Here is a 72,089-nt window from a genome sequence, read left to right as displayed (position 1 = left end):
TGTAGAAAAATTACAAAGGATGAGAATGTCATTGTGTGAGTTTGGAGAAGGATTGTTAAAAATCCCCATCATATAGCATGGCAGAAAATTTATGTTAAAAACTGGAATAAGAAAGTCTATTTCTTTTTAATGAATGACTATAGAAATTGATTCAAGATGTCTAATAAGCTGCAAGGAACTGTACGTTGCTAGAACTTGTTATATTCTAAATGAAAAGATAGACATTTATATCTCTGGGTGATAGAGGAACATTTATCTCTCTAGAAAAACCCAACACATCCAGCAAAGGATCAAATATCCCCAAACCATGTGGAAGAGAGTGTGATGGCCGGATGAGACCTCATGGGCTCCGAAGTTTAGTTTTTGGAACTGAGGTTGCTTTATTACAATTTGGCTCAAAGTTTGATTTTTTTAGCTGGAAAGCTGGAGAGAAAAGCAACCATAATATTATCCAAGTGGGGTTAGTGGAGAAGAGGAGGTGTCCTCCTTTCAATCTGGGGACCTTTTGCCCAGACAGACTAAACACGCACGATTCTGATAGACTCACATCAGAAAATGTTTGTTAAATTGAAATAGAAATGTCTTTTTTTATAGTAGCTTAAGATTCATTGTATGTGGACTGTATCAAACAATGTTTTTAATGCTGGTAAAGATTCTCAGTCATCCATATCATAGTCATTCCAGTCACCCAGGCCAACAATTTCCCCTAACGACCCCCTTCAGAGGCATAGGCCAGTATTGGGTATTGCAGGCTACCAAAAAACCCAAACGACTCCCCATTCCAAAGAGATGGACTCATTCTTCTGGTTCAATTTGCATGTTTTCTAAGCAAAAACATGACTTTGTTTTGGGCTACTCTATAAAGCTTTGAACTCAACGCTAACTCTGACATTTTGAGTTGAAAAAGCTTCCTGAATGGGAAGCGAAACATCTTCAAACTTGGAAACAAAGTCCAGTAGATTGTTTTTAGGAAATATTTTTAATGTTTTGTCAAGATTTGTTTTACTTTCTACAGACCGTATTTATTACTTTACTGTATTAATGTGTAAATAGATTTAAGGTTGGACGTGTTTCTGCTCCTTAGGAGCCTTCTTTCTTCTCCTCTTTAAAAGCACCTTTGATCTTCTCAGGCATTTAAAAAGACTAAGAGGAAAGTTTTTGTATTTGTTTGTTAAACCACCTGACCTCTCAATCATTGAAGCACCGAAAGGTTTCTAAGCTCAAGCGTTTGACCAGTGTTGTGTCAACAAACAGGTTATTTAGCAAGAAACAAATTAGAAATGGTATCTTTGTGCCCTTTAAGAGAAACCTAACCCGAAGAACTCCCACTTATTTCAACGGGTTCATAAAAAACAAGAATAATCCTTTATGCAACTGCTATATTTAAAATCTATCGGCCTTCTAGCTTAAACCCGTTCTTTATCAAACTCTTTATAAGAGAGAAAGCATAAAAGTCTTGGAAAGAGGTTTTTATTTTTTTGATTGCAAGAAGTTTTTATCCCAATCCCTCCATTTCTCTGCTTCACAGATGTCCTGAAGAAGAAAAAAGCTGAAATTAAAATCTGTTTCTGGACGTCCATCTTTCCATTGGTTAACTTGCTGTCAGCCATGGACTCCCAGGGGGGTCCGTACCTCAATAAGGGGGCTCTCTTGTCCCCCCTTGGGGCTGCCCGTCTCTGCCAGTTAGCTATGGGCTGTGCTGTGATCGCCATGGTGACCCACAGTGCAGGGTACAGTGGGTCACAGGGCATGTTCTGCATGGGGGCCTGGTGTTGCTGCTTCGCCATGACGGCGGCCGTGTTCTTCCTGGACGCCACTCGTCTCTACAGCTGCCTGCGGGTGTCCTGGGACAACCTGACGGTCACCTGGGCGGCCTGCGCCACGCTCATGTAGGTCACAGAAAACACTCCTCAACCAAACATCTCTGAGGTTTTACCTTGATACTGATTGAACTTTATCAATACTAAAATACACAGTAAAAATAATCCAGGTTCAATTTGATTTCATCTTTTTATTTCTGTATGATGATACAGACCCTATCATCATCATCATCCTCAAATTTTAGTTCTTAGATATATAACAAATGGAGAAGGATTCATTTTGAAATAAAAAAATGCAATTTCTCTCTTTATTTAGTCTCTAGATCAATTTAATTTTTTTTTTACAGTTTTGTTTGATGGTTTTCTTTGTTTTTTTGTAAAGGAAGCTGATTTCAAATTGTGATTAATAGCATGTGTCATGGATTTCTACATGTTTTATGATGTGTGAGGGGGGGGAAATGAGAATAAATCCCAGCAAGGTAAATGTTTTTTTACTGATGTGTCGGTAATATTTTAAAATGCTGCTGTAAAAATATAGAACACAGAGTCTGGAACCTTATGTTTTTTTTTTTTAATAAGGCCTGATAGTTTGGTTATCTGAATTTGGCTTTGAAGTGGAAAGCCTGGATCCTTTAGAATCTTTGTTTAGGGTAAATAATACAAAACAGAGAAAAAATATGACAAAGGTATTCTGCATGCCTTGGCCTCCACCCTTGCATGCCACCAAATCTCCACATTCCCCGCCACAGGTGGTTGGGCCCTGTGGAGGAAGCTTTGTAACGCTTTTTTTTAGGATCAGGCCAGCCAGGACACTGCCTGCCCCAGCATTGCTCCCGCAGGGTGCTGGATAAGTACAGCCTCTTCATTCATGGGTACCTTTCTGTTCTTATTGCGATCTAATGAGTACTTAAACATCATTAAACGAGGGGTGGGGGTGGGGGGGTAGGTCCTACGCTAGCTCTCAGAATATGGTTCTTAACCAAAAAATGATGATTGCTCCCCCTCGGGTCAGCGGTCAGTTACTTTTTCTGCCTCAAGAGAAGCGTTTATCAGTCCTAGCATCTCCCTCACAGATAAAGGTCTATCTCTTGATATATAATAGAGATGGAATGAAGCAGAATGATGTGTAGTGGTCCCTATGTCTTCCAGCAGCCCAAGCCTATAGCAGCATAAATAGCTCAGCATAACCTGTGTGTCTCTAACTATGAACTATATCAAGAAGGAAAGTTTAGGAAAAGGCGGTAAGGTGCTACCACTTGATATCCTACTTCATGAAGAGCTACCTTTACATATAAACGTTGCGAAAACAGTTTGGAAGCATTTCCCTTTCTTTTTCTTGCAAATTAAAATAATTTACCAGTAGGTACCAATAATCTCTTTTCTTTCATCATACTCACATAAATGCTGTTTTCTTCTTTGTTATCAAGAAATGTTGAACCTTTAGTGGTATATTGAATAAAATTATTTGACTGATTTATCCATTCAAAAGCCTAAAAACAGAACTAAAACCATTTTGTTCATATTTAATGGGTTTTATAAAGCTTGACTGGGTACATTTAAAAGACATCAATAAGTACAATAATTAAAACTGTGAAGAAGAAACAATATGGAAACTTACAAGAATATTATGCCTTTAAAAGTTCAGGCATTTTATGTACTATATATTGTTCTTCTATATAATATATTCATTATATCTTTATATATAATATATATAAAGTGTTATATTATATATAACACTTCTTTTTTTTAATGACACATAAAAATGATAATTGTCTGAAAAGACTCTATACAACATGGTGCATAGGTCTCCACTGTTTTACAGCTGAGTAAGACCTTTTTTCTTTTTTTAATAAAGTGAAATTGTAAGTGAAAGTGTAATGTTGGATCAAATAGATAAAGTTGTCTTTCTGTCTCCTTCTGCAGGTACGTCACAGCCTCTGTGGTTTACCCATTGTTCTTTGTCCGATCTGAGTGCCCATATGAAGGCTGTGAAGTCAGAGATTTCCGCATTGCCGTCACCGTCTGCTCCATCCTGGGAACTCTGGCCTACGGTGCCGAAGTGGCTCTGTGTCGGGCCAGACCAGGCCAGATTGTGGCGGGCTACATGGCCACCGTCCCTGGCCTTCTTAAAGTCGTCCAGGCCTTTGTTGCCTGCATCATATTTGGAGCTCTTGCCAACGGGAGCCAGTTTTCAAGCTATGCTGCCACAATCTACTGCGTGGTTGTCTACGCTTCTTGCTTTGCTCTCACTGCCTTGGTGGTGATAATGACAGTATGTAAACGCACTAAAACTGTGAGGTGCATGCCCTTTGAGCGCTTTGTGGTGGTGTGCACTTTCCTGGAGGTTTTGCTCTACCTAAGTGCTTCAGTGGTGTGGCCGGTTTTCTGCTTTGACACAAAGTACGGGTCTCCATGGAGACCATCATCATGTCCACAGGGCAAGTGTCCTTGGGACAGCAAAGTGGTGGTTGCTGTCTTCTCCTGTGTGAACTTTGGTCTATATCTGGCAGACCTGCTTTACTCACAGAGGATCCGATTTGGCTCATCACGTGTTCCTGCTCACTCACGGGTGTAGAACCACTTGTTTTAGAACTGTTTGTTTTAGAAAGTTGAGATATCTACACATATTATAAGGATAACGTACTTAAAGGTGGTACCAACTAAATGAGTTGGATTTAAACATCAATTATATGTCATATATTTAGAGAAAATTAATTAGCATTGTTTTTTTATTGTTAATTTTCTAAAATAATTTGAAACATAAAAAGGAGAACATATTAAAGTTCAATGAAAGGTAATTATTTGAATAACATTAAGGGTTTTATTGTAAGAGATTACAGATTTGTGAAACTTAATTTCTTTATATTTTTACCTTAATATATCCAGGCGTCCTGGTTACAGTATGTTTTAAAGTGACCTTCATCACAGTTTTTTTTTTTTAAGTTTTCTAATTGCCTTGCCAAGTTTTTATTTCTTTAGCATGTTCAGCTTGGTCCTTATCAAAGGCAGCATGATGTATTGTGTGTGCTTCAAAAAGTAGGAAAGTGGATAGTTATTTGGGTAAAATAAAGAAAAAGCCTGAACCTTAGAGATGTGTCATCCTTTAGCTGATAATACAAATTGAAAGGTGTTTAGAAATTAAATTGTTGCTACTAAAATACAGTTTTAAGAGTTAACTTTTAAATTTTGATTCAGCTAAAGAAATGGGAACACAAGGAATCTTTGTGGCAGGATGCTAAAAACTAACTAAAGGTTATTCTATTGTTACAACCAATTATTTTGTCTGTCTTTTTGGCCTAACTCAGAAAATCATGAGCAGAGAAAACCTGGAACTGCTCATGATATATATACATATATATATATAGCAGCTAAATGTAGATATATCCTTAGAGGAAAACTCGCCAAAAGCCTGGATTTACTATCACTATACCATCTGACCTAACTAAGTTGGAGAAGACATGCAGAGTGAAGTGGAAAAATAAACCCTAAAACAGCAATAGGAATGCTTATGGAATTCCTTTTGGAAAAATAAGGGGGGAAAAAACTCATTTAGTCATTGTTGAGTATTATGAGTGGAATTTTGAGGGAAAATACAAATTTTATTCATAATGGAATAAATCTTTAACATAATACAAAACAGAAAATATTTGTTCAGATAAACACTCTGTTAAACTTCCAACCACCAGGTAGGGTGACCAGATCTAAAAAAAAAAACAAATATGTGACAACAAGGATACTCATGAGGGACGATGTGAGACAAATGCTGTTTTTTCTTCACAAAAAGCTCACTAAGAATCACCTTTCACTGGCTTCACCCAGTTATAAACCATTCAGCCAAGTTTGTTTCTTGTATCTTGTAGGTATGGGAAAAAAAAAACAAATTCATTGGTAAAATGGACCAAAGCCGCTTTTTTTGTACCTGAATTGGTCAGAATTAACTAGTTTAAGTACAATATATATATATATATATATATATATATATATATATATATATATATATATATATATATATATATATATATATATATATTTTTTTTTTTTTTTTTTTTTTTTTTTTAAATGTAAATTATTTGACTAAAAATTGATAAAATTATGAAAAAAAAACATTGTGAAACACTGAGGAATTTTGGCATTTCTACTATTTGATTATAACTAAATGAATATAAAGTAGTTTTTATGCTGATAATAAGATCATATCTATTTCATATATAGTGTTTGCTGAAACACAAGGTAAACTCAAATTCAGAGAACTGATAAGGAATTTTTCCCATCTTAGACACACCCCACATAAGTGACATCCTATCTCTTTAAATAATCCCCTGACCCATTCCTAACCAAAGTTTTCACAGACCTTAAGGTACATAGAGCTAAATGCTCAATGTGCTGCACTATTTCTCAATGGAGTAACACTGAGTACTCTGACTTGTGATTTGAATGTTGAATAAAATAATTGATAGTAATATACGACATAAATTGTACATCTGGTCATGGCATCTGTGCTATTCCTGCCATCTGCAAACCCCACACCCAGCAATTTACAGGCTTCACCACAGCTGCCAAAAATAAACACAACCCATCTGCACTCATTCTGAAGCAGTGACACAGCATTTATAGGACGCCGCTGATGTTAAAGCTTCTCTGAGAGCTGTCCTTTCCTATTTATACCAAATAAATTTATACCAGTTTTAGAGAGAAAAGCCAATCCCACCATCTTTTTACCTACAGTTTAAACTATCATGTTTAAAGGCAAGATACGATTGTAATTTTACAGTGAGAACAAGGTCAGAGTGACTTAGTAATGTTTGCGTATTTACTCTCCAAACAAAAATCCCACATGCACTTTGGCCATTCAAATTTCCTTTATTTAAAATATAAAAAATGCAATTCCTTTGAAAATGCTGGGTCAATACAGAATAGGTGTGCTGCTCTGCTGAAGAAGCTAAACTAAAACAGACACTAGTAGTGGAAAAATATAATAGCAGAAGATCTTTAGAAAAACTCTTGAGGAAATACATTAAAAGAATAAATAAAACAAAACAGAAATATATCCATGTAACTTTAAGTGATGATGGACCAGCATAATAGCGTAAGAGAACATCACTAGCACATATAGCAAAACAGCACACAATGCTATATTAAAGTTATAGTGGAGGATTTTCACAAAGTTTTGAAAAGACCCACCCTCTCCATAAAAAAAAATGCACATGCACAACCCTGTACCCGCTCCCGAGAGGGGACGCTTATTAAACGCGTGAGAGAGCATGCACCAGCCCATTTCTCCACCTGCATGCTCTGTTAACAAGTTGCTGTTTGCATTGCTCATAAGCTTACTTTCCAAAAGAAGATTCACAATTTTCCACTATGTCAGACTCACCACCGTTAAGTGAAATTTGGGATGAGCCCGTAGGACAGCCTTATTTAAACATATCACCAAAATGATTGACAGTTACAGTAGGACAACCACTTATTTTGATGATCCACCCAGAAAAAGAACATCCTCCACTATATCTTTAAAGCATTAAACAAAATATGAACAAGAAAAAATGCACAAGTGGAAATCTTTGAACATCTGTTTAAAATTTGCTTATTCGTATTGCTTTAGCATAAAATAGCTAAGTCTGCCACTTTTTCCATTATCATATGTTTAGCATAAGCTAAAGTTCTTAAAAGGACCATGTTAACATTAAAGAGCAATTAATGTCTGTGCTAAATTAAGTAGTATGTTGGAACTGTTTAATATCAGGTGCTGTCCTAATAGCAGCTCATTTGTTTGCAAAAAATACCAAACTTTTTTTTTTTTTTGCTACAGTAGAATTAGGATCATAAGATAATATTACAGGCTTGGCTAAAACGCAGCTAAAGATCCATCCATCCATATTCCATCACGCTTATCCCAAAGAGGGGTCGCAAGTGGTGCTGGTGCCTATCTCCAGCTGTCTACAGGCTTGAGGCAGGGTACACCTATGACAGGACGCCAGACTACCGCACGGCAACACAGAGACTAGCAGGACAAGCAACCATTCACGCAAACACTCACACTTAAGGAGAATTTAGCAGCCATGTCAACAGTCATGTTTTTGGGCTGTGGGAAGAAGCCGGAGCACCTGGAGAGAACCGACGCATGCTCAGGGAGAACATGCAAACTCCATGAAGAAAGACCTGGAGCCGGGAATTGAACCCGAAACCTTCTTGCGCAGGGAGTAGGGCTCAAACGCAGAACCTCAGAATCAAAAGCTCTATGCCCTAACCACTAGGTCATTGCTCTCCTCTCCTTGTTCAACAGCTCATGCTCAGAATCAAAAAACAAACTAATCTTTTCTCCTTTTTCAGCCCTTCTTTTTGACTTTTGTAATCTCAGTTAATCTCGTGAATCTAATCTAGGATCAGCATTGCTATATCAAATCTGTTGATAATAATGAGAAGCACGTTCAGCCACTTAGTCAGCAATGAATCCAACACCAGCTGGCCGCTTTGTTTAAATCTGATTAAGACTGTAAAGGACGTCACTGTGTGATTCGGAGGTTTGCAACTTCACTCATTCTGCCAATTTTTGAAACAAATCAGTGTGAAAACGAGTGGCTAATATTTACCTAAAGCAATTAGAGAAAAAAATGATTCACAGAGAGTATCATCAGCACAGAGTCTGTCACTCTTAATTACTCCTTGATCCTCAGCAGACATCCTGCTTAGCAGCTGCTTCATGTTCACTCATTTTCCTCCCTTCTGGCCCCTGTCTTAAGCATAGCAGCAGAGTGACTCGTCAGACAAGGATGAGCTGTGACAGATGTCCATCATAACTGTCCCTTCTCGGTTTACCTACTGAGGGCCCATGGAACTACCATTGACGGCTGGTTTACGACTAATCCCTGATGTCGTATGTCTCTGAAGCTGTTTCCTCCCTGGAGTTCTTAGCTTTTGTTGGACAAATGTGTGGATTGTTGCTGGCATCTGAATCTTTTATCCAGTGGATGTAGGTTCATAGCAACATCACACACTTGAGTTTCTCTAGCAAGCGACTGTAAAACAGTCAAAATTTCTATTTATCAATAGACTCAAGGTCCATGTGGACATGAAAACAACACAGCTAAGAACCACAAAATATAAATTACATCTTTAATGTAATGATGTGTTAAAGGTCTGAGTTAAACAGATCATTCTAGATAGAAAGATAACACATTTTAGAAGGACAGTTTTCATGAGACAATACTTGTATTATAGCCATAACATTTGTGAGTGCACTAAGAGTTAATTCTTTGTTTATGTCACGAGAGAATCCAGTATTCAGGCAAGACAGACAGTCAGTGGGATTGCTCAAAAAGCGTTTATTTAAAACAGGCGAATTGAAGTAGCTGCAGCTAGGGCATCAGAGGTAGGAAACTTTTGGGAGAAGAAACACAGGTTATTGAAAACGTAAATCTAATCGAGGAAGATTATGAACGTGAGTCACTAACCTGGTTTGCAAGTTCAGTCCGTGCACAGAAAACAAGGTAGGATCCAGCCGATAGGCTGCATGCTCCGCCCAGGGTTTCCCAAATGCTGCAGCCCCGGAGAACATGCAGAAGTCCTAAGACAGGTCAAGGCAAACAGATCAGAACAGGCAGGCTCAGTGGTTGAGAGTCAGCACAGGTCAGGATCAGGATATCTGAAACACTAAAGGAACTCTAAAAACACTCTTACCACTGGCTACAGAGAACAAGAATAATCTTGCTCTGATGACTGGATATAAGCTGTTAAATAGAGGCAGGAGCAGGTGGATCAGATGAGGAGTGTTGAGAAACCAGGCAGAGTTACACAGGTGAAATAAACAAATAATTAAGCCAGTCATTAGCACCAAGATCGTGACAGCTTATTTTCAAAATTATTAAATCCATACTTATGAAATATGTTACGAAGGTTTTTTTTTTTAATAAAACATGTAGTCATAGCATTATATTGTGTTGGTATTAGGAGTCAGTGGTTGTAACTTCATCAGTTTTAAACAATTCACTGTATTCTCTTGCCCAACTGAAACCTGATGATTACAGTGCACATGCTTGATGATTACAGCTTCAATTATTGGTGATAGATGGGCCTGTTTTTCAGTGTTTAGTCCTGTTTTTTTTTTTTTTAGATAGGTCCAACATCGTTTTGAGCTGGAAACAAGTTCAGAACTCATCCACTAAACTGTTTTATTTTCCAAATAGAGCTGCCTATGAGCTGCTTTACCGTTAAATACAACAGGCTTAAATCAGAAGGCAACCATCTTTAGTTTTTTTTCAAGACGTTTCGACACCTTTCCAGCAGTCATTGTCAATTAATTTGGCTTGCACCAGAGTAATCTGCAGTTGGAGAGCTGATGTAATTAAGCAGTATGGAGGTCCATCCTCCTGAGGTACAACGTCTGTGCTCCTTAAATACATCAGCGCTCCAACTACAGATTCTGGTGCGAGCCAACAGAATTGACAAAGACAACTGGAAGTTTCTGACTGTATGATCTGTTGAACTGTAAAGTGCCTTGAGATGACATATGTTGTGAATTGGTGCTATATAAATAAACTGAATTTAATTGATAGCTCTCGAAACATCTTTAAAAAAAAACTGAGTGAAAGTCCAGTTGCCTTCGTCGTTTTTTAACTATGACCTGGATGACTGAGAATTTACAAAGGCTACTTTACTTTTACTTTCTATAATATAGAAAGTGTTTATGGATCACTGAATCTTTTCCTTTCTGTATGTCTGCCTCCATCTTGTTAAACTTCCAGTTGTTTGGGCACTCACATTGTGCCTGTTTTACTGGAGGCTTCTTGTAACTGTACAACACAACTCCTGCTTGGGGGAAAAATGTCATTATAAAAACGTTGATTTATGTTTTTTTTTTCTTTGATCATCTTGGAAACCAAAAAAAAACTTTTTAAAATTGAAGTATCCTCTACCATAGAAAAGCCAGTGAATATCTTATATAGCTTTTTCTCTGCAGGTCATTTTATCTTCAGACTAATTTTGTTCTTGAAACTGTATACAGCTGTGAGAAGTTTTCCAGGTTTGATAAAGGCTGTTGCTTTGCTTAATTGTTTTAATTTATGTCTGTTATTTTCTGTATTATAATTTTAACAAAAAACAAATAAACAACTTGAAAGCATCTCCAGATAATATTTTTTCTCTGTCATCCTCTTGTTGACATAATTTACTGACTAAATCACACCAATTCGAGCCTTAAATCACCTTCAGCAACAGTCTGTCGTGACAATTTCTCTGGATCCCCTGGTTTAATGCCTCCCAGGTCTTGTTTCATTTTTATGAATCTCTCAGGGTTTTATAAAACAAGAGCAAAATCATGTCACGGCTCAGCGCTTCTACAGAGTCTGAGTCAACACAAAAAGGGACAGACGCAGGCAGTGACAAACTTTGTGCGTCAGTAAGAATAAGAGAGAAAGCTAAGGGGGTAATTCAAAAAGAGCTTCATCCTGTATAAGCTGACTTCAAGAGAAAAGATTTGGTATGGATTTGCACTTTTGATTAATCCAATATCAAAGTGTAAAATTACGTTATTTTTGTATAAAAATTAGTCACCGTAATGGCATTTAGTTGATATTTGGTTTACTTGATTTGTTTAAATGTATAAAATTCTAGAGATATAAAAAAAGAATATTTCTGCAGAATTTCTGAATCTTAAATTCCTAAAACAATCAATCCATCCATCCATCCATCCATCCATCCATCCATCCATCCATCCATCCATCCATCCATCCATCCATCCATCTGGGAAACTGCAGAAAACCCAGGAATTTAGATGCAAAATTTCCACATCGAGTGGCCATGTCAGAGTTTGAACCCAGGAACCTGTTTATTAAACAATGTATATACATTAAAATTACAACAGAATCAAGTGAGGAGATGTCAACTATCAGACATGAAGACTAAAGTGATTCCAGAATTTCCTCTGTCATTGTTCTGGAAGAAGAAAGTATGCTACTGTCCAACTGCTTGAATGAGGATTTGAACAGCTGATAGTATCAGACGTTAACCCCAGGCCCTGCATTTGGCTTTAAATATAGACCCCCAGTCTGCATTCCTGTTAAAAAATACATCTGGTGACTCGAGGGGGACATACCACTTCCTAATGTATAGGGTAATTTAAGCCTTGTATGGCATGAAAGGCATTAAAGGAAGCAGTGGGATAAGAGGGTAATACCAGAGAACTAAATAGTCAACTAAAGGCAAAGTCCATTGATCATGACATCTAAATGAATCTATTAACTATTGGGAGACACCTTTGTTTGCACAATGTCTGTTTTACCTGCAGAGATGTCAAATGCTAGGGGACATAAAAAAAAACACTGCCAGTTTCAAGGTTCAGTGTTTATTGAACATTTACTTCTGAGCAGTCACTGCCTCACTTGCAACAAACAGAAATCAAATCCACTAATCAGCGAGGAAAGGGAAAAGCAACTTGAAACTTCAAAAAAAATTAATAAAATAAGCATTTCTCAGCAGTTTGTTTGATTTCTATTCCAAATATATCTAGGCAGGTTTATTTGTATAGTACATTTCAGTTGCAAAACAATTCAAAGTACACTGCAGTGGCATAGAGACAGCACAAATAATTGAAGATAATAAAACTCACATGTTAAATTATATTTAAAAATGTAACATTATTGAGAAAAATATTAGAAATTGATTAAGAAACTGGAACCAAAGTTAAACTGGTATCTCAAATATTTTTTTTTAGATAGAACACTCAAAGGCCACTCTAAACAAATGCATTTTTAAAATAGATTTAAAGGAACTGAGCTTTTCAGCACTTTTACACTTTTCTGGGAGCTTATTTAAGATTTGTGGAGCATAAGAACTAAATGCTGCTAGTCCATGTTTTGTTCTGGTTCTAGGTATGCAAAGCGTACTTGAACCAGAAGACCAGAGAGGGAGTGGCCTGCAAAGACTTTAAGGGCAGAGGGGGATAGGAACAAAAAGAGGACATATAGCTCTCAAAGTTGGGTGGAGGTTGGTTGAGGACCAAAATGCAGAGACAGAAGGAGGCAGAGATGAGTTTTTGCTGATTCAATGAAGGTAAAGTCCAAGAACAAAATAAAGCAAAACCAAAAAACAAGAGACGTCAGGGAAAACACACATGAGGAGCCAAGTAAGCTACAATAAACCAGCAATGAGGAAGTGTAGAGGTGGTGTATATGGGGAACAGAACAAAGAATGGGCAAATGAGCTGATATGGTGTGGATAGAATTAACTAGAAGGGAGCTAGGGGAAAGGAGACAGGCACAAGGGGGCAGCAGAGAGTAACTCAAAAAATGCAATACAGTTTAAATATAACACAGAATGGAAAATAAACCAACGACCAACAAAACAGAATGACATAGATAACTGAAAACTCAAAGTCTAAAATGGAAGAACCATAACAATAGCACATCCTCACCACCATAGAGGGCACATTAGCTCAGTAGAGGGCACTATATTGTAGCTCATGTCACATTGGTGAGGGTGTGGCCTTCCCAACTCTGTCTTTTAAAAATAGCCCTACAAACACTTCTAAAACAAAAATTAAAGTTACTAAAGTTTCATATTTGAAATGTTTTAAAAATATGTACTTTCATTATTGCTGATAGGCTGCCTTCAATGATCTTTTCCAAGTCTGTGTTGTAATAGTAGGACTATCTATGCAGTGTTTGCCAACCTGCTGTAGCCATGCTGCTACTGTATGTCCTCTGTTGCACTGTCCTGGCTCACACTGTTCAAGCTGACATTGGTTCCTCAAAATAAAGGTTTATTTCTCTACTGTCTTGCTCCTTTATTTCTTGCATCTTTGTTAACTTAACTCACTTTATTTTTTGTAGACCATCAGCCATTCGTAATGCCGCCTTATTTCCCTATGGACAAACAACCCCTTTTAGCAGCCACTGTAAAATAAGTGATACATTTCTTTTGAAGTTTTAGTTCATCAACATTTTTATACATAATATAATATCTTGTTTACAAACACTTTTAGAAGAATGCTGTATTTTTATGATAATCTATTGAATATTACTAAGGTTTTCACTCGTGATCAATTAAGTCCTGCTGTTCATTGCTGTAAAATCAAAACAAAATTAGGAAAAAACAAAAAAAAAAGTTGTGCAATATGCTTTTACAATCCCTTCATCTTATTTATATGAAATATTTTATGGGTCTCATGATTAAAACAAACATATATGCATCAATCTTGTCTTGCTTGTTAAACTTGGTAACTATCTTCTGCTACTACCTTCCAGTCCAATAACTAGACTACTGAGCAGTCTATAGATACTTTTTACACAGATTATTTATTAAAAAAAACATATTTTATGTATATCTGACAATGATGCTGAAAAAAAGAGATGTTGCGTAATGACAACTATTTTCATTACAATAAGTTTGTTTTTCTTTTTGTTTAATTTCAGTTTTAGCAAGTATTTTTGTTGTCTCTCCTTGTCTTTTTATTCAGTTTTCAAGCTACTGTTAATTGTACGAAAATGTTTATGCATTTATTTTATATCATTTACTTAGAATTTAGTTTTCTTTTTTTCCATTATTCTCCTCAGCGCTAAAACCAATGAATGATGCAACTGGACGCGGCGAGCGTTAAGTCCCGCCCAAGACGTTACGTATTCCTCGTTTTCATTGGTCGAATCCCTGGAAAGCCTGTCCGTGATTGGTCAGAATCCTTTTCTGTTATGAGAATATAGCACATGGGGGTTGAGTAAAAAAGGAAGCCACGTTGACACAAGAAGTGTTTTTTTTGTGTGTGTCCTGGGAAATAAAGGTCACGTCGACAACCGTGTGTCACTCCGGACAGTACAGCTGATGCGTCAACGGTAAGGAATCTGCTGGCTTTAAATGTTTAGCAATTTTACCTTTTGAGAACCGGGCTAGCAAGAGACACAGCTAGCATCGTTATAGGAAGCAACTCTAGCTCGTTGGTGCGGAGTGCAGGGTTTAAGTGGACCGTTATACAATTTTTTAATTATTTATTTCTTATTTTTCCCTGTCAAAGTTTTTATTTTGGATTAAATGAAAGTTATTTTGTAATCTCAATGGAAAAAAAAAAACAAAAAAAAAAGCATGCTTTTGTTGAAGTATAACTAGCTAAATGTTTGCAAGCCAAATCCCTCACTTAAGTTATAATCCGTCTGTAAATTGCCTCACTCATTTTTGTCGTATTTAATCACGATGTCTGTTTTTTTTTTTCTTTTAAATAAATGTGTATTTAAAACATGTCTTCTGTCCTTCTAGATGTTAATTTGCAGCATGTTTCTGTTTTTATGTGGACAGGTCATACATCATCAGCTAGGATGAGTGTTGGATTCATTGGAGCAGGCCAGCTGGCTCACGCACTTGTGAAAGGTTTCACTGCTGCAGGTGAGGATTTCTGCAACTAGTCACTCATTTAAGGATTTTCTTAATCTTTCAGCTATAATGACACCTGCATCAATTCATAATAATTTTTTCCAGCTCTACCTCTATGAAAAGTGTTTTTATTCATATTGTTGCTTTAGTCATTACCCCAATAGGAGTATGCGGAAGAGGGTGCTATCCTTGTAGAACAGTTTTAGGGTTTATAAAACAAAGAAAAATTAGTTCCATAGTTTATTGTTCTCTTTTAGATTTATTCCGTAAACGTAAATCTATAGTTTTGAATCTGAAATGTTCTAAAACATAACTCAATGGAAGCTATACGCTCAAATCGTGTTTTTAAAGGAGCAAATATGCTGTAGAATGTTAAGCCTTCATGGTATCTGATTTAAAGGGGAACGCCGTTTTTTTTTTTTTTTTTTACATTGGGCCCTTGATTTTACATTATTACATCATGTTCTACTCATTCATATTAGTTTTGTGTCATTTGGAGCTGTTCTGAAGATATTCCGTTATTATATCCAAGTAACGTCTTCCTATGGGCAAACGACTTGAAGGCACAAACTAAACTGTTCATAATTTATCATTTATGCTACGCCAGCATTCATAACATGTAGGCGGATCACTGTACCCCAGACATCCTCGGTTATATTTTTTATATTTATATCTTTTAAAAACAAAGCAGCGCATGTTTGACATCATCTGTGCGCGCCGGTTACCGTTCATTCATCCTGTCCGCTGAACTGCTGCTAGTTTTACTCACATGCATGGAAGATGTCTAGTGCTACTACCACAGATGTTCTCGCTCTCCAAATGGAATTGAATGATTCAGATTAGCTAGCCGAACGAATAGATGGGGTAGAGCGTAGCCGCCTGTGGCCCAGGCTGCCTGTTACGACTCCAGTCCGGCGTGCGGATGACGTCATACACTCTCCGAATAAATTATGAATAGTTTAGTTTGTGCCTATAGACAAATCCCTTGTTGACCACTTCATGCCTACCCAGGGTTCCCGCAGATCCTTAAAGTCTTAAAATGCATTGAATTCTTAAATAAAAAAATCAAGGCCTTAATTGGTATTAAAATTTTCTAAATCAGTCTTTCATAGGTCTTAAAATTGTTACGTCATAAATAGGATTTTATTTTTGTAATGCATATCAATCAATAAAATAATTGACAATATTTTTCTAACATTTACCAAACTGCTCACTGTAAGCATTATTGGTTCCGTCCCGATAGCGGAACAGATAATAAAGATGTTGCAGCCGGACTTTGGGATGATGTGCCAGTAACTTTTTATCTGGACAACATGGAGAAGTTTTAAATTCAACGAAAAATTTACTATCCATCCAAAAGTTTTCTGCGTGGCTAAAACCACAGCCAGGGCATGTAGATGAAGCACCGTGGGAATCAAGGCAGTGGAGACACATGTGCGAAGCATGAAACTCAAAGGGCCGGATTTATCAAGATCCAATTTTGCGTGCAGTAATTTGCGCTCGCAAACTGGAATTTTGCGCTAGGGGCTGAACCATGGCTTGAGGGTGATTTAACAAGAGTGATTGCGTAACTGGTGGCAGGTGCAAAACTGTTGGAGACGCCCTATTTAAATGATGGTTTTGCGCGTTTTGTGGTTTGCGGCAAAGTAGTTTGTAGTTTGTACAAACTAGTGCATTAAGAAATTTAAATCTTACAGTGACACTCCCACCCCCTCCAAAAAAAAAAAAAAAAAAAATATATATATATATATATATATATATATATAACTTTGGCAACCTTTATTCCCTAAGGTGGTATGTGGCTGAATTTCTACTTCACTGCAGTAAAAAAAAAAAAAAAAAAAAACAGGTGTTTTGTATTGGCCTGTAGAAAAATGCACAACCCAAATGGCTCACAAGAAGTGACTGTGGATGAGATGACTGCGCGTACGCATCCCCGCAATTGGCATGTTGCTCCACAGTTGCAGGGGGAGGTCGGGGTTCTCCGGTAGGGCGTCAGGGCGACATGGCATTTAGAACGTCAGACAGCACTTCTGAAAAACGAGATAGGGAGATCCCAGCTCTCGCTGCAACCGTACGCTGGAATGACCCAGATGCAAAAAAGTGCAATGTTGCAAGGAGTTTTGTGATATCTGGTATTGCGTGGGTCCTCCTTGTGGCTGGCTCCAAATCCATTGGGAGTTCCCCCAACAGCTCCAAAATGGCAATGCTGGATAAACGACATGTTTTGATGATCGTTTCCTCGTTCATTCCAAAAATATTCACACGGAGTGAAAAAATGCGTTCTCTGCGTCTCCTTGCTTCATTTCGATGTCTCCTTCTTGCGACAATAACCGCTGCCATGTGTGCGCAATTACGCATACAGACTATTTGCACCTTCTTTTGAAACGTGTTAAATATAGAGTCAGATACCGTTAGAAAAATTGCTTTCAGGTTTGATAAATCACTTTGCGAGTGCTAAATTAATATATTTACATGTTCTCCTCCCACAAGTCGCACTTTTGCGTGTAAACGCCCCATATTGCATATTCATTGCAGAAAAAGTACTAAATGGATAAGAGGCGCTATTTAGCACGTTTTAAAGACCAAATCCTTTTAGCATGCTGTTGATGGATCAGTTTGTAAATTTTTTTAGCGTGTGCAGTGAAATAGCTCACGTTTTTATACACGCAAACCTTTGATAGAACTGGCCCAAAGTGTCAAAATCAAGTTATTGAGAAACAGCAGGTATTTCATCGTTGTGTTCCACTCTTGTCTCTGCAACGCCTCCACAGCATCTCTCACATCACCAACAGCGACAGTAGAACCAAATCTCAGGAACTAATGAAAGTAGGGGTATTGAGAAAGGAAAAAAACAAAGTTAGTGAATTCAGTGTTTATTGTTAAAAATATATCTGTTGTTTGTTTTTAGCTTTCTTCCTATATGGAAAGTTTTTTAAATTATGAAACATATCTACTGGGCCAGAAAGTAATGGTTCATGTTAAAATAAACATTTGGGGTAAATTTGTCGCTACCAGGTTTTTCTTGTGTTTATTGTCAAGTTGGTCTTAAAATTTTAATTTAAGTGGCATTAAAAAGTCTTGAATTTAACTCACCTTATGCTGTAGGAACCCTGCTACCTCTTTCTGCTTGTACCTACCAACAATGCAAACAGTCCACCATTATAATGAAGTTCTCTATCCTTTTGAGTCTCAAGAAAAATGTTGGAAACGGCAATAACATTTCTGAATATTATAGTTGGATTGTATAATTTCAATAGAACTTTTCAGATTCTGGTCCCTGTTTGGACGGGAGGATAAATTATGGATTATGACCTCAGATCCAACCAGTATTGTTTCTGTTTTTGTGATGTGGGGTTTTTCCTCCACAGTATAGGCCATTATAAAGAGTTTTTTTTTTTTTTTTTTGATTCAGATTTTTTTATTGTCTTTCAACTTGTTTACTTAATTTGCCTTTTTCCTTTGCCACTAGAAAACCTTAATTTACCCATTTTAGGGAAATAAAGAGTTGTTGTTGAGTCTTTAGATTAATCTATGCTCTTAACACGACTAGAACAAACGTCCAAACCCCATCATCTGCATTTCATCAGATTCTGGTGTTTAGCATTTTATTTGATTTTGGTGCATCAAAGGATTGGGGGAAATGCTTGACAGACTGCTTGGATGATGCAAATAATGTTGCCCTCCATCTCCCTAACTTTTTTTTTTCTTAACCATGTCTCCATTATCAGGTGTGATAGCAGCCCACAGGATTACAGCCAGCTCCCCAGACACAGACCTGCCCACAGTGACGGGGCTGAGGGTGAGAAGTTTATACTTAGCAATTCCATGTTTTGAAAAGCAGAACGCAGGTAAAAGTAATGAAAGTTGTGGACTGTGAAGACCTTCTGCTATATCATCAGAAAATGGGGGTGAATCTGACTACCAGCAACAAAGAAGCGGTTAACAGGAGCGACGTGCTGTTCCTGGCTGTGAAGCCCCACATTATCCCCTTCGTCCTGGATGAGATCGGACCAGACATCGAGGACCGTCATCTCATCGTTTCCTGTGCAGCAGGTGTTACCATCAGCTCCATAGAAAAGGTAAAGCTAGCATTATCCTTATTATCTTAGGTTATTATGTTCAAAATCATTTTTTATTTTACAAATAATTATCTTTAAAATTAAACCTCTGCCTTCTTTCTGTTGAAAACATCTCTGCTTTCCTTCTTCAATTTTGCAGAAGCTGCTTCAGCACCGTTCAGCTCCTCGAGTCATGAGATGTATGACTAATACTCCGGTGGTGGTGCGGGAGGGTGCGACTGTGTACGCCACTGGAACCCATGCTGAGGTATGTGAGAGCATTTAGGAAACAAGATGAATTTCTCTAATTATTGAAGACAAGTGAAGTTGAACTTTAAAATCCACTGATATTATACATCTGGGGGTATCTCAGGTGGAGGATGGTAAGCTGCTGGAGCAGCTGATGGCCAGCGTTGGGTTCTGCACTGAGGTGGAGGAGGACCTTATCGATGCTGTAACTGGACTGAGTGGCAGTGGACCCGCCTATGTGAGTGAAGTCCCCATTTTTGTATTACTGTGGAAGAATCCACTGTGAGGCCTGGATTGGGGGGGAGAATCTTCTTGATTTAAAGATCTGACTTGGATTTACTTCATATCTGAAAGATGCTGTTCTTGAAATTCTCTGGATTATAAAGGGCAGAAAGCTGCTGCCTCTGTTTCCCCTAGATCTAGAATTTGATTTATTGTCATGGAAAGATTACAGTCCTTGGTAAAACTCTTCCATCCTCTCAATGATAAATTAATCATTATCATTGTCATAAAAGGAGTACACATTCAGTGTAAAAGTCTATTAAGTTTCTTTCAGGTGCCGTCAAGTCTCTAACAGGTTTAAATGTTACTTTGGGTTATGATTATATAACCAACATCTTTTTAATTAAGTGTTGGGTGCTTAAGTTTGAATTTATTATGGATTCATTGTGTTTCACATGGGGCTACAGGCTCAACTACTATATATGTTGGGGAATTGATCTTAGATATGGGCTTAGAGAAATTTTATTGTAATTTTTGTTTACACAGAGTGTGTGCAAAACAAATTTTGATGTAACATTTCGATGTATATAGCTTTTCAACAGTGAATGAGCAGTTTACAATAAAGAAATGAAAATTACCATTTTTAAAGTGCAGCAGTGATCACAAATGTAAACAGTGAATGAGGAAAGGAAACCACTTAAAAAAATAATGGTGCAAAAGGCATTGCTATGGAAAGGTTCAGTGCAGTGCAAAATTAATATGGTGCAAAATGCAGTAGAAAATTGAGTTTTGTTCTATTGAAAGGCATTGTAAAAAATCAGCCACCTTGGTAGTGCAAATATGACGTTTACAAGTGTGATGCAGAGTTGAGATCAGAGATTCAACAGTCTGATGGCAGCGGGGAAAAGCTTTAGCAGAACCTGCTGGTCCTGCAGTGACTGCCGCGAATTCTCTACTTAGGCCTGTCGCGATAATCAATAAATCAATTAATCGCACGATAAATAAAAACTATCCATGTCATGTATTGATGACGCTGGATAGAAAGGCTTAACTCCGGTGTGTTCCACTGACCCCTCCCCTTCCTCATTTCTTAGGAAGGGGAAAAAATGAGGAGTGAGGAGAAGTAGACTATCTCATCAGGTAGTCAGCGCGCATCATTTTGTACTTCTGCAGCTTTAGAGCCCCGTGAGGAGTTAGCGAGGTAAAAAAAAAACACATCTTATGTTGGTGGGAAAAGCTAGAAATGGAACTGGTTTCAAAGCCGAACGCAACTGCCGCAGTGTGGGAGTATTTAGGTTTCAAACCAAATGACCAAGGCGAACCGCTGAACCTATGCGAGCAAGTATGTTGCGTTTGTCATAAAACAGTTGCAACTAAGAGCGGCAATACAACCAAACCTTCACATGCACCTAAAGCACAACCGCCCAGCAAAGTTTCTCCAGCTGGGGACAAAAAGTACAAGCGGTGGCCTGTCTGCGTCTTCAAGTTTGCGACAGTCCACCGTCACTGAAGCAATTAATCGACAGGCAGCATACAAAAAGGACGGCGCAAAGTGGCGCGCGCTCACAGACAGCGTAATTAATTTAATTGCTAAAGAGATCCTCCCATGTAATATTGTTGAAAAGCCGGCATTTTGAAAAATGTTGCAGACATTTGATAGACAGGATGAACTCCTGAGGAAAACATACATATCACAAACGTTATATGCTGTACATCCAAGGTTTTTATTTCCACTGGTTTTATTTTGTGTAGTTTTTATTCAAGTGTATTTTTTGTTAACAGAGACTGAGAGTCCATTTGTTTTTTATTTCTCCTTTTATTTTGTTAACCAGTTCCAGTGTTAAGTGTTGTTGTTAATAAAGTGTGTTTATCTTTGGCTGGAAATCTCATGCATTATTACATCATTTCAATTATATCAGTGTTAAATGGTCTTCAAACAATATTATCGTTTATCGCAATAACTTTTGAGACAATTAATCGTTCAGCAAAATTTGTTATCGTGACAGGCCTACCTCTACTTCAATTTTATTTTATTCTTTTAATACACATATTTCAGTAGAACGGGCAGGAAACAGGTTTATTTAATCTGATGGGGACAGTTTGGCTGAGATGGTTCAAACCTCATTACTTTTTGAGGGGTGGGATCTCAAACATGTACCAGAACTGGTTTAGGACCTGATGAAGAAGGCTAACCTTCAGCTTGTGGAACAATCCTGGCCTCAGGCCTGTTGAATGTTTGTGGACTGTGTTGAAAAGCCAGGTCTGTGCCAGGAAACTAACCAGTTTAAGTTCTACAGACACAGCCAAGAACGGAGGTCACATATCCTGTGAGAACGACACCAGATGGTGCCTAAAGATCAACATATTCTGAGACGATCACAGATACCCAAAATAAAACAAAATTATTTCTACGACTTTACCCTCAGCAAGTTCACTGCTCCAAAAATGTTCATTTCTCCCTTTAGAGCAAAAAAAATCTTTGTGTTTCCCGTAATCAGTGCTAATCCTAGTTTGTTGGGAAGGAAGACACTAAGGTGATTAGTTTGGTTAGTCTTGATCTGTCTGTGTTTGGTGCGTCAGCATTAGCTGATGGAGTTTTGGTCACAGCAGCTGGTAGCAAAACAAATGAACAAATAGGAGGCAAGTTTCTACATGGGAAGTCAAAAATAAGTAAATCTCTTTTTATTCCCTTAAAAAAAAAAAAAAGATATAAGCTGCAGAATCCTGTGTGATGAATAACAAAGTTTCTGCTGCCTGTGACATTTCCTCCCATAAGATGATTCAGAAATGCGTAGTGAGAAGAAAAACAGATGAATAGATTTACTTTTTTTATACTTCAAGTGTTTGTTAAAAAGCAGGAGGGAGCTCAGCTTTTGGTAATAATTTATTATTACCAAAAGCTGAGTTTTTGCTGCTTCACCTAAAGGAGAACAAATTATGTTTTGTCTGGTTGTTTGTCTTTAGTGAAAGAAACTGCATTTTAGAGGGTAGTGTAAAGAGTAAACCATCTGCACAGATGAGCGTCAGATCTTTGAATGCAGTGTTTGAAGGTGTCCAGTGTTCTCAGTGGTTCTGTGCTTTCTAACCAGGCCTTCACAGCTCTGGACGCTCTGGCGGATGGAGGAGTGAAGATGGGTCTGCCCAGGAGGCTCGCTGTCAGACTTGGAGCTCAGGCTCTCTTGGTGAGTTCTGATGTTTGAGCCTGATGGGTTTCAATGCAGGTTGGTGGAGAATAGCCACATACAACCGGAGTGATGACAGGAAACTTCCCCAGAGATATAATACTAAAGAGAAACTATTGTATAATAGGTTCTGGCTTGGAATTAAAATATTTTTTTTTTCTAGTTTTTGTTTTGAGGGGATTTTGGATATTTTATATTTTTTCACCATGATAAAATGTAGAAACCCTCTTCAGCATGTATTATTCCTTTCCCTGTTTCTCATCAGGGTGCAGCCAAGATGCTGCTGGACTCTGAGCAACACCCTGGCCAGCTGAAGGACAATGTATGCTCACCAGGGGGCGCCACCATCCACGCCCTACACTTCTTGGAAAGCGGAGGCTTCAGAAGCCTCCTGATCAATGCTGTGGAGGCTTCATGTATCAGGACCAGGTAAAGCTTTCTTACTTGAATGCTAATTTAAACTGTCCTGTTACAATGTTCATATCCCTGCTTCATTTGAAAATGACGCATAAACTGCTTCATTTTTTTGCCCCACAAACTCTGATGTGTTTTAATGGGAGTCTATGTGACAGACTAGTGCATCAGCATACATGTTTTTCAGTAGAACCACCCCAGCCTGTGTGTTGTCTCCTCCATCTTTATGCCTCCTAGACTAACCTGCTTGGTCTAAAAATAAGTCAAACTGGTTTTTATTATAGATTTTTACACATGGATATGCTTTAATCCACTGCCCTGCAACTTTTAGGTATTTCCCTGCTCCGACACAACTGAATGAATCCATTATCTCCCTGGGTACTGATTTGTTTCAGGTTTACTGTAGCAGGGATGCAGTAGATCTCAAGGACTGGGAGTTGGAGACCCTTGCTTTAGACATAGACAGATTTATTTGGTCATTTTTTGTACATACAAGTGCCTTTAGGATGACATGTGTTGTGAATTGGCGCTATACAAATAAACTGAATTGAATTGAAAGTGTAAACAAAAAGAAATTTAGTTTAGAACAGTTCTCTAGACAATTTCATTTTTTAAAGTGCTACTTTGATAAGGTAAGCAACAGTGATTTAAAAAAAAAACAACATTGTGATATTAAGTCACTATATCTAGTAATGGAATGCGCCTCATTGATGTTTGCTTGGCAGCAGTGATGTCAGATGGATCTGGATAGGATCTTAGCATCCTAACCTTAGCATTTAATCTGCTCCCGCTGTATGTAGGGATGCATTATATATCAGCATCAACTTCGTTATCTGGCGACGATAGCTAGTTTTTAAGATATCGATGTTGGTGCATTCCCATATCACTGAAACATTAGCCCAGGCCCTTGTGTCAAGTGTATTTGCAGCCTCCTTTTGGTTTTCTGTCAGATCCACCCTGCTATCTTTTTAAGAAACTGTAAAATGAACCTAATGGTCTGATTATTATTATTTTTTTTCTGTTCTTTGCAGGGAGCTGCAGTTCCTCGCGGATCAGGAGCGCATCTCTCCAGCGGCCATTAAGAAAACCACCCTGGACAAAGTGTTGCAGCAGCCCGGAGTCACAGTCAGTGGAGACAGCAGTGGGAACGGCAAGTCGGGCCTCAAGCTGTTCAACAATCGCACGTCTGGCATCAAAAAAAAGAACTGAGATGAAAGAGGGTCCCACAGACAGAGACGGGTTCATGTCTAAACGTGGATTCTCATCTGTCTCAAAAAGCTGTTCAACCATAGAAATGACAAATGGACTCAGGACTTATGCGAATTTACCAACAAATCAATTTCAAGCGTTATTTATTCCTGTGTGATGTTTGAAAAGATTCATGTCACTTAAGTGTATTCAGTTAGCTTCTAATTAGAAGCATCAATGCTTACATGGACAGCAGGTTTGTTGGAAGCAAACAGATGTTACCAGCCATGGTCTAGTCAGCTGTCTGTTTATGCTTCATCATGTATTGAATTTTCTTATCATCACTCCAGGCTTGAAGACTGAACAATTTTGATCCTCTTGGAATATCTGCCAAGGATTTTGTCCCCTGCAACCAAAAACAAACCCTTTCTTTCTGTTATGTATTAATAGTTTTGTCTTTCCATCTCTCTAAAATCTTTCGTTTTTTTACATTTTATCAACATTTGTAATGTAATAACTTGGAAGTACTACAAAGTAATGCTTAAATAAGTTATAAAAAGGCTGAGCACATGTTGAAGTATTTTCAGCCCAATAGCTTGTTTAATAATGTTTATTACACTTCTTTACACATAAACCTGTTATGTTGCATTTATTTTCAGCATATCGGTAATTAAAATTCCATGTGTTTTTGGGGGGTTTCTCGGTAATTTAGTCTTTTTTTTTTTTTTAACTGATTTGATTCTACAATTTAGAATTGTTGTATCCCATATTTTTCCAGCAAAACCGACCTATGGCCTGATGCTGCCGAGACCGTTTTTGATATCTTACAAATTTACTTAGGACTTAATAAATTCCCCTTTAAACCCTTCATTTTTAATTTCTTTGCAATTTTCCTTCATCTGAGGACCTCGGTTTGGATCAGATAGTTGGACACAACTAAATACCAAAGGGATGATCTCACTAATTATGGGAAGGATGCATCACCTTTAGGCATTGCCTCCCCAGCATCCTCACCCTGAAGCATATTCAGAAATGGATTAAAAACTGTCGACCTTCTAACCAGCTTAAATGACTTCTTATTTTGACTAGTAAAGTTAAATATTCAGCCAGAAATGCCTTAGAAGTTTCAACAGTATCCTTTTACTCAAACATAATTATGTGACAGCTTTTTCTGCTAGTTTTTATACATTTCAATCAATTTGAATCAGTGATCCACTGATCTGAAATTAGCATCTTTATCTGTCCAAATATGGAAGAATAATCTAGATCAGGGCAGATGTAATCAGTCTATATAATAAATGAAGGCTGGGTTAAGAATCTCTTGAACTTCAGCAGAAAAGTTTATACCCAGAGGCAACTTGGGTTTCCTTTGGGTATATAAATATGTTTATTAATTTTAGGGCTGCAGCTAATAACTATTTTGCAAATGTCAAATTTTTTATTTATTTTTTTATTAGTCAGGTCGAAGATTTATTAAATTTTTTTTACAGAATTAAATGAAGTGAATCTTAAACTTTTATACTTGAGTTCTGGATATAGCATAGTGATGGAAGAAAAAGTTTTATCTTAAATGCAAAATGTTTTTTTTTTTGTTTTTTTTAAATACAATCTTTGTATAATTATTGCTCTAAGTATGTTGCTCTCTCAGCTAAAGACATGTTTTACAGTCTCTACACTCCAGTTAACGTTTCATCGATTACTAAACTATTACAGATCCTCTAAAACCACCCACTCTTGACCCTCCAAATGATCACTTCCTGTGACTTTTACAGACAGGAAGTCTCTGTTACTTTCAGCGGTATCAAGTAACAAAGTACAAATACTTTGTTACCTTAAGTAGAAATTTTGGCTACCTATACTTTACTGGAGTAATTATTTTTATGAAAACTTTTTACTTTTTTTATATTATCTCTTTCTACTCCTTACTTTAAAACTCATTAGTTTTGTTTCATTGAAGCTAATTTTTATTATGGCCTGTTGGTATTAAAAATAAAAACCAAAAATAATTTATTTCATCCAGACAATTTCTTTGTGGTTAGACTGGTGCTGCACCAACTTGTTCACCACATACCAAAATAAATAGTTTTTCAAGATGATATAAAGTTAAATTTTACACAGTTACCATTGGTTATAAACTTGAAAAATTTGACTATAAAGAATGTATCATCCAGAGTTGTAGAAAAATGTTCCTTTAATCGGGTAGTGCAGTAACCGATATAAAGTTAAAAGCAGCTGTCCTTAAAATTTTTTCTGCATTACCTTTACTTCTATACCTTAATTTTAGAAATAACACTTGATTAAATAGTTGAAGATAATACTATTAACTTTTACAAAAGTGTTTTTAAACAGGTTTTATACTTCTACTTGAGAAATATATATAAATACTTTTGACACCTCTGGTTACTCTTCACATAAGACTTATATTATGTGAAATATATTTAGAAGTTTAACAATGTAAGAACAATTTGTGGATTAGAGAAAATCAATGTTAAATTCAACAGGTTGCACCCATTTTTTTATTTTTTTTTTTGTACTTTTATCTCACCTTGGAGAAAAAAAAACTTGAATGCATCATTTTATGTACAAAAAGTAAAACACATGGTCATTTTCACCATTAATCTGTAGGTTTCCAGTCTGACCACCGGATGGCGCTGTTTAATCTACTTTCATCGTATATAAAGGTCTTTGGAGATCAAATCACCGTCATACCACTGCAACTGCCAGTTGAGGGTAACTTTAACTTGACCCTAACCTTGAAATAAATATAGCCTTGCCTCCATAATTATTAGTAAACAGCTCTAACTGCATTGCTGCGACAATATGTCCCCACTCCCACTGGCCACCCCGCTCTCTGTCATGTTTTTATTTTTGCCTCCTGTGGGTCAGCACCCCATGAATTCTTTCCAGTCAAATCCCTCTCCTGCTAAAGTTAGCCTTTGTTAGTGCCTGACATAGAAAAAAGTGAAGGCGTTTTTATTTTTTAAGTCTCTTTAATAGCCCAGAGGTGAGCAGTGATTGGCTGAAAACATAGTCCAGTTTTAGAAGGCCTCAGTCAGCAGACCTCCATGACCACTGAGGGAGTTCTCCTCGGTTACAACAAACACTGGAGGATTTATCTCTGTTTTTTTGTAACTTGCATAAACAAAATCGAACAGGTTGAGTTTATATGTGTGTAGTTTAAAATAAAAATGCCTTTTTTTTTTTTGTATTGGTATAGCCACTTGGGTGAGTGAGTTCAATGAGGTCACCACAACCACAGGGTGTAACCTTTCCATGCTCACACCAAGACTCCAGGAGTAAACCCAAAGCACACGTTTCCCTAACTGAACGCTAAGCTTTGCTTTTATTATGTGTAAAATTTAAAAAGTTTTCAGGATGACTTCTTTCTTAATTTAAAGAGAATTACATTTGAGAGAATAAAAAAGACTTTTACCAAAGAATATGAAAGCCCAGTAAGGAAAGCATAAATCTGTCTCTCTGCAGTGTGTGGAAGCCTAAAACCTAAATATCATTTTGTTTTTTTTAAGAGTTTGATAATAGAGGACAAAGAGCAGCAATATTCGGGTTTAATAGTAAAGCAGCTACTGCAGACTCTGTAAAGTACTTTTTTTATTTATATATTTGGACCAGTTCCCATGCTCCAGGGATGGATTAACAGCAGTCACTTTGTGCTGGTTTGAGATAGGCTCACGAATGTATTCAGGCAATACAGGTGCATAATGGCGAATGATGAAGAGGAGCGATGGTTTGTGAAGTGCCATGTCCTCATTATAATTGGACAATTTATAGCTGTTGTAGGATTAGTTTATTTCCCCTCTTAGGCTCGCACACACACACCAGCGTGCCTTGATTAAATTGGGCCCCGCATGCTCTTGGTGCAATTCGGCTGTTTATTTGTGCATGCAATAGTTTTTCTCTTTCTCTCTCTGCTGCTGAAGCGTCTTGATAATCCCCCCTCTTATTCAACACTCATCCCTGCTACTGTCCGTTAAGATTAGCCTCCGCGGAGAGACTACTATTTGCCTCTTATGATTAGACTTCTGCCACCTTTCGTTGGATGAAGTCGTTGTTCTTTCTCCAGAAAGGTGAGGCAGATGCTCTCTGTCACTCATCCAGACACACAGAGAGACGGAGGTGCAGCTGCAGATAATCCTGAGCTGTGGGTTTCTACATTTGTAAGTGTGTGATTGAGCTTGGCATGAGGTTTCTATCCACAGGTAGGCCAGATGCTGCCTGTCATCTCCATTCAATCATTGCAATCAGTGACCTTTTTGCAGCAGCATTGGTTGTTTGCAGGACGCACCAGAAACAAGGGAATGGAAGGATAGGCTTGTTGTTTGTATTACAAACACAGAATCTTCCCCTACATAAAACTAAGAGTAAATAGGTGCTGGTTATTCACTGTGCTGTAAGCAGTGTGTGTGTGTGTGTGTGTGTGTGTGTGTGTGTGTGTGTGTGTGTGTGTGTGTGTGTGTGTGTGTGTTAGAGACCTGTGCACTGCATTGATCTTGGAGCTGATACGGTATCAGCTTTGTGCAGCTGTCGGTTGAAACGGTCGCAGGAACAGGAACTTCTGATGGTTACCACACAGTCAGTGAATCTGCATTTTGGGCTTCCCTCTGCTGCCAGCTTGCACAGCACAGACCTTTACCTCCATGCTCAAACTGTATGTGCGTGTTTTTGTGCTTTTATTGCCTCTCTTAACTGTTTCATACAGTGCCTTGCAAAAGTATTCACACCCCTAGGGTTGTTTAGATTTACAGTTGCAAACTTGTTTTTTTGTTATTTGTTTTTATGATATTTTTATGTTATGGATTAATGCAAAGGGGTATTCAAATTGTGAAGTGGAGGGAAAATTATATAAAAATCTAAAAGGTGTGGCTTTTATTTGAAGTAAGCTCGTTGAAGCTCCCTTCAGAACTTCAACATCAGATGTCTGCTAGAGCAGAGGTACCCAACCTCTTACATATGAGGATCCATCCATTATCTGACACGCTTTATCCCAAGTGGGGTCACGAGGGGTGCTGGTGCCTATCTCCAGCTTGTCTACGGGTGAGAGGCGGGGTCCACCCTGGAAAGGTCGCCAGACCAACACAGAGACACACAGGACAAACAACCATTAACACCTAAGGAGAATTTAGGGAAGCCAATTAACCTAACAGTCATGTTTTTGGACAGTGGGAGGAAGCCGGAGTACCCAGAGAAAATCAACACATGCTCAGGGAAGTCCACTATAGGCATATACTGTATGTGATGAAATTATAGCCTTTGGCATTGCAGAGTATTCATTTGTAATGAGATATTAGTTGTTTTCTGGTATTTTTCCAAACCTAAGGAAAGAGACTTGTTTTCACTACACCCTCTCACCACATAGTGAAGCCTGTGTGATGGAAGAGGCAGTATCATGCTGTGGATTTGATTTATCTCCAACAGAGAACAGGAAGATTTCCAGGGTTTAAAAATAAAAAATAAAATCTGCAACATATGTTGAGCAAGGTTGGAAGCTTACATTTCAGTGTGGAGAGCTGAATAAATTTTATCAAAGCATATTCAAGTGGATAAATGGCTTAGTTGATTCCTAGACCTAAATTTGATTCAGAATCTGTGGCACGAATCATAATGATAAAAAAAAAAAAATCAAGCAAAATGTGGTTTAAAAACAAAACAGACTATAAGGGACTGATGGCAAATGCACAATTTCTTTTTATCTCTGCAAGTTATTTAACATTTTTCTTCCACATCAAAACCATGCCATGTGTTGGTCTATAGTGTGAAATCCTAATAAAATGCATTAAAGTTTGAGGTTATAATGTGACAAACTGCAAAAAGGAGGTGTTTACACTTTGGCAAGGTACTAAGAATAACACAACTCTCTATTCATTCATTACAGCATGCAGCTAAATACAGAAGAATAATCACTTTTTATGAAAAACTGCTTCTGAGTAAAGCGCAAAATCATCACTTTTGAAAACTGATTAGATTCTTCTGCATCAAGAAGCAGGCACCTGTTATGAAGACAAGAGTTATTTTATATGAATAATTCAACCAATACTGATGCAGCAGGTTACACCTCCCGTTTCAACAGCCTGCCAGAGATTTACTCCTCAAAGCTTTAACTTGTGTCTAAGTTGTTCATCAGTAAATAAAAAAACAAGCTATTTCTATGTCATTGTCAGGAAATAGGCTCCTAATAATGGCTGAGTGCTTCCTGGGCTTGTACACAGAGTCATTAATTCCTCTGAAATGGAAATGGATAGTGATAGTGCACTTCAGGCCTAATAGGCTGGTTTGGTTGGGATAAATGAGGACTGATGGCGTTTGTTGTAGGATGTGTTTACAGAGCTAACTTCTGACTGTTTGCCGGTTTATGAAATGATAGTAGAGTTGTAATACTTGTAAAACCTTATAGAAACTAATAAGGATAACTAGTGTTTTGTAAAAAAAAAAAAAAAAAGTCTATCAGCAAATAACACTTTTGGATCTAAAGATTTAGGACAAATGAATGGATTTATATTCTTTGGAAATTCAAGAGGGAACTTGTCTGCTTATCATGTCAGATATTAGGGAGCCATCTGGGGAGGTGGAGGTCTGGGAGTCGCTGCTGAAACTGCTGTACCCTCAACCTGGTCCAGAAGAAGATGAGTGTGGGTACAAGTTCAAGAAAATGTCAGCCAACTAAAAAGTATGCCGGTCCTTTTGCCTGAATTAGTGCATCTACAAAGCGTGACATGTAGGTGAGTGTAATGGAGACCTTTGCTTTGACAGTGGCTTCAGGTCACCTATATCTTTGGGTCCACTAGAGGTCAGCTCATTTGCTGGTTGATCATCTAGCACCATGGTCTCTGAATTAATTAGCTTTTGTTTCCATGGAGAGAAAAGTAGCACAATTCCATAAAGCATTGCTGTCAAGCTTGTCAGGAGAAACAGAGACTCCAGACTAGATCAAACTCGTGAACCAGCACCAGCAAATACCAGAATCATCGCTGGATGTGGACTTCCTCCTAACTGGGATCTGAAAAGGTTATTGTGGACCACTAAATAACAGCACAATCCCTTTTCAGCTTAGCAAAGGTAAGATGATCTTACATCGTCTCTGGATGATGAGTGCTCTAACACACTGAAATAACAGTGTTGTGTAGAGGTCCTTCAATCCCTGATCGAGCTGCATGCCTCATCTAAAGAATCTCCCCAAACTCCTTATTGGGCTCAGAGGTCGGTAGTACATACTTACATTTATTCAGTTATATTTTATCCATCCATCCATCCATCCATCCATTTTCTGACACACTTTATCCCAAGCGGGGTTGCGAGGGCTTCTGGTGCCTATATCCTGCTGTATACAGGTGAGAGGCAGGGCAGTTATATTTTTAAGTAAAAAAAAAATATCTTTAGGAGTAATGTCACTGCTGTTTTTACTTTTAAACATGTAAAATTATCATGCAGCATCAATACTCTTATTTGAGTAAAATAATTGACTATTTCCCAGTGTGGGTAACTTCAATGGGAAAAAAAATAAAAAAGAAGCACATTTTAACCTAAAATGAACCGGTTAAGTTTTCACTATAATGGCTATTCCCTTTTGTACACACTTTCTGTTGTTTATCTGCTGAGACATCTATGAAAGGGAGGTCAAGGTAATATACAGTAAAAAAAAAAAAACAAAAAAACATATATATATATACATCAGATATTTTACCCTGATCCATCATGCATACTTTATATACTTTAAGATTTTTTTATGTTATTTGTTTAAAAACAAAATTGTATTTTACTCTTTAAAACATAAGGAATGTGCACATAAATTATGATCTGTCCGATTTACGCTATTTTAAATAGTAAAGTTAACCAGTGCTTGCATAACCTTTCTACCAAGTAATTTTTTCTTTATTTAATTGACAGATTTACTGGATGGCTTCTTTTTACTTAATTAGAAATATGTTGAAGTAGTCCTACTTTTAATTGAGTATATTTTGTTGGTACTCAATAGAATTGTCTCAAGCCTACAGTTATTTCTTTTGCCTGCCCTTTTCCTTCCACCAAACTTCCTTTTAAGGCCATTTGTAGAGTCTAAAGCATAAAGAGTGGAGGAAATCTGTTCCCTTTTAAAATGCATATAGTTAAACTTTTTAAAAATGCATTAGTGTGCATATTAGATTTGTCAAAGCTGCTGTAAAGAACATCATGGATGGTTTATGTCTGTGCTGTCGGATCTAGCCTCTAAGTTTAGAAAGGCGCACAGCTGTCCTGCTCCACGCCGCCTGCTGTTCTGACGCGCTGTAGTAGCGCGCGTGTGTGTGTCTCGTGTCTCTTTAAATGCGGGGTTGCGTAGATCCTTCATGAATGAAACCATGTGATCCAAACATCATTTGACGTCTGGCGCCTCCGACCACAGCCTAAAACAAGCGAGGAAACCGAGGATATATGTAGAGAGAGACCTGCGAGAAGGCGTGAAGCGCTGAGAGGGGAGGAAAGAAAAGCGCTTCTCCCCCAAACTCCCAACTATCCTGCATAATTACAATAAAGCTCCGAAGGCTCCGGTTCTACTTCTGGTGAGTCCGATTTGTCATGAAACAAAAGTGAAATCGCCGAAAAAGAAAAGTGCTGAATGTGGTGGTGTTTTGCTGAGTGTGCGCCGTGGCGGTGTCCCCGCCGCTAAAGGGCAGCCAGCGCCGCGGTAGTGCTGAATCATCACCGCGGAGCCGCTGGATCGCTCCCACCGCATCGCAATACCGAGCAGCCGCTGCTTTCATAATAACACAAACAAAGGGGGCCAGGCTGCCGGCTGGGCTGTCAGGCTGGGAGCGCTGTGTCGGAATTAGAGGACCGTGAGGAGGAGCGGGGAGGCGGGGGGACGCTGCTCTGCTCTGCCAGGGGATTCCCTTGTTTTGAGGAGCGAGGGGTCGTCAGGAAGCCCGTATGGTGGTATCTACACCTGATAGGTGAGAGGCGGCAGCGCTGGACACTAACTGGACACGCGTGTTCAGGTAGGACGCTCGGTCTCCGCTCGTGGAGCTCGGTTTATTTGCAGCGTGTTCGCTCTTTGTTAGACAGAAACCTGCCGAGGACCAGGGCTGTCATCCCGGAGAGAGGTCCCATCAGCTAGCTTAGACACAGCGACTGTTTTGACATTTGCTTTGTGTCAGGCCTTCAGCCCACGCGCCTGTCGCATTGGAGGGTTTATTTCCCTTTTTTGTTGTTTTTTTATAAATGTGAGGGGGGGCGACGTGTAGTTTTCCTGCTGTACCGGTGTTGTAGAGCGGCTCTGCTGGCGGCAGAGATGCTGATTCATCACTACGTTGTTGTTTCTCAACGGTTGTTGAGCGAGCGGAGCTGAGGCATGAGGGAGCCATGGCAACACGGCGGCGGCGGCAGCGCGCGGGCGGACAAAGGTCTGGAAGAGAAGCAGGAGCGGCTCAGTTTGTGTTGTGATGAGGGAGCAAAAAATGAGGCTTGTGTGAACTTTTTGTGTCTATTGAGGAATAAAGCGTGTGCTAATGGGGGGAAGTGGAATTTAAAGCGTTCTCATTCATTTGTTCTGCTGGTTCTTTATGCGCAGCAGCACATCTAATGGCTTCATACTGTAAACTATTTCAGGCACCATGTTTTGACCTTTCAGTTGCATTTATTTAAAGTGGCGTAATGTTTGATTGATCAGGCAACACATTTATAAAATAGTTTATTGCACCAGAAACCAAATAAATTAATGAGATGTTTAAAATTTTCTAAATTGAATTTTATAATTTGGTTTTATCCGAGAAAATATTCCTCTTAATCTGGAACACTAATAGACTACAGGATAAAAATGCTTATAACGTCTACTGTTGCTTTGAACGCATGCCTGCTGGTGCAACTGGGTAAATTATAAAATAATTTAAGTTATTTTTATTTATAAATTAAACTTCTCCTGTCTTCTTTATTTTATTTTCTACTAATATATAAACAGCTTTTTTTTTTATTAGTCTTTTGTAATATTATTCATGTTTAATGGGGTTTTATGGATCAGTTATGCAGTTGATTTTGGGTTTTCCATGTGGTGATAATTATAGTTTATAAGTAATTATTGGTAAATCTAGAACATAAAAAAATCAGTAATTCAGTTCTATTTCATTGTTCCTTACACTCAACGTTTCATTGATTAATTTTTTATACATTTCTGTACTAAAAATATCTCATTTAATAGTCTACAGGTGCTGGTCATAAAATTAGAATATCATGAAAAAGTAGATTGATTTCAGTAATTCCATTTAAAAAGTGAAACTTGTATATTATATTCATACATTACATACAAACTCATATATTTCAGATGTTTATTTTGTTTAATTTTGATGATTACAAATGACAACAAATGAAAATCTCAAATTCATCATATCAGAAAATTAGAATATTGTGAAAAGGTTCAAAATTGATGGCCCCTGGTGCCACACTCTAATCAGCTAATTAACTCAAACCACCTGCAAAAGCCTTTAAATGGTCTTTCAGTCTAGTTCTATAGGCTACACAATCATGGGGAAGACTGCTGACTTGACAGTTGTCCAAAAGACGACCATCGACACCTTGCACAAGGAGGGCAAGACACAAAAGGTCATCGCTAAAGAGGCTGGCTGTTCACAGAGCTCAGTGTCCAAGCAAATTAATAGAGAGGCGAAGGGAAGGAAAAGATGTGGTCGAAAAAAGTGTACAAGCAAGAGAGATAACCGCACCCTGGAGAGGATTGTGAAACAAAACCCCTTCAAAAATGTGGGGGAGATTCACAAAGAGTGGACTGCAGCTGGAGTGAGTGCTTCAAGAACCACCACACACAGACGTATGAAAGACATGGGTTTCTGCTGTCGCATTCCTTGTGTCAAGCCACTCTTGAACCACAGACAGCGTCAGAAGCGTCTTGCCTGGGCTAAAGAGAAACAGGACTGGACTGCTGGTGAGTGGTCCAAAGTCATGTTCTCTGATGAAAGTAAATTTTGCATTTCCTTTGGAAATCAAGGTCCCAGAGTCTGGAGGAAAAGAAGAGAGGCACTTCATCCACGTTGCTTGAAGTCCAGTGTAAAGTTTCCACAGTCAGTGATGGTTTGGGGTGCCATGTCATCTGCTGGTGTTGGTCCATTGTGTTTTCTGAGGTCCAGGGTCAACGCAGCCACATACCAGGAAGTTTTAGAGCACTTCATGCTTCCTGCAGCTGACCAACTTTTTGGAGATGCAGATTTCATTTTCCAACAGGACTTGGCACCTGCACACAGTGCCAAAGCTACCAGTACCTGGTTGAAGGACCATGGTATCCCTGTTCTTAATTGGCCAGCAAACTCTCCTGACCTTAACCCCATAGAAAATCTATGGGGTATTGTGAAGAAGAAGATGCAATACACAAGACCCAACAATTCAGAAGAGCTAAAAGCCACTATTAGAGCAACCTGGGCTATCATAACACCTGAGCAGTGCCACAGACTGATCGACTCCATGCCACGCCGCATTGCTGCAGTAATACAGGCCAAAGGAGGCCCAACTAAATACTGAGTGCTGTACATGCTCATACTTTTCATGTTCATACTTTTCAGTTGGCCAACATTTCTATAAATCCTTTGTTTTTATTGGTCTTCAGTAATATTCTAATTTTCTGATATGATGAATTTGAGATTTTCATTTGTTGTCATTTGTAATCATCAAAATTAAACAAAATAAACATCTGAAATATATGAGTTTGTATGTAATGTATGAATATAATATACAAGTTTCACTTTTTTAATGGAATTACTGAAATCAATCTACTTTTTCATGATATTCTAATTTTATGACCAGCACCTGTACCTCTCATGAAAACTGATATTTTGATTTTCATTGAGCCCTAAGCATTTCATACACATTTTTAGAAATACGCTCAAATATATGAGTTTCAGATTTTATTATGAAACCATAAAAAAAAATAGACCTTTATTTGTTTTAGACAATTAGAAACTTTTACAACATAGTATTATTTCTGTTTGTTCCCAGCACATATTTTGAGATTGTCAGTAACACAAAAAACAGCCTTTAATGCTAAACTGCCTTAGGAGTCAAACCTGTTTTTGTTGTTTTGTTTTTTTTCCCATTAGATCTGTAAGAAACCAACAACAAAAATGTGATAAATGCTGATTACATCTGGATGCAATTGATGTTTTTTTTAATAAAAAATACAGTTCCGCTTTGGTCCGGTTTACTAATTTGCTTCTATTTTGTACAAACGCCTTGTCATTTCAGCCCTTCTTAGTTCCACTTTATACATGTAAACAAACCTCAGTCTCAGTCTACTTAAACTAGTCTGATGTAGTTAAATATTTTCAGGAAATATTGAAATACCAAGTAATATAAATGCTCAGCTCTCATAATTTAGAACATTATTTAATTGTGTGTTATTGCCCCAAAATCTTTGTATAATAGTATCTTTATTTTTCTTGTTTGTGCCAATAGTAAAATATGATAGATTCTGAGCTTTGATAAGGACATAACTCAGTAATATCCTGCTGGTAGATATGTTTTTATTTTTAGTTATGCATTTTCCTCATAGTTGCATTTAAGTGGAAAGGCGTCAAGTTCTTAATTATAAAAGTTGGTGTAGGAAATGTCTTCTGTCTGGTTATCCAAAACTGACTTGCAGTTTTTTTTGAGACCATCTGCAACTGACAGCATAAATTTGTCCCTGAAAAAAGCAAAAAACACTATCCTGAATAACTAGATTCATAAAATGATGAACAAATAAAACATGCATCAAAAGGGATACTCACTCATAAATGCAATAGATAGCTGTTGGTGATTTGTTTAGTGTAAATACAGATTAGCTGCTCTGGAGGCTGAAACTAACAGCTAAACTGGGAGGAGTCGAGACCAAAGTGAACTTCTGTAGTCTTAAAATAACTCCAATCCCAAAATGTCATAAAAATATCTGCAAGGCTAATTTACAAACCTTTAAACCTTCTTGTTTATTGCATTTGGGTTTTATTTACCAAAAATTTTACATGTTTCATATAGGAAATGGAGGCTTGAGACTTTGTACGACGATCTTTCTATGTAATGATCTTTTCAAAACACTGGACCTTTAAACTAGTACAGTTACTCCAACAGAAACTCGTCACATTCATCTAATCAAGGAAGATAATTGATAATGCCCCACCTTCCACTTTTAGTTCTCTTATTAAAAATCATTGGCTTCTACAGAAACTTTTATGGATTTTGAAGTATGAAAGAATTTTTTTTTTTTTTTATAAAATACATCCACTTTGGTCTTTCCTTCTTTCCGACTATCAGAAAGTTTCAGGTCGAACTGATCTACATTTATACAGGATAAAAGTGAAAAGAGATATTTATTCAGGTAAGATATGAAAATGGGCAGCATGGCCTTATTTTAATTAAGTCTTAATCCCTCAGACAGTAATGTAAATGTAAATTTTGATGTAACTATTTAACCTTCCACAGTCTCTTAAAAAAGCTTGACCCCCCCCCCCCCATATATATATATATATATATATATATATATATATATATATATATATATATATATATATATATATATATATATATATATATATATATATAGGCCCAGTAAAACAAACAAAGGCTCAAGTGAGGGATTGACTGTTGTGGCAGTTAATGAACCCATGCAGACCTGTGCTAAAAAAGGAAAGAGGCTCAGTGAACTATAATGCCTTGCAACAGAATATCCTCTGATTGATCTCTTGTGGATTGGCCATTATCTGCTGCCTGGTAGCAGCCTATGAGCGGTGCAACTCTTAAACACTAAAGAGTAATAGGGAAGCTCTGTGGGCACAAGAAAAACAGAAACTTCACCCCCTAATGACTCCATATCAGCAGCTTTAGTTAGAGTCAGCACTCTGCAGAGTGTATCAAAAGTATGTAGTAAGCAAGTTGGCAAGTACTGTAATAGAGGGTCATAATGATGAAACAGTTGTATCAGTATTGGAGGGAAAAGTATCCCCCCCCCACCACACTGTCTTCACACACTTTCCTTCATTTCCTTTTTCTTGTTGAATGTACGCACACACACACACACACACACACACACACACACACACACACACACACACACACACACACACACACACACACACACACACACACACACACACACAACCTAAGGGGCTTAGTTTTTTATACTTGGTATCAGTATTTAATCAGTGCTTGAAGTGCATTTCTCTGTCAAGTACTTTCCCATCCTTCCCTGGTGTTCGCAGTAATTGAACGCTGACCAATGCTTATGTGTGCAACTTTGCTGATGGCGGCGGAGCGGCAAGACGCGTGGAGCAAGGGGGATGAAGGAAGAGGGAGGAAGAATGAGAGATGGGATTTGCGGTAAGATTGAGAACAAGGACCTTTTTGTCTTCAAGGCATTCCCCTGAAAATGCTGAGGCGAAGCAAATGCGCTCTCGCTTGACAGATGGCGTTTTCACTTGTTACTTACCACAGCTAGTTTCTTTAGCTTGTTTTGTGTGTGCACGTGTGTGAGAGAGAGAGAGAGAGGGAGGAGACTAAGATATTAAACACCTACAATCACCTATGATCGGTTGATGTTGGGCTTTCTAGCAGCAAAGTCTAAACAACATGTCAGTTTGAGTTCCTTTTTTTGTTTTTGCAAAGGGAAGTGATTTTACTAGCAGCTGGTCTGAACATTAAACACTTCTTTCATTTCCACCCCTTTCACCACGTCAAACCTGAGTTGCCGCCTTCCAGGACAAAGTCCAAAGCCTTGGTTTAACGTCTCACTGTTTCACCACAACCGAGGAGCTGGTGCGACTATAGCAAAGAAGTGCCTCAATTCTTTGTGTCTGCAGGGATCAAACTGATAAAACACTCCGCAAAAAAAAAAAAAAAAAAGATGGTGCAAACAGCTGAGAGGTGTTTGTTGTGTGAAAGCATGAAGAGATCTGGTCAGATTTACTGTATGTCTAGAAATGGTTAAAGCCATCCTAGTCCCAGTTCGGATGTGTCCTGACCTATAGCTGTTTAACTTAAGCCTAAGCAGTGTCATAGTTAAGTAAACTTCTAAAACCTTTTTTATGCACAACCTTCATTGGCAGATGTATAAGAAGTATTTAAACAATTCCATCACGATAGAATGATCACAGGCTGAAAAAAAATATAATGTTTAATTTTAGTACATTTTTTGTTAGTTTTTAATTTTCATCTTCTCTCTCTTTTTAGAGTAGGACAACACTTATTAGTCCTCCTCTGTACTTTTTTTTATATAGTTGAAGTTATGAGTCCTTTATTCAGCTCACCCCAAAGACCTCTTTTTTCCAACAAGCTTTAGGATGGAGATTTTCAATTTTCCTGTATTGAACAAAATTTTCATTTAAAATCACCTGGTATTATAATAAGTTAATCCCAATTCACAGTTTCTTAAGCCTTTAAAAGAGAAACAGTCCCACAGCATTACAGATCCCCCACCGTACCTAACATTAGTCATACATTGGCTCAACCCACCTGTAGTGCTTGTTCAGCCTTGGGCTACAGGTGAACTAATGTTGGAGAACTCTGCATATTTAGGACAGAAAATACAGTTTTTCACTGACATTCCCTCTAGAAATAGTGTTTGATGGTTTTTATGGAGACTTGGTAAACTTGAAACATTTCAAGACCTCCTAACCATCGTCTGTCACTGTTAATGGTGGCAAGATAAAAATGGATTCTGGCCGAAATAAGTTTAATCCTGTGTTACTTTGGATTATTCCCCCAGAAAAACAAAAAACAACAAAAAAAAAGCTTAAAGTTTACTGATTAGAGGTACATTCAGATGCCTCAGTTTCATTTAGTTCAAATAGATAATTCTAGAGCTTAAGTTTTCCTTTAAAAGTGACCAGTCTTTCTTCTCATTGATGAGTTAAAGTCAAAATAATGTTTTTATTTTTTGTTATGATATATATTTTAATCCTGTTTTAAATTGGTCACCTCCTCCTTTATTGGACAGTTCGTGTACAAGAAAGAATAGCTTCTATGGGTGGTACATCACAGCTTTTTGTCTCTGAATTTGTACGTATTTGACTCTGTTGGGTCTGATGAAGAGCTAATTATTGATGTTCAGCTTGGTCTCCTCAGCCCCACCCCCTCCTCGGTTCTGAGATGGCATTAAAGCAAACTTCACAGAGGCAGCCCTTGCACACCTAAAGCCCGGATTGCGAAAGATTGCACAGGTGTTTGCGATGTTCTGTCCAGCTCCTCTTTGTGTGTGTGTGCGTGCTTTTAAAGATGTGAAACTTTGCAAGTATCGTCTGCGTGTTTATGATCTTTTGATCTTTTTTACACCAAGGATTCCTTTTAGAAAAGTCTAGTTATGCTTGCAAATTTCAGAAAGTATTAAAATGAGAGATGGAAACATGGGAATAAAAGACAAATTTAGTGGTGAGAGAGAGAGGGGGGGGGGGGGGGGGGGGGGGGGGAGTAGTGGGGTAGATCAATATTTGAGTGTGTTTTTTTTCTTCTTCTTCTTCTTCTCCACAGTAATGATGAAATATGGTGTAAGCAGATCTGGTGCATAATCATTGCTGTGCTCCAATGTCTCCCCCCCCACTTTATCTGCTTCTGCATTAGTGCGCTGCTTTATCTAAATAGTTTATATCCAAACTCCACAATTGCTATGACCTTTCATTAACATAACCAGCATGAAATTTAAGAGGCATCAGAAGGATTATCAGATAGAGACAAGTTTATGGTTCAGTTTAAGTTGTGTTCACACTCTCATTTAGTTATTCAGATCAGTCTCCTTGAACAAATTCCACAGGTTTCCCCCTGAAGAAACAGCCTCCTTTTTCACTTTTTGAGAATTTCTTATCTGAAGGAGACCTCCCTCCTCACAGTGACACTACTGTGGCATCAAGGTCCCAACAGTAGGGCCTGGCTTCGAAGACCTTAGCAACAGGAATACCCGCACTACCGGTTGTCTACCAGTTGCATCATCTTAATGCGCCAACTTGCCGCAGTTTTTAACTGCAGTGTGACGAATCCCTGATTGTGGTATAAAACTGTGAAAAGAATAAAAATGGAGGAGAGAAACGACAACACAGCGCTCAGTGGATCGATGCCATGGGGTAAAAAGAGCAGGAACTAAGTCATGTCTCTGCCTCAGGATGTGGCGGCAGCTCGCAGCCGTCACCTGTGACATTCAAATATTTCCATGCAGTGGGAACTCTCCTTAGATCATTATTACGCTGTTCTTTCCAAATCGTTTTGAACAAAAGTGTTCAAACCAAAGTGTTCGAAGACAAAAAAAAAAAATTAATCTTACTGAAGATTAAGCAGAAAACGTAATCTTACTTAAAACTAAAATATCTATGAAGCATTAAGGTAATTTCACATGACAAGATTTCTCAAATTAATATTATATGGTAGAGTTAGACACTTTAAATAAGAAGTTGAGTTTTAAAAAAAGATAACTTACACTTCTTAGTAAAACAACCAAATAATTTGCAGTAAATGAACTGACTATGTGTAATAAAATCAAACTTAAGGTCAAGAAGCTGAACATTTTTGTACTGCTTCTTTGTTTATCGCTTTAAATGAAGCTCTAATAGGCGTTTTGTTTTTAATGTTTGTGTCTGTTTAGTGATCTTTATACATCAGCAGGGATGTTTCATTTTTAGCACTGAAACCATTAATCATGATTTATCAATTATTGAAATAATAGTCAACTGATTTAGTAATGGATTAATCATTAACTGGAGTAAAGAGACTCTAAAATGTGCCTTTAGCTGACAGATTAAGCAAAAAATTAGATTAAGCACTTAGAGTAGTAATTATATCAAAATTGTAAAAAAAAAAATCTAAGTAAAATATTTGTTTCACCTGGTTTAATTTCGTAAAATGTCTTCTTAAAGGAACATTTTGCTATACGATTATTAATCATTTAATCTAAAAAATAATAGACAGATTAATCGATTTGCAAAATTATTGTTAGTTGCAGCCATAGTTTCAATACTTTGTTCAATTCAGACAATTTCAACCAGACGATTTGGAGACGAGCTATTTACCTTTATGAATGTAACTGTAAGTTGTTTGACTTTTTAAATGGAAATGTAACTTTGGGAAGAGTTGGGGTAATAGCAAAGGACTACTAGTATTTGGGAGAAAAAAAACTATTATTAAAAAATGTTTTTAAATATTATAATTAGATGAGGATTTGCTTTCTTAATGTTTTTGCAGATTCCTAACAGGTATAAAATGTAATTTTATAATTTTCCAGCTTTGTTTAAGCAAAAAAAGGGAAACCTGGAGTCAAACAAATAATTTAGCTTCCAAACTTGCAGTTTTTATTTCCAGTATCAAAATGATAACCATATGATCTAGAAATAAAGTAAATCTAGTCTTATTTCCTGATTTAATTTGAAAAGCACACAAGCAGTGAAACAGACGTTAACTAAAATATGCAGTGCTGTGTGGCCAGTTTCTCTTTAAGATATAAAAACAACATCAGAGCATTTGGAATCATTAATCATTTCTATCAGGGTCAGAGGTCACACCAACGTGTGTCAAAGCAGTTGCCTTAACAGACCGTTTTACTCCACCACCTCCACTACACTGAAAAATGCAACCTTTTCTCTTTCTTTCCCACAGTGACAACTTTCACCACACACAGAGATGCTTTCGATATGAGCGGGTAGTCCTTATATATGGTGCTTTCACTTAGCGTATCAGATAAGATCAAACTGATACATTTCTTACAGATCAAGCTAGAGCTGCACAATATGTTGTACATTTATTACCATTCTGCAAGTGTGTGAAAAATGTTATTGTTGCAAGATGCAGCTTGCTGATTTTATGTTTACTATAGTAATTACTGCTTTAGTTCTTTTATTGCTATTAATTCAATGAGAATGAAATGAACGCAGTAAAATGTATTTGTTAGATTATCGCTAATCTCATGATTATCTTCACCAACAAACCTAAAGGAAAAACCCACCAATTCTGATAACAAGCTGATTTATTCAGCACGTGCTTTCAGCTAACCACGGTGCCAAATCTGAAGCTGATGGGTACATTGTATGTCCTTTCATCAGTTGTTGCATGAAAGGTTAGGCTGGCGGTGAACTCCTTTATAAAGAAAAAGAGGTGGCATAGCTGCAGCAGTATGTGTGCATGCCTCTCATGCCGTTCAGAGTTACCGACAGCCGATGGAAAACCTCAAAATGGGTATCAGGAACGTCCTAGAGCTGAAGGTCAGTGCTCCCTGTGGCTCCAGACACCCCTCCTCTGTATGTTTGCCGAAACATTTCTCATTCATGTGCCTGATAAAGTATTTCCACAGAGAAAAAGGATGCTAACGCTGCTGTTAATGCTCCAACTCTCTCTTTTTTTTTTCTTCACAAACTGGATTTGCTGACCAGGAAGTGCCATAGCAATACAGCATAGAGAGGAGATAAACTGACTGCACTGTCTTTACTTTCAGCTCTGTTTGTTTTTCAAATACACACAAAAGGAGGGAAGAAACTGAACCAGCAGCACGTACAATTCTTCACTATTCAACAAAAGAAAAAGGAGAAAGTGCTTTTGAAAAAAAAAGAGAGCCAGAGCTCAATTGCCTGACAGTGCAGTTTTTTTTTGCTTGTGTTGGGAAATTTGTCATCACACTCCGACTTACTACCTGGAATGGGAAAAACGTGTTGACGCCAGGAGTTTTTCTTGCCTTTAATAACACACTTGTTTGACAAACACACACACAGACTAAGCTGTTTTTAACTTGCAGAAAAAAAGTGTGAAGATTGTTGTTCCTGTGTTGTTTTTTTCTCTCCCTCTCATTCCCTTTGTTTTTTTCTTCTCTGACTGTTATCATGCTTATTTCACGCTCTGCATGCCTCCCTGTTAATGGCTTCCCTGTTTTGCACACACCCAGAGCTCTAACTGGTGTCCTTTTCCCTTTCAGTCAGTCCTCCTCAGCTTGCCAAGGTCGCTCTCTCCATGGTCCTGCATCTCCACCCTAAGCGTCTTCTCTATTCACAGGTTGCCCTTATCTCAGATCTGACTCCTAATTCTCAATTAGCCTCTACACAGTATCTCTTGTTAATTATTTACCAACTCTGTCAACACCTCTCGGCCAGCTTTAGATCAGTGAGCTTGAGCGCTGCTTTGTTTTGCTCTGTTTTTTCTTTTCAGATAGAAGCAAAGTGAAGCCAGCAGGTTTGTTTCTGTAGAGCTTTGAGGTTTTAAACTCATACTTTCCACATTTTGCTGGTTCTGTCTCTCCAACCCGTCTCCTTCTCTGTCCTGCTGCGTGTCTCCGCCGCCTCACTCTGATGCCATCCTTTGTGACTTCAGTTATTGCTCAGAGGGTTGCCTGAGGGAGACGGCGCAGTTAAAGCAGCTGTTATGGCAGGATAATTCAATAAACGCTGCATCTCAAACGACTTGTGACTCTCACGATCTGTTCTTGATGATCCCCTGAACGCTTTGTTGTTTATGTGCAAGCACCCCCTCGCTCCCTCCTGTTTGGCTTTTGCAGCATCTAATCTGGCTGTTTATTCCCCCCTCCCCACCCTCGGCTGAGTGACAAGCTAAATCGAAAGTCTCTTTCTAAGAAATTCTTCTGTGTGTGGCAGTAGTGACCAGAGCAGAAGGTTCTCTAAAACAAGATTAATTAGGTTTCCGTCTCAAGCCAGCAACACACACACATATGCACACACACACATGCTCAGAGTTCATTATCCTGTTAGTCTGCTCTACATGAGGAGAAAGGAGTCATGTGCTCTTCCCTCTGCTCCTTAATCTTTCCTTATACGCTTTATATTCACCACTCTGACCTCCTGCCACACCTTCACTCTTGTTTCCATTTCAACTTGTTTTTTAAGGTGTCAAAATCAGAGATGCGCCGATTAAAATGATGTAGCCAGTTTAAGCTTTGACCTGCCCCCTATCAATTATAGCCAGTTACGATTTAACCGTAAGAATCTTAACATTAAACCGGCTGGAAATTATAAATATTGTATTGACCTTCTTCTATGTTTTTCTAATAGGAGCATTGGGGTTGAAGTCAGCACAGTGCTGATACATCTCCAAATAGCCATGCTGGTCAAAGCTCCTCATCGCCTCATGTAGGGGCGAAGCTCATTTGGTTTTTCCAGGATGTGATGTAGTAAGGCAAAATTAGTTTATCATCATTTACACCCTAGTTGAGGAGTTTAAGCATCTTGGGGTCTTGTTCAGGACCCCAAGATGCCCATGAAAGATGGAATGGGAGATCGACAGGCAGATTGGTGTGGCATCTGCTGTGAAACAGGCGGTATACTGCTCCATTGTGGTGAAGAGAGAGCCCAGCCTAAAGGCAAAGCTTTCTATTTACCCGTCGATCTACGTTCCTACCCTCATCTATGGTCATGAGCTTTGGGTCATGATCAAAAGAACGAGATCCTGCATACAAGTGGCTGAAATGAGTTTCCTCTGTAGTACGTCTGGGCTCTTTCTTAGAGATAGGGTGAGGAGCGCAGTCATCTGGGGAGGACTCGGAGTAGAACAGCTGCTCCTCCATGTTGAGAGGAGCTAGTTGAGGAGGCTCGGGCATCTGGTTAGGATGCCTCCCTGGTGAGGTGTTCCAGGCACGTCCTACCAAGAGGAGACCAAGAGGGAGACCCAGGACACGCTGGAGGGACTATGTTTCTCGGCTGGCCTGGAAACACCTTGGGATTCCCCTGGAAGAACTTACCCAAGTGGCTGGGGAGAGGGATGTCTGGGCCTCCCTACTGAAGCTGCTACCCCTGCAACCCGACCCTGGATAAGCGGAAGAAGATGGATGGATGGATGGATGGATGGATGGATGGATGGATGGATAATTTACACTTGTCTTTGTCATTAACACTCCTTAGATGGTAAATTATCCACTGCCAGAAACAAATACTCAACTTTAGCCTGTGCTCGTTTTTTTTTGTAGTACAGATGCTTCCCAATAGAACCAAACTAATAAGATGTCTCCAGAGGCCAACTGTGTGTCTGCCCTTTAGTTTTCAAGCGGTAAGAGCGATGTTCTTCATCAACCCCGGTAAGATCTAGTCCATTTGTTTGACAGAGCAATGCCAGCTGCGACCTAACAGGTGTAAATATATCACTTACTTTATTTGTAAAGTGTAAAGAACCAAAGGCAATACGGAAAAAGGCTTATCTTTGCTGGTTGTTGAGCTGTTAGGTGAAAGAGGCTACTGAAAAAATTTGATTGGGAATTGTGATCTCGGTTCTTAACATCTAATGTTGGCGACTAGCACAGTTAGCATTGCCTGCATCACTAAAATGGAACCCTCTTTGTGTATGTCTTTGAGAATGTGGATCCCTACCCATAATAAGCTGGATATCTTCTATATGTGTGATATAGAGAGTCTGATCTCTTCAATCATCTGCTGGGGTAACTGCATCAGAGCTAATGTCTTCAAAAAGCTAAACAAGCTGATAAAGAAGGCTGACTCTGTTCCAGAAACTCCTCTAGAACCTCTGGAGAGGATTTCATAAAGAAGAATCCTTCATAAAATGAAAGATATTATGGACAACAGTGAGCATCAGCGAGTGTCCCTTTAATCAAAGGCCCCGTCAGATCTGGTGCAAATCAGACCACCATAGCCAATAATATTCACAACAACTTGCTGGATTAAAAAAAAAAAGAAAAAAAGTTTTTTAAAAATTAATTTCTGTTTGGTTTAAATAGAGCGTTTTAAATTTAATAGGCTGGTTTAGAGCTAAAAAATGTAAAGGAAAGCGTTTGTTTCAGTTGGTCAAGCCTTTCTGTTATCTGCTGAAAGTCCTGCTCTCTCTGTTTCTCTTGCCAGCTGATTGCACAGATATTGCACTACATGATTTAAGAACACAGTATCCCATTAAATGGCATCTTACATGTTTTTTTTTAACTTCCTTTTTAAACGCTTTATACAGACTATTAATAGCTAACTGTCTCAATCAACGTTTACAACCAGCCCTGCACATGTGGTCTGGTTTTAATGCTACTTGTCAACTTCCCAGTGAATCTCATGTTGATATGAAGCTGTCTCTGCTGGTTACACTGGAGGTGCAGATGATCTGATGATCAGAACATTTCTGATTTGAGGTTTCCGTCGTGATCCCTGCTGAGTTTGTTTTTTTCTTTTTTAATATCACAGAACCAGTCCCCCCCTCCATCCCTCCCTCCTCTGCCTCCCCACACTCAACAGCTAAGCTCTTACAAATGTGTTGAGGATGCATTTTCGCCCAAACGCTTTCTCACCGCTTTCTTTACCCTCCCCGTCGTCCCACTCCTCTCCACCTCTGTCCTCCTCCCTGTTCACTCTTCGGTCTTTTTCCTCTCTTCTTCTCCCTTGTCACTTACCCCCACCCCCCCACCACTCCACCCCTTCCCTCCATACTCAGCAATTTTCCCCAACTGTGGGTGTGATGTCTCTGTGTAACGCTAATCAGCTCTGGAGACGTCAGCATTCTTTCAGCTCTCTACCAACAGCACCCCCTCTTCCCCATCTTTTCTACCCCCCCCCCCCCCCCCCCCCCCCCCATCCTCATCTGTCCCCTCTGGATGTGTTTCTGGTTTTTCGACAGTTTTTTTCTCTCACTTTTCAGCTCTTTCTTTTCTACTCTATAAGGCCTATTTTGTTCAGCTCTTAACACTTTTCACCTTTTCACCCATCCAACCCTCTGTGTCCCATGCCCAGGGTGTGTGTGGGTGTGTGTTTGTGTGTGCATGTGTCGTCTCTCCACTGTAACAGTAAGCAGCTCTACTCTTGAGTTGTCAGCGTTCTTTAAGTTGCTCCATAAAAATACAGCCTGCCACAGCAAAAAAAGCTGTCTGTTGTAGCAACAGCAGCAGTGGCATTGACCGCCCTGCAACCATCACCCCACAACCATTATGGGAAGGACACCCCTGGTCTGTGTGGGTGTGTGTGCGTGTGTCTGAGAGACTGTGTGCACTCCTAAAATGAATGGCATTGCCTTTACACTGCAGATAATCCTTAACCTGGTCTGCTTACATGTGGTCAAATAGCCCTAAACTCTCCTACGCTCAGTGCTTGTTTTCAACCCATTAATCAACTGTAGCTGTAGATGAAGATCACTTGCACATTTTTTAGCAATTAAAATGTGCTCAACATTGTGAATCTGAACGTGTTTTTTTGCTTCAGTACTTTTATCTTTAGAACCACTACAATACTGCTGTATTGTTTCCCTGATAATACATCAAGCAGTTCATAACTGCAGAAAAGCCCATATTTAATTTAGATGAAAGTTATTATGATGCTGAAGCATGCAGTAAAAGTTGTGAGCTTTTTCTTTAATAATAGCATTACTGTTGCATACCACAGGGTTTTTTTTTGCTTTCCATGCATATGATGCATAATCAGTAATCATTAAATCTCTACTTACTGAGAACTTCTAGTCAGCAGCAGCAGGGATTAGATATTTTCTAATTATTTTAGTCTTTTTTTTTATTTTATGCAATTTCTTTTTGTTAGTGTGTTCAAGAAACAATACGTTTGTCAGCAGGATTTTTTATAAATGGGTTGTAATGGTATTGGTTATCTAAATTCATTTTACAGAGCAAAACTGCTGATCTGATTTTATAAACCTCATTTCAATTGAATTCAGTAAGTTGGTGGCATTTTCACATAGCAGAAATAATTAATAAAATAATCATAGATAATTTGGATAACTGGGTTCATCCTAACTGTGTTATCGCTTACTAATAAATAACCAAAATCTTTAAGTGGGTTTTAAGATATAATGAAATAAAGGAGAACATCAGTCTAAGGATCAATCATATGAAGCTGAAATCCGATACCTAAACTATTCCTATTCAAATTTTGAATTTAGTTAATTACAGGATCTGTAATGAGTGAATTGCATCACAATCGAAAAACACATCGACAAAATAAAGCACCTTTACAATTTAAATAATTTTTGGCTTCTCAATTATTGGACAAATAATCATATGAGCACAGCAATACATATATTTCGTGTATTTATTTGATTCATGTTATTCAACTTTCAGATTGCTATAATACTGGCACAAATATTAGAATTCAGCTCTGCATAAACCATTGCTTAAATATTGCTATTCACTGTGCAGCATTTAGTAGAATTCAAACATTTAGGCCACTGTTGTTTCTAATAAAGCCAGTAACTCACAGAAATAGTCCATGTTCCTCGTCAAAGCTCTTTCTTAACTGCCAGCACTATTCGGATAGCTTTTTATTATGGAGACCACGGAAGCATTTCTGCAATAGCTATTATGTCCATACCAATTTGAGGTTTTTGGAGGTTTTGAGGTTTTTGTGCCATTTTTTTAGGCCTAAATACCACAAGTGGACCAACACCTGTAATGCTGCTTGTGCGTAAGATTTTATAAAAGAAACAGCGAGTTCCCATTAGGGGATTTAGTATGTGTATAAGAAAATGGCATTAGTTGCCATCATTGTTTAACACATTAAAATGTTTCCAATTTATTAATTGAAAGTAAAACATTACAGTCCTGACCCTACCATACATAAATTAAGAGGAATATACTTTAAAAGAATTTGGGAATACCAAGATTATAAGATCATGATTGGATGATGAGCCCCTGCAGGGTTTCCAGAGGTCATTAAAAGTCATTCAATTGTTATTTTTTAAATTAAGGCCTTAATTGGCATTATAAATCATTAAATGTGATTATAGTGGCATTTAAAATGCTTAATTTAAAAACAAACATTTATAAAAGCAATTTCATCATATGTTATGTCAGATATAACTGGTTTTGCGTGTTTGCGCGAAACTGCTTCCTGTTGATCGTAAAGTACGTTCGGAAAAGAAGCTTGAGGCAAAGAAAAAGCTAGAGAATGGGAAAATTCAAATTTCAGCAAAAGTGGCTGGAAAACAGGGAATTCAGGACATGGCTGCAGCCTGTCGACGGCAAAGATGGTGAAGGATTTTGCCATGTCATTATATATATATATATATATATATATATATATATATTAGTGCTGTCAATCGATTAAATTTTTTTAATCGCGATTAATCGCATCAATGCCTGAGTTAACTCGCGATTAATCGCATTTTAATCGCAAATTTTTTTTCTGATTGAAAATCATTTAAATACTCTCGATGACATACAAAAAAATACATACAGGCTAGGTTTGTGCCAATGTTCTTTTTTTTTAAATGAAAACAGGTCACAGACACTGATTTATGCCATAGAAACATATGGCAAGAAGATGGGGAGGCATGTAGCAAAAAATAACAAATATGTAGCCAAAAAAAAGGCCCTGAAAACAGGCTGATGTAAAAGACAGTCTTTACAGTTAATACAGTCTTTTGAACAAAGACAAGCATTTTACCCTACTGCTATAAAATGTAGTACAGTTAACATTAGATGTTAATTAACCAAGATAATAATGAACAATTTTCAATCAATACATCAAAATCAATAGACCGACATCACTAGATGGAGGTAGTCTATGAAAGTTACTTTTCAGCCTCTTAACAAAAATGAGAACACACAGACACACCCACCCACACACACACAGACACACCCACCCACACACACACACACACGATACCGACCTGTGACAGCAAGAGTGCCGTAGCAGATTCCATTTCACCTCAGTAATCTGTTTTCTCAGCGTATTTCAGGTTGCTACTAGTTACCAGACGCTCAACTTGTTTGTTGGTGGTGGGGCTTAAAGAAAAGGCACTAGCGTCACCCAGTGTATGAGCGTCTTTTTCCCTTGAGGAGCTCCGCTCTAGAAGCCTATGAGAAATGCATACACTGGGGGGAAATAGCCCCGCCTTCCCGCAGGCTGCAGCGGGATGTACTTGGAAAATTTTACCATAAAACCACATAGCGTTAATCTCACGTTAAAAAAATTATCGCCGTTAAAATGGCCTCGCGTTAACGCGATAATAACGCGATAATTTTGACAGCACTAATATATATATATATATATATATATATATATATATATATATATATATATATATATATATATATATATATATGTATATATATATGTATGTATATGTGTGTGTATGCCGACTGAGGTTTAAGGACACAGAAGCAGAGATACAGCCAACATTACTATGGAAATTATGTTATGGGCATGTTTTGGTTGAGGAGGAACTAGTGCACATCATAAAATAGATGACATCATCAGGAATTACCATTATGCTGCAACATCAGCAGATAAGTCAATCTCAGACAGTAGACTTAAGACTTAGACAACTTTTATTTTCTTTTGTCTTATTCACAGTAATGAATGTTCTGAACGGATGACAACCTGAAGTTCACCAAATAGGCTACAGAGTGGCTCAAGGACAACAGATATTTTAGGGTGGCCATCATAATCTTAGTTCTGTAGAAAATGTATGGATAGAGCTGAAAAAGGGGACTCGTTTAAATCAGTTCTGTCAAGACGAAGGACTAAAGTCCTGCAAAGAGAAGCATGGGGTGGAAGGAGACCATAGATGGTAATCCAAAGGCAGTTTTAAAAAGCAGCTCCACACAACTTCTGAATTTATAAGAAACACAACTAACTTTAACGTACGTATAAAAAAATACCTCTTAAGGTTATTCTTGATATGCTGGCCTTCAGCACATAGAAATATGTTTTTTATCCTAGCTGATCTAAATCAGTAAAGGTTTAAAGATAATCAATTTAGTTGAATATATTAGCTGAAAGCTGACATTTAAAGAGCATATTATTATATTCTAACTCAGTTTTACTTTTTGGTTCACAATTTGGTCAGTTTGATTTTTTTTTTTATTATTGAAAAAAACTATAAACAATTATAAGGAAAATCTGTCTTATTAAACACTTGCAGATAATTATTGTTGTAAAAAAAAGCTGCATTAAAATAAATGAATAATAAGTTGTAGCCAAAAAGAAAACCGGAATGACTAAAATAAATGTTTATATTTCCATCATTACTGTATCTTTTCCCCTATAATTCATACCTTTTGCTGCATCTAATGCTTACATTGAACACATCCAGGTCTGTAAGTGTAAGCTTTGGAAATCACTAAACACAGCAGCTGTGAACGCTGTTAGCAATATTACTCCTAAAGAGTTTTAGCTTTTAAGTATGTAAAAAATACAATTTTTACTGCCTTTATTACATTTTTAGAATTAGTGAGCCTAACTCCCTACTCCTGTGCTCCTGTTCCCTCGGTAGGTGAGTTGCTAGAAACACTTGTCCCCATTGCTCCATCTCAGTGTCTCCTCCTGTAAGCTCTGACTCTATGATGTTGATACTCCGGCTCTGTGGGAACCATTCCATCTGCTGTCTGTTCTTCCTTATGGCTGTATTTTTTAAGGATGTGACAGTAGGATCTACCTCCACAGTCATTCTGGATCCATGCAGGAACACATATCTTCTCTGAGGCCAGCTTTAATTATGCTATCAAACCTCTGACCTACGCAGGAACTCAAAGTTTCCCCATATCCGTCAGCTCGTTTAGTTTTTAAAAATGCCAAAACTGCATGTTTGTGTGCAGCCGACCATTTTACATGTGTGTTTTTATTAGGCCCCACTGGCATGGTGGCAGGGTAATGTGTGTGATCTTGGCAGAGTGCTTTTTGTTTCTGTGTCGATGGAGGGTGGGAGGGGGGTTCGGCACAGGGGAAAAGAAACGTCGCTTGCCAGGAAATTGGCCTCCTTTTCACCCCCCACCCATCTTCTTTTACCGCCCCCACCAGCAGCCGTCCTCTGTCTCACTGCCTTTGAAGCATCTATTGTGCGAAGATGCACCTCCAGCTGCAGGAGGCTGCATGGTACTAGAGCTTAGCAGTGCATGAGGAACCCCTCTAGGTGTTGAAAACGAGTTACCATGTGTAACTTGAGTTAATTCCAACTCATTAAAAGGAATTTCAGGTGTTGTTTCATAACTCTTAGAATCAAGAAGGAGGATTGAATTAAGCTTCCCGTGGCTTTGCTTTATTCCTCCAACCTTAAACATGTCAAGGAGTCATAAACAGAATTTTTTCAGTTGCTGCACATTGACATGTTGGGTGTGCACACCTAATGAGCTGCTACATGCTCTTTCTTTGATCTGCAGCTATTTATAAATGTAGAATTTGTGGCACGCTTGCAGACAGGCAGAGGTGCATTGTGGGGGAGGCGTGCACTGCCTCACTTGACGCCGTGCCTTTTTTTGATACAAAAGAATAAAGATGTAACAAGATGTGTGGCCTAGTGTCATGTAAAAATCATCACTTCCTTGAGAAGGAGGAGCTACTTTTTCTGTTTATAAATGCAAACAACTTGTTTTATTTTCTTATCTTTAATTTAGCATAGGAGGGGATGAGAAATCCAGCGGTTTAACTGTCTTTACAAACAAATAGAGGAATCTTATGCTGGGGGTTTTCTATTTAACAATAACTATTGTTTCTGTTATATATTTTTAAACAGTTTACCAATTTATACACTTTGTTCCTCTTAATTTACAGATTGATATGAGATTGGCATTACATTAGATCATAACTAGGATGGTTTTAACACAAAATATAAAAATATAAAACATTATTTGTTTACTAAACAAAAGCTGCTTTTATTCCTACCAATATCCGCTGATTAACTATTGATTATCACAGCTATAATAATTTACATGTTTTTATTTTCAAGTTTATCAAGTTCAAACTAGCGTGTCTTACGTAATATACTTCTCTATAGAGCTGTTCTTAACAGAGTGGCTGGTTTATTTATCTTCTCATGTACGGAGGACCTGGATAGTCACTATAAAGGAAAACCATCCATTTCAAAATTTGTAACATTTAAATAATGCAATTTCAAATCAAATGTAAAAAGCATTTTCGAATTGCAATTTTTAAATTTAATTATTAAAGAGTAGGTGTAAGTTTTATTTATTAATCTATTATTAGATACTTTAATCTGAAAATGTATTTTCAAATTCTATTTCTAAATGGAGATTTATAAACCAAGATTCATAAATCCAATTATAAATACACTCCCTAATCACACTTTGAAAAAGGCTGTTCTTAGTCAATTTTCTTTTTCACCTTCCATTTTGAAATTCTTAAATTGAATTTTCTTTATGCTTTACCCAGTCCATTTAGCTTTTCCATGATGCTTCTTGTCCCTGAGCAACCTGAACACCAGTTAAACCAATCAAAGTTGCTCCTCAGACATAACCAGCTCCCTCATTGGGTATTTTGTGAACTAAGTGTGGCACTCTAACCAATGAGAAAGCTGGTTCCATCTGAGGAGTGACTGGTTGGTTGAACTGGTTCTCAGTGTGCTCAGGGATCAGAAGGGTCACGGAAAACATAAATGGAGCAGGTAAAGCATAAAGAAAAGGAAAATTTCAAAATGGATTTGAAAATGCAAGTTGAAAAAAAAATTATGGAATAAGGAATAACCTTTTATAATGTGTGAATATTTGTAATCAGATTTCAGAATTATGGTTTTCAAATCTCCATTAAGAAATAGGATTTGAAAATACATTTTCAAATTGCAGGAGTTAGTAATGGATTCTTAAATAAAATAATGGTTTTTAAATTTGATTTTAAATTGCATAATTGAAATGTTACTTTTGAAGGGGCTGGTTTTCTTTTTCAGTGACTCTCCAGGTCCTCCATACTCATGCAGCCAGGCTGCAGTCAGCTACCTAAAGGGCTATTAAAAACATTTTGTTTTTTAAGGAATATTCTGTTTTCTTATCAGTACAGATTTCCCTTTAACCGTACAGGTGCTGGTCATAAAATTAGAATATCATGAAAAAGTAGATTGATTTCAGTAATTCCATTTAAAAAGTGAAACTTGTATATTATATTCATACATTACATACAAACTCATATATTTCAGATGTTTATTTTGTTTAATTTTGATGATTACAAATGACAACAAATGAAAATCTCAAATTCATCATATCAGAAAATTAGAATATTACTGAAGACCAATAAAAACAAAGGATTTATAGAAATGTTGGCCAACTGAAAAGTATGAACATGAAAAGTATGAGCATGTACAGCACTCAGTATTTAGTTGGGCCTCCTTTGGCCTGTATTACTGCAGCAATGCGGCGTGGCATGGAGTCGATCAGTCTGTGGCACTGCTCAGGTGTTATGATAGCCCAGGTTGCTCTAATAGTGGCTTTTAGCTCTTCTGAATTGTTGGGTCTGGTGTATTGCATCTTCTTCTTCACAATACCCCATAGATTTTCTATGGGGTTAAGGTCAGGAGAGTTTGCTGGCCAATTAAGAACAGGGATACCATGGTCCTTCAACCAGGTACTGGTAGCTTTGGCACTGTGTGCAGGTGCCAAGTCCTGTTGGAAAATGAAATCTGCATCTCCAAAAAGTTGGTCAGCTGCAGGAAGCATGAAGTGCTCTAAAACTTCCTGGTATTTGGCTGCGTTGACCCTGGACCTCAGAAAACACAATGGACCAACACCAGCAGATGACATGGCACCCCAAACCATCACTGACTGTGGAAACTTTACACTGGACTTCAAGCAACGTGGATGAAGTGCCTCTCTTCTTTTCCTCCAGACTCTGGGACCTTGATTTCCAAAGGAAATGCAAAATTTACTTTCATCAGAGAACATGACTTTGGACCACTCACCAGCAGTCCAGTCCTGTTTCTCTTTAGCCCAGGCAAGACGCTTCTGACGCTGTCTGTGGTTCAAGAGTGGCTTGACACAAGGAATGCGACAGCAGAAACCCATGTCTTTCATACGTCTGTGTGTGGTGGTTCTTGAAGCACTCACTCCAGCTGCAGTCCACTCTTTGTGAATCTCCCCCACATTTTTGAATGGGTTTTGTTTCACAATCCTCTCCAGGGTGCGGTTATCTCTCTTGCTTGTACACTTTTTTCGACCACATCTTTTCCTTCCCTTCGCCTCTCTATTAATGTGCTTGGACACTGAGCTCTGTGAACAGCCAGCCTCTTTAGCGATGACCTTTTGTGTCTTGCCCTCCTTGTGCAAGGTGTCGATGGTCGTCTTTTGGACAACTGTCAAGTCAGCAGTCTTCCCCATGATTGTGTAGCCTATAGAACTAGACTGAAAGACCATTTAAAGGCTTTTGCAGGTGGTTTGAGTTAATTAGCTGATTAGAGTGTGGCACCAGGGGCCATCAATTTTGAACCTTTTCACAATATTCTAATTTTCTGAGATGATGAATTTGAGATTTTCATTTGTTGTCATTTGTAATCATCAAAATTAAACAAAATAAACATCTGAAATATATGAGTTTGTATGTAATGTATGAATATAATATACAAGTTTCACTTTTTAAATGGAATTACTGAAATCAATCTACTTTTTCATGATATTCTAATTTTATGACCAGCACCTGTAGAAGAAAGATGTATCGCCATAAAGGTTTATAGAAAAGTGAACCAATCCTGGAAGCAGACAGATCCTTAGAGCAGCTAATCAGATGAACCACAAATTTTATCTTATTGATGCCATTCAAAGCAATGCTAAATGGAAATGTTTATTGCTGTGGGATACAATGCTGTTGCAGCAGATAATAATCATCCACTGTTTCACAAGAGTAGATGACAACAATTGCATATGTTTGTTCATCCAAACAACATCTGCATCACTAAAGTTTATACTAGTTTCATCGTCAGTCCAGTGGACATCTTAATACAGATATTTGACAAAATTTTTTTTTTATTTTAGCTTTTACCTCTCTTCTCAGCTCGATTCAACATGCAACAACAACAACATGAACTAATCCTCAAAAAGATGCGTCATTCACCCATCACCTTTAGGCAGAGATATCAAGTAACGAAGTAAAAATACTTTGTTACTGTATTCAGTACACTTTTTAGGTATCTATACTTTACTCCATTACTTATTTTTCTTCCTACTTCTGACTTCTACTCATTACATTTCACAAAAGTATCTCTACTTCCTATTCCTTACATAAATATTTATTTCACGTCATATGCCGCATCCACATCTAGTGAAAACTAGTGTAATTGGATGAGTCATATAACGCAAACACGCATTGGTTAGCTATTCATCAAATTTGTGCTGACGCCAAAGGAAATCATACCTATGTCATGCTACAATGTCGGATTCAGAAAAAGATGTTGAAATGTCTGAAAGGTCGGACACAGGCGAGAGCGTATCGGGAGACGGAGACCAACAAGACCTCCCTCATCCTTGGCTCTATCTCAAAGGATTTTTAGAAATAGTGGAAAAATGTAACTTTAAATTCATATGTTGGCATTTGGCTGTTTTTTTTTTAAAAGGTTACTTTATAGTTATAGGAGCACATACTTTTTCACTTTTACTTGAGTGAAGAGGTCAAGTTGATACTTCAACTTTTACAAGAGTGTTTTTAAACCACAGTATCTATACTTCTACTTAAGTAACAAGTGTGTGTACCTTGGACACCACTGCCTTTAGGTTATCTTCTTTGGTTTACAAAAGACTGCTTTTTTTGCAGAAATATATTTAAAAATATATGATCTTGCCTTCTTGTAAGGATGGAAAAAGAGCAAGCCACCTCATGGGCATTAAGCAGCAATAAGTCAGGGAGGGGTGACACTTTTTTACTCTACGCCTAAGCTCCACACAGCTGTTTAAAAACTCAGACGGTTGCAGACTGCTCTCTGGGAATCCATTTGAAAAATGGTAAACCTTGACAGCAATATGATGTAACGTTTTATGGCTTTAAAGACCTTTGGTTTTTACCCTGATATCTGTAACCAGTGCAGGCATATCTTCCTGGTGCTTTATAAAGCTTCAGGTTGCAGTCAGACTCCCTACTCCTCCTCTTTCCATAGCTTGTATGCTGATTAGGCCAACTTTTCTGATTTCATAAAAAAGTGTTAAACACTCATCAGAAAAACAGAGGGTGGGAGAATGAAGCCAACCAGAATGTTAGAGGAGAGCGGTATGGCAGGATGGGAGAGGGGATAAGGGGCAGGTTGGTTGGGGAGGGAGGGAGAAAGGGGAGGCTGAGATCAGCAATCTGCTGAGTCATCATGACTAGTCTCATGATGATCCCTCAGCAGCAGCAACAATAGCCTCTCTTTATTTCAGGCACACAAACTGAGGTTTGAGAGATGAGAGGAGGCCGACACACACACAAAGCTTGTCATTGAGAGCCTGTGGAGACGCTCATCAGAGCAGCTCTGAGCTCTGATCTCATCTTTTGCACTTCCACGCTCGCTCTTTGTTGACCTCTGATTCGCACTTCTCCGTCTTGCACGTCTCCAACCTTTTGTGTCTTGTTCGCACTTTTGGTACAAACGCAGATGCTTTATTTCATGTGGTGCCATTGTACTTTGACTCAATACATAAAGCAGTCATCTTGCAAACAAACAGGCTGTGGGTTCAATTGCAGCTTCCCATGTCTCACATTGATGTACCCTTGGGCAAGGCACCTAAGCCCGAGTTGTATGAGACTAGCATATTTGGTGGCAGTTCAGTTTACTGTTTTTTTTTTTCAAATTCTCTCTATTTTTTTTTTTTTTTTGAACTTTTTATTTTCAATAACAATTTTTATATCAACACATACATATGTCCTTCCATGTCACATCTCACAATTCACATCTTAATATCTTCTTAGATCATTTTAGACCTTTCATTTACATCAGACATATAGGCTGTCTATTCCAGCTCCGTTAACAGTTATCCAGGTGCTATTGAAGGAGAAAATAACAAAAAGAACCTCCAAGAATGACAAATAGAGGTGCATTTCCTTCAAATAAACACTAGCCCAATTAAGAGAAACCCATATTCATTAATAACATTCATGGATGTATAAGTCACTATGATTAAGGTGAAATGTACAACAGTAGGCACATTGGGAAAACAAATTAAAGTAATAAAAGCACACAATACAAGATAAAGTCAAGACACAATCACAAAAAAAAAAAACAAAAAAAAACAAAGAGGTGTCAAGGTCCCAATATGAATTTAGCTATAGGTTTCCACTTAGTTTCAAAGGTCTCCAGCTTAAATTGTAGTCTTGATGTTGTTTTTTCCATGATGTAGACTTTTCTGATTCTATCTCTCCACTCTGTGATACTCTGAGGTTGTGGCCTTAACCATGCAGATGTTATACACTTCTTCGCAATCAGGAGCATGACCCCGATCAAGTATTTATTGTCTTTATTGGTCAAGTCCATGGGAATTATTCCTAAAATATATACAGATATATCCAGATCTAAATAAATGTCTAAAATATTTTTTATATCTGTTTGCACATTTTTCCAAAACTTTACCACCTTTGGACAATCCCAAAATATATGAGTAAAATCCCCCACCTTTCCACAGTTTCTCCAGCATAGCCAAGATGTCCCCCCATATTTAGATGTAATAATTGGAGACCTAAAGTAACGCATCTTGACTTTCCAGTCAAATTCCCTCCATGTTGGGCTGTTGGTTAATTTGTGTCCAAAGCTGAATGTTTCTTCCCAGTCTTCATCTGCTATTATTATATTAGCCTCTAATTCCCATTTCTCCTTAATCCCCTTGTTATTGATATTGGATTCATATTGTAGGCTTTTGTATAGTTTTGAGATCATGGCTTTTTTTGATTCACCTTTTGCTATTGATAATAGAATTTCTTCCGTCTTGGTCATGTCTGTTGAAATTTTCTGCCATTCACTATGATTCTGAAGGTAATGTCTGAGCTGCAGATATCTGTAAAAATCATTTTTTTGTAAGTTAAATTCCCGTTGAATTTGTTCAAAAGATTTCATTGTTGACCCTTTAAAAAGCTGTTCTATAAATACCAGTCCCCCTTTCGTCCATTTCTCAAACCCTGTGTCCATAGTAGCAGGGATAAAGTCTGGAATCTTGGTGATTTTTACTATTCTTGATATAGAGTCCGGAAAGTTAAATTTTTTCTTTATTCTTGACCAAATATTAATTGTTTCCTTAATCCAGTAATTTTGAATCTTGAGATTCTTTTGAACCCGCTTTGTTGTGAAGGGCAGTGTATCTAGGGACAGATTTGGGCAGGCCCTTTGCTCCATATTTACCCATATTGTCTCTTGATCCTTTGCTAACCACAGGGCTATGGCTCTCAATTGAGCAGCCCAATAATAGTTCTTTAGTTCAGGTAAACCTAGCCCTCCATTACTCTTTGGGGACTGGAGTATTTTAAGTTTAATTCTTGCTTTTTTATTTTGCCATACAAACTTTGATATTCTTTTATCCATTTCTTTAAAGAACGAGTTGGGGATGGAGATTGGTAGTGATTGGAATATAAACAGTAGTCTCGGTAAGACATTCATTCTGACTGTCTCTACTCTCCCCCCGAGGGTGAGAGGTAGAATCTCCCATCTTTCTAGGTCTTTTATAATTTCCTTCCTTAGCTTCTCGTAATTTGTTTCAAATAGCTGTGTAGTTTGGGGTGTAATGATTATACCCAAGTATCTAAATCCTTTATTGGTCCATTTGAACTTTACTTTCTCTTTTAGTTGTGCTGGACATTCACCTGATAACATCATTGCTACCGATTTGCTTTCATTAGTCATATATCCAGAAATATTCCCATATTCTTTAAGGCTTTCTAATAGAGCTGGTACTGACCTTAGTGGCTCTGTTAACATTACTAGTAAGTCATCTGCAAACAATGATATTTTATGTTCTACCCCTCCCTCATCTCTTATTCCAATAATTTTTTTATTCTGTCTTATTGCTTCTGCTAATGGTTCTATATTAACCGCGAATAGTAGTGGACTTAAACAGTCCCCCTGTCTAACTCCTCTCTTGAGATCAAAAAATTCTGAGCAATATCCATTAATTCGAACTCGGGATTTTGGATTTTTATAAATTATTTTCACCCATTCAACAAGTTGCTTTGAAAACCCAAATCCTAGTAATGTCTGGTATAGAAAACTCAGGTTTACCCTGTCAAAAGCCTTTTGGGCATCCAAACTAATCAGGAGGGAAGATTGTGGTTTAAGTTTTGCACATGATATTACATTTAGTGTCCTTCTAATGTTGTTTGCTCCCTGCCTGCCTGGGATAAATCCTGTTTGATCTGGTTTAATTATTTTTTTTATATATTTTTGTATTCTTTCTGCCAATATACTAGTTAGTATTTTTAAGTCGTTACATAGTAAACTCACAGGTCTATAACCCTCACATAAGGTTGAGTCTTTACCCTCTTTATATATCACAGATATAATGGCTTCAGACCATGTTTTAGGGGGGTCTCCCATCGTTAGTGCATAGTTAAATACCTTACATAATACTGGCGTTAGTTCTTCCCTAAATGTTTTGTAGAACTCCCCTGGCAGTCCGTCTGTCCCCGGGGATTTGTTGTTTTTGAGGGTTTTAATAACTTTCAGAATTTCCTGTGGAGTTATAGGTCGCGTCATTTCCAGCGATTCTTCTTCTGACAAGGTTGGGAGATTAATTCTTTTGAGAAAAGCAGAGGTTTCATCCTCCCGATTATTTCTGTCCGAATCATCATACAGGTTTTTATAATATTCTGCGAACGCTTCCGCTATTTCTTTCGGTTGTGTTTTAATCTGCATATTCAAGGGGTGTTTTATTTTGGAGATGTGCCTATTTACTTGGGCTTTCCTAAGTTGAAATGCCAAAAGACGACTCGCCCTATTACCCATTTCGTAGTATCTTTGATTTGTAAAGCGTAGAGAACCTTCTGCTTTGACAGTTAATATCTCTTCTAATTTATGCTTTGCCTTTTTAAGTTCTCCCATTATATTTGTATCCCCTAGTTTGTGTTCCCTTTCCAATTCTTTGATCTTATTTTCCACCTCATTTTGTTCTTTCATTCTGGCTTTTTTCATTCTAGATGTTATTTCTATAATTTTCCCTCTTATCACTGCTTTTCCTCCCTCCCATAATATTGTTGGTGAAACTTCCCCATTATCATTTATTTCAAAGTATTCCTTAATTGACTCTTTGATTTCTTTGACAATATTTTCATTGGAGATGATCGATACATTCATTCTCCAGTATCTAAAGCAAGATTCTTCACTTGTACTTAAAGTTAGCAGAATAGGTGCATGATCACTTATAGTTATATTTTCTATGTTACATTTTAATACTTTATGTATATGTTGTTGAGATATATATAAATAGTCTATTCGAGAGTAGCTTTTGTGTGGATTTGAGTAGAATGTGTAGTCTCTCTTCTTAGGATTGATACTTCTCCAAACATCAATAAGACCAAGTTCTTTGGTAACATTATTTAGCATTCTAGACTTTATTGTCTGTGGTCCCAAGTCAGAAGGGTATCTATCTAAAATATTATTTTGTACTGTATTAAAATCTCCTCCCATCAGTATCATTCCTTTTGCATCATTTGTTATTATTTTGACTATTTCTTTCAAGAAAGTGTCCTTCTCCTCATTTGGGTAATATATATTTAATATTGATATTGTCATATCTCCTATTCGTCCTACAATCATTACATATCTTCCCTCTTTATCCTTTACCTCCTTTTCAACTTCAAACAATATCCCTTTTTTGATTAAGATTGCTACCCCCCTCCTTTTACCAAATGAAGCATAATATGCTTGACTGACCCACTCCCTTTTTAGTTTTCTGTGTTCGCTCTCTGTTAGATGTGTCTCCTGTAATAAAGCTATGGAACATTGCAGGTTTTTTAGTTGAGTCAAAATCTTCTTACGTTTAATAGGATGGTTTAGGCCATGTACATTGTAAGATACTATATTTAGCCCATTCATATTGCTATCATATCTGGAGCTGCGCTGTACCTGACACCTCTTTGAAAAGAAAAGTACATTGCACAAAACATAAACTCAACTGAGAAGAAGAAACGAGAACAAAATATAAACACACTTATTGGGATATAAACCCCATAACATTGTCTGGAACATGAACAATGAACTTCCAAGAGTCCTAACATCAGAGAGCTGTGACCTTCTCTCTGATGAACAAGCACTGCGTGCATTGACAACTTCTTAATAGTTGTCTAAAGCCCTAAAGACTCAAACTCCTCAATATTACTCTTTAATGAACACGATTTTCTTGTAATCTATCAAATTATTTCACAACTAGCGTTTTTTTTTTTTTTTTTTTTTTTTTTTTTTATGAACAAAACGAATATCATTTTTTTTTTTGTCCTCTTTTCCTTTTTTTTTTTTTTTTCCTTGTCCTTTCCCTTTTTTGCAGGTCATGACAATTAGTTTCTCTTTAACGGCATACATATATGTATACATACATATGGTAATCTTTATTACGATGCCACCTCGGCTGACGTCATCACTCCAGGAGTGCTCTCAGGTCCGCCTCCGTGATTTCAGGCCGCGACTGCTTACCCCTGTGACTGGTCCCCTTTGCCGTCTGCGCCATCACATGCTGAATTCTCTCTAGCCTGTCTTCCTTCACCTTGATGCCCATTTCTTTCAGCAAAGGCGCCGCTTCTTCCACTGTGCTGAATATCTTTGTTCCAGTGTCCAGAAATATTTTGAGTTGGGCCGGATAGGGGGACTGCGCCTTCACGTTCCTCTCCTTCAGCTGTTTGATGACGTCTCTCACCTGCTTCCTTTTCTTTTGGACCTCTGTTGTGTAATCTTGGTTGAAATAAACAGTCTGTCCTTCATAGTAGATCTTCTGTTTCCAGGCCTCTTTTATCACCTGTTCCTTCACCCTATAATCCAAAAAGCGCACAATGATCGCCCTCGGAGGCGCTGTGCTATCCTTTGGCTTATTCACCAGTGACCGGTGTGCTCTTTCTATACGCAGGTCCACCCCGTCTGTAGTTTTAATCTGGGATTTAATAAATTGTGCTATGAAGCTTATGGTGTCATTTTTTTCTGCACCTTCGGGGATGCCATGGATTCGTATGTTGTTGCGCCTCATCCTCGACTCAAGGTCGTTGCATTTCTCTGATATTTTGCTCACCTCTCGGAGCAGGAATGTCGCCACCCGTTCCTCCCGCGCAATCTTATCTTCATTATTTCCCAATCTTTCCTCCATGTGAGCTACTCTCTGCTCCAGGGATGTTGTTCTGACCATGAGCTCCCCAATACTCGCTTCCACTCTAGCCATTGCTTGCTTATTATCTCCTACCGCTTCCGCATGCTCTTTTCGTAGCTCTCGTAGCTCGATAAGTATGGCCGAGTCACGGTCCCCTTTCGGCGGCTCCGAGCGCTCCCCTGCATGGCTCTGTACTTTCGCGGTTCCGGCACTCTTTTCTTTTCCGCCTTTCTCTTCCATACTCTTTCCTTTCTTGACCATATTTTCCATGGGATGATCTATGTCACTTTAAGAGTGAGTTTTCTCTATGTTCTACAGTTTTTACCTTATTTTAACGCTAGTTTTAATCGTGTTCTTCAGAGCAGCCTTTTCTCCTGCTTTTCACACCATGGCGCCACCGGAAGTCTTCCATTCTCTCTATTTTTTATCGATAACAGGCTTAAATGTATGTTATTAAGATCTTATGTGAGAGATCAACACTAATGAGTGTTTAATTGTTAAATGGGAGGAAAATGATCCATGTTTTTTCTGTTTTACAAACAACAAATCTGAAAAGTGTATTATGCATTTGTATCTTATCCCAGTAATGACTCCAGCTAATCTGTAAGGACAAATAGGTTAGTTGTTGAACATTAGCAAATAAATAGCAACCAGAAAGTACAGCAGACAGATGCAGAGAGGGCTGTAGAAAATGGGAGAGTTAAATAATATAAAACAACTTTAAAGGGTTTAACATCTCATAGAGCTCTGTTCTTACCTTCACCTAAAAAAAATGGAAAGAGGATGGCACGACTGTGCTGTCAAACTTCAGAGAAGCATCTCTGAAGGAGCTGCAGAGATCCACCACTCGGGTTGGTGAACCTGGTTTATTGGAGATTATGATGCATAAAGATAAATGAAGGACAATTAGAAAAAACCTCTTGGAAACAAATGACTTTAGGTTGAAGTTGGGCCAGACAATATTTTGATATCAATATATATAGTAATATTTAATTCATATTGGTGATATGAAATGTAAACACATTGGTGATGTTTCAATATACATTACGGTCAATAAATAAAAGCATTTGTCAATAAATTACAATATTGGTTTTATCTAGCTTTATGTGTTTATTTTTTTTTATACAAATAGGATTTCTTTTAAGCTTTGCAGACTAATTGCCATAAGTTAGTACAAGCATCTGTTGTGTGTATTCTTGGCAGTGTTTCTAAGGCTTTTTGATATTGAAATTGTATTGTATCAACTGAGATTAAGAAATGTATTATAGTATAAGTTTTGGCCATATAGTCCAGCCCTAGGTTGAGGTGGAAGTTCCCCTTTCAACAGGAGAATAACCCTAAGTATGCAGCCAAAGCCACAACTGAATGGGTAATATCAGTGATCTAAAACTCCAACCTACTGTCCCACCGCTGTCCTGCAACTTCTGGATAAAGTCATGTTGCAATACACATAAATCAAAAGACTGTATTACCTGCTTGGTATACCAGCATGTTTTCCAAAGGCCTTATTGTTAACTTTCAGTCATTTGTGTTGGGGCAGGGATATGTCCAAAAGGTGCAGCATAGTGGCTCTTTGGGGCCGAAGCTTTAGACCCCTGGTTTAGATTAAGGCATTTTCATGTAATGAAATGGTCCAGTCAAAGTCTAGAACTAGATCCGAAAATTCATTCCTCACAGATGCTTTCCCTCCAGTCTACCTGAGCGTGAGCGATTTAGCAAAGAAAAATGTGACAATTCTCTAAACTTGTAACTGCTATGTGTTTCTCTTAGACTTTGAAAGGTTTAATGTAGATCTATGGCACCGTTTAGAAAGAAACAATTGAAGAATTGAAAAGCTGGATATCAATAACAGTCTGTTTCACAATGATGGACTGACGTACGTTGCTCTTTTACATAAAATCTCAGTGAGAAACATTGAGGTTGGTTGCTCTAATGCAACTTTATGCAATTAGGTTTGATGGGTATAAAACCTTAGTGAGGCTCTCTGTTCGGTGAGCTTCTTATCTGTGGAAGGGTCTGTCTTTATATTTAAACAGGATATTAACAGTTAGCTTCCCTCAGGAGTCCTTCCTACAAATTTCACCACTTCCTCTTCTCTCTTGCTCATTTCATCGCTATTGGCCTCGAGCCAGCCAATGAGAGCTTGAGAGTATAAAGGTAGTGGGCACTGAGTGAAACCACAAGGAAACAGGAAGTCAGGGAAATTCTAAGAAGCGTTTGTCACTTTCACTCATGCAGTCTTATACAGATGCTAAAATGTGTAACATGCTCCCACAGAAGGGCCAGAATGGTAGATTTAGCTTCATATCTCCCTATTCTCTGGTCGGTATTACCATGTGGTACATCACTGTGTTACATGGATAGTGTCAGATTTTCATTATTTGGTTTCTTCTCTCTTAGGCTTCTTTGCTCACGCTTTATTCTCTCCGGTGTTCTCCAAAGGTTTGCGCAGAAGAGCACGGCTCTTGTGGCATGACGACGACTAACAAAGGAAATAAAGCCTTAAAGGTAAATGAAAGTACGTTTTTATGTGATTTTTTTTTTTTTTTCAACCCAATTTTCAGTTTTGTATTTGGTTTGATCCGGTATGATTTATCGCCCTCCTCTCTTGTGTTTCCTCCAGGTGAAGCGTGAGCCGGGGGAAAATGGCACCAGCCTCACTGACGAGGAGCTGGTGACCATGTCTGTACGGGAGTTGAACCAGCACCTCCGGGGGCTCTCCAAAGAAGAGATCCTGCAGCTTAAACAGAGGAGGCGCACCCTCAAGAACCGAGGCTACGCCGCCAGCTGCCGGGTCAAACGGGTCACCCAGAAGGAGGAGCTAGAGAAGCAGAAGGCCCAGCTGCAGCAGGAGGTGGACAAACTGGCCAATGAGAATGCTTCCATGCGCGTCGAGCTTGACGCTCTCCGGTCCAAGTATGAAGCCTTGCAGACCTTCGCCAGGACTGTGGCACGAAGCCCTAACGTCGGGGTGGGGGTCAGGGCAGGTGGGGGGGGAGGAGGAGGGGTGCCGTCGTCGGTCATCAGCCCGCTCATACCTGGGAAGGTGGCGACGGCGACGAGCGTGATCACGATAGTCAAGTCAAAGACAGACGCACGGTCTTGAGGGAGAGAAAGCTAAACAAGGGTGTAACAGGATGGAGCTCAGCTGCATCAGAGCAAGCCTCCTTCTCTGTCGCTCCCCTCTCCTCCACCTGCACAGACACCCAGCAGCTGGGCGGTGTCACACGGACCACCCCAGCGTGTTCCCATCATCCGTCTCAGATTAGTGCAGATGAAGGACAGGATGGAAGCAGAGGAGGCTCACAAAGAGGCTTCTGGTCAGAGCGTGATCATCTAGAGCAGACTGGGTCCCTTGGCTAATATGTGGAAGCAAATGTCAGAGAATTGGAAAATTTTATTTAAGGTCACTTGTTAAATCTCCAGTATTTATTTTAGAAAACCTGAAAAAGAACCTTTGGACATTGTGTTGGGTTTAATGAAATGTTGAACTTAAATTACTGTATGGATGCACAAACTGGTCACAAAATGGCCATACAATTAATCCATTCTTTTTTCTTATCCAACAAAGATGACTCTTTATTTGTGCATCGCGTGCATCTAACTTTGTCCGACTGTTATAAAAACCCAAAAAGTGCATCAAAGTACATACAACAGAATAATACATTTATATAAAAAAGCAACAGGAGTCATTGCCGGATGCTCTTAATGGAACAGGGGAAAAAATGTCATGTTTATCCACTAGATTACCAATTAGACTTGATTAAAAATCTGGTCAGTTCAAATGTCTTGCAGTTTTGATTTGGTGCCTCTTCAACTCATAAATCGGTACTCAGAGCACCAAGTTATACAACAGCTATGTATTACAAAGAAACAAGTGACCTGCTGATTATAGACTGCACTGAAGCCCAGTCTTGTTTCACCCAAGAACTTTTTCAGAAAAGTACTAATAGAGGAATCTATATTATACAATGGTGGTAACTGTATTTCTACTGTTTTGTACTGTGTTGTCATTCACATGAGGTCCAAGGTGTATTCTCTGTGTGTGAAATGTTATATATCAGGAATTCTGTGAAATTCTGTGGCGAGTGTTTGTTCTGGTATCGCTATGTTTAGTTAGTTGTGTTATTTTCTGTGGTCTTTCACTTTTAATGTCCAACCCTTCTTTTTTTCCAACTGTTCCTCCTGGCCCTCCAGTTTGAATTGTTTTTCAATCGCAGAAATCTTCCAGTATTACGTACAAATCCTCTTTGATGAGGGGATTTGTCAATTACAAGTCCATATTTAGCTTAAATTGAAATAAGGAAAATGCAAGATACCCTATCAGTTAAAAAAGAAAATAACCAAGTTACCTTGATGTGTGAGAGTTTCCAGAATTTGGAAGGCCAAGTGCCTTGGTTTCATAATGATATGCACCAAGAGGAGCTGAAGGAGGATGCAGATGTAAAGCTGAGCAGCATTCATTGCTGGACACATTTTTGCTAACCCCTGGTAAAGACGTGTAAAAACTATAAACAGGTCATGAAAAAAGAAAAACTATAACCCTTTCTTGAAATATGCATAATCTCAAACTCAAAATTTCAGTAAACAACTTGAACAACCATTCAGTAAAAGAAAAGAAAATATTTAGATGCATCTTAAAATATGCCTGATTATGGTTAAGAGTCCCCATCTGTTCGTCCCTAGGTGAACAGGTTGACGCACCATTACCAGGGATAGCAATAATTGTGGCCGGCTCTGGAGTTTGTTGTGCATTGATTAAGCTTTGCTGTAGCTATCAGACTCAGAACAATAAGACTCCTAGACTCCCAGAATAATAATACTCCTTATTAACTACTGTATAAGGAAAACTGAAAACACATTTCCAGAGAATCTAAAAGGTTTTTTTGTTTTTTTGTTTTTTGTTTTCCTCCCCGGCTTTTACTTAAAAGTAGTCCTCTGTGGTGTTCTATACTCAAAGAGTCTGTGTATAGTGGAGTCTGTAATTTTATAAAGACAATTATCTTTGCATTGTTTGTAAGTATCACAAGATCCGTTTGATATACAGTAATCTCTCTATTTTGCAATTGTACCAAAAGTGGCTTAACTACTGAATAGCTTTGTTTTTTTGTTTTGTTTTTTTTCTTTAGTAAATAGGCAGGTGTGCGTAACAGTGGACTAGCGTTTGGTATGCTGTATAGGTATGTAACGAGGTGATTATTAGCTATTTTCTGGTTATGATTTGGATCTGTTTAACATTTCAGCCCATGGTGGATGATGAAATAATGCGTATCTGCACTCTTTCTCTAATCTAGTCATCTTTGTGGCCTGGTGAGGTAATTTGTTAAGCTACACTTGCAAGGAGTGAATTTGAACATTTTTGCTTTTTTAACAAATTTCAGAGCGGGCTGATACGGAATTACTTTCTCTGCCAGTGCTGATCTGGAGGTCCTGTTGCTTTGGGGATCAAATTACAGACGGGCTCAATAATCTTGTCTCTTCGAGTTATCTTGATAAGATAGCAGAAAAGTGAAACTCTGTGATTGGGGCTTTGTGGCTGCATCTTCTCTAATCCTTCAGTAACTTATTTTTCTACTGTGTGTTTAAAGCACTCTGTTTTTCTCTGTATATTTTATGTATATTTAATGTTGTTGTTGTGTTAGTTTTTGAGCTCTTCTGGAAGTGTCAGGGACGTTTAATGATATTTGTAAGTGTATACGGTGTTTTATAAAGTGGAAAGACTATATTCTACTATTTCATGGTTTGTCTATCTGGGTAAGGTTGACCTTTTTTCTTAGTACGATAATCCCAAGCATTTATAACCTGGTTTTAAACATTTGTTTTCATGAAATGCAAACAATTCATTAGGTTTAAACCATTAATGTTAAAGATGCACAAATCAGGGTTTTAATTGCAAATACCAGTTTCCGATTATCTTTGTGGTCCAACTCGCTCAGTGGAGGTTTTTAGGTTTTTTTTTTTTTTTTTTTTTTTACAAGCACTGTATTGCAGAAAAAAAACACCTCATATAGGGTTAATAGACTAAAAGGTAAATTAATTGATTTATAGATTATTTTAGTTCATGAACCAAAGCCTTTGTTCTTAACTTTCTCTGCTAAACAAAAGCATGTGAGAGATGCTAATGCACTAATCAGGCTTTGGTGGCCAATACCGATTTTCAGAGAAATCAGTGCGGATTGCCAGTTCAGAATTATGCAGATTTTGTTTATTTGATGTGTGTCTTTTTACAATAGGAGGGTTTCTTTTTTTGTTTTGTTAGAACTGTAACAATGTATTCTTTCAAATTCAAGAAAACTAAAGGTTAAGTTTCATTCACGTATCAAAGCAGTTGTCCCTAAGCCTTATCTGATTTATCTGAACTAAAAGCCAAAAATTACATTAAAAAAGGCTGATTTTTAGTTTATTTATGAACCTCCAGAAAGGTGGGGATTAGCTTTTATGATGCTTTTAATGAACAGAAAGAAAAAATACTTTCTTTCACCCCCTTTGATTTCAACCATCCAAGCAAAGGACAGAATTAGCTGAACTTTTACTCCTCTTTGAAGTAAAGTTGGTCAGATCAGTAAATTGGTCCTCAACCTTGTAAATTATCAAATAATTTTGAAATCAACAGTGAGAGAAAGTTAGCATTTCATGCAGAATTATATGTTTGCATGTTAAAGCCTACCCATATGACACACTTTTATTTTATTAACCTGTTTTCTTTCTTTTTTTTTTCAGTTAAACTTTTTTGGCCCACTGCTGTCAGTGCCTCTGTTAAACAGTGTTTCATCCTACTCTGTGCTCTCCACAGCTTGCATAGGATCCAATCTGTGAAAGCACAAATGTGTTAAACCGACATATTTATTATGTAAAATATGTTGGGTAAAATTAAGAGTCCTGCCTCACTGGAGGAGTGATGCTATCTGTGTTTGGTTGTCAGGTTGTTTGTTTTTTAATTGCAGGTGCAACGTGATGTGATGAGGTTAAAGCATTTTATACACGTTAATGAAAAGTGATGCAGCTTTGCCTCCGTCTAGTTATGGCTTCGAGTCTTTTAGCTTTTACATAGTTTTCCTTGAAAGTTAACTGTGACGTCTGAAATGATAAATCTCTTTAATTAGTTTCCAAAATGAGGGGAGGATATAAAATAAACTTCTAACATGTGACTTACAGGCACCACTGGTAAAGATGTATAAAAAAAAAAAAAACAGACCCAACTTAGGTTAATGTACGTTGAGAAAGACCAACACAGAAGATTCTGCCTACAGCTATCAATACCTACAACAATTCGATAAAAAAACAAAAAACTGTAAGTTACTGCAGTATTTAATTTCCCTTTTTTAAATCAGTTGAATTGATGAGGGGCAGAGGGAGAAAGATGTTTTTACTTTAGCAACAAGGTCACTACTACAAGCTATATAATTCCTATAAAAAGAATAATTTTATATATATTTATATATATATATATAGCAATTTTATGAAATTTCGTCTTGTAATAATGGCTTGCAATGTCCTTGGGAAGTGTGATATAGAAAAATATTGGTTATTCATTCTTCCAAATGGAAAAAAACAAGAAAGCATACTGATCCAATATGTAAGATCAGTGCTGGTAATGAGTCAGAAAATAATCTCCAGAGAACAGATTCCTGTCACAGGTACAGTCAGAGATTTAACTTAAACGTACTTACTGTGGTATTTTAAAAGCTAAAAACCATTTAAATAAACCCAACAGTGAAACTGAAGTGGG

At 38.0% G+C, this 72,089-nt stretch overlaps 3 protein-coding genes across 12 annotated transcripts in view; all 3 read left to right on the top strand.

Moving 5' to 3' along the window:
• LOC119783263 (myeloid-associated differentiation marker-like protein 2) overlaps positions 1-4,908 on the top strand; it is a 5,472-nt gene extending 564 nt beyond the window's left edge. Inside the window, exons 2-3 of the mRNA XM_038284690.1 lie at positions 1,529-1,889; positions 3,744-4,908. Coding sequence (XP_038140618.1) covers positions 1,609-1,889; positions 3,744-4,395 — 933 coding nt within the window. The 5' untranslated portion in view covers positions 1,529-1,608 and the 3' untranslated portion in view covers positions 4,396-4,908. The remainder of the gene's footprint in view (positions 1-1,528; positions 1,890-3,743) is intronic.
• Positions 4,909-14,489: 9,581 nt separating this feature from the next.
• Positions 14,490-25,359, top strand: pycr1b (pyrroline-5-carboxylate reductase 1b). Its single transcript, XM_038284677.1, has 9 exons — positions 14,490-14,641; positions 15,099-15,185; positions 18,905-18,975; positions 19,076-19,255; positions 19,395-19,502; positions 19,608-19,721; positions 22,795-22,887; positions 23,153-23,316; positions 24,333-25,359. The coding sequence occupies exons 2-9, from the start codon at positions 15,119-15,121 to the stop codon at positions 24,508-24,510; spliced, it is 975 nt and encodes a 324-aa protein (XP_038140605.1). The 5' UTR covers positions 14,490-14,641; positions 15,099-15,118; the 3' UTR covers positions 24,511-25,359.
• Positions 25,360-32,750: 7,391 nt separating this feature from the next.
• mafgb (v-maf avian musculoaponeurotic fibrosarcoma oncogene homolog Gb) lies at positions 32,751-71,642 on the top strand. 10 transcript variants are annotated; one of them, XM_038284679.1, is made up of 4 exons: positions 32,751-33,038; positions 38,706-38,823; positions 66,803-66,868; positions 66,984-71,642. In XM_038284679.1, exons 2-4 carry the CDS (start codon positions 38,812-38,814, stop codon positions 67,464-67,466), a joined length of 561 nt encoding a protein of 186 aa, XP_038140607.1. In that variant the 5' UTR covers positions 32,751-33,038; positions 38,706-38,811; the 3' UTR covers positions 67,467-71,642. The 10 variants fall into 10 exon arrangements, with proteins under 10 accessions (XP_038140607.1, XP_038140609.1, XP_038140615.1 ...); XM_038284681.1 differs by lacking the exon at positions 38,706-38,823; XM_038284687.1 differs by lacking the exon at positions 38,706-38,823 and having other exon boundaries at positions 66,803-66,878.
• The last annotated feature ends 447 nt before the right edge of the window (positions 71,643-72,089 follow it).

The sequence above is a fragment of the Cyprinodon tularosa genome, unplaced genomic scaffold, assembly GCF_016077235.1.
Source record: "Cyprinodon tularosa strain WSP-4 unplaced genomic scaffold, ASM1607723v1 ctg201, whole genome shotgun sequence".
In the NCBI taxonomy this organism is placed as follows: Eukaryota; Metazoa; Chordata; class Actinopteri; order Cyprinodontiformes; family Cyprinodontidae; genus Cyprinodon; species Cyprinodon tularosa.
This window is presented reverse-complemented; position numbering and strand designations above follow the sequence as displayed.

Coding starts and splice junctions, on each gene's coding strand:
- pycr1b (XM_038284677.1), top strand. CDS start 15,119: ATGAGTGTTGGATTCATTGGAGCAGGCCAGCTGGCTCACGCACTTGTG. Junction 18,976..19,075: donor CCACAGTGACGGGGCTGAGG/GTGAGAAGTTTA, acceptor CTATATCATCAG/AAAATGGGGGTGAATCTGAC. Junction 23,317..24,332: donor GCTTCATGTATCAGGACCAG/GTAAAGCTTTCT, acceptor TGTTCTTTGCAG/GGAGCTGCAGTTCCTCGCGG.
- mafgb (XM_038284678.1), top strand. CDS start 66,593: ATGCAGTCTTATACAGATGCTAAAATGTGTAACATGCTCCCACAGAAG. Junction 66,683..66,760: donor TCATATCTCCCTATTCTCTG/GTCGGTATTACC, acceptor CTTCTCTCTTAG/GCTTCTTTGCTCACGCTTTA. Junction 66,869..66,983: donor AAGGAAATAAAGCCTTAAAG/GTAAATGAAAGT, acceptor TGTTTCCTCCAG/GTGAAGCGTGAGCCGGGGGA.